The sequence below is a fragment of the Bos indicus x Bos taurus genome, chromosome 5 (genome assembly GCF_003369695.1).
Source record: "Bos indicus x Bos taurus breed Angus x Brahman F1 hybrid chromosome 5, Bos_hybrid_MaternalHap_v2.0, whole genome shotgun sequence".
In the NCBI taxonomy this organism is placed as follows: domain Eukaryota; kingdom Metazoa; phylum Chordata; class Mammalia; order Artiodactyla; family Bovidae; genus Bos; species Bos indicus x Bos taurus.
This window is the reverse complement of record NC_040080.1, coordinates 44,670,855-44,740,769: the sequence shown is the minus strand read 5'-3', so window position 1 is coordinate 44,740,769 and position 69,915 is coordinate 44,670,855. Positions and strand designations below refer to the sequence as shown.

At 47.0% G+C, this 69,915-nt stretch overlaps 3 protein-coding genes across 5 annotated transcripts; 1 reads left to right on the top strand and 2 right to left on the bottom strand.

Annotated features, from left to right (window-relative positions):
• Positions 1-32,332: 32,332 nt before the first annotated feature.
• TEX33 (testis expressed 33) lies at positions 32,333-48,254 on the bottom strand. Its single transcript, XM_027541749.1, has 6 exons — positions 48,059-48,254; positions 47,807-47,866; positions 44,299-44,750; positions 42,129-42,273; positions 32,681-32,791; positions 32,333-32,486 (listed from the first exon to the last, which is right to left on the bottom strand). The coding sequence occupies exons 2-6, from the start codon at positions 47,826-47,828 to the stop codon at positions 32,398-32,400; spliced, it is 819 nt and encodes a 272-aa protein (XP_027397550.1). The 5' UTR covers positions 47,829-47,866; positions 48,059-48,254; the 3' UTR covers positions 32,333-32,397.
• Positions 48,255-51,973: 3,719 nt separating this feature from the next.
• Positions 51,974-59,257, bottom strand: TST (thiosulfate sulfurtransferase). The gene is made up of 3 exons (XM_027541745.1): positions 59,083-59,257; positions 57,799-58,414; positions 51,974-52,441 (listed from the first exon to the last, which is right to left on the bottom strand). Exons 1-3 carry the CDS (start codon positions 59,176-59,178, stop codon positions 52,143-52,145), a joined length of 1,011 nt encoding a protein of 336 aa, XP_027397546.1. The 5' UTR covers positions 59,179-59,257; the 3' UTR covers positions 51,974-52,142.
• MPST (mercaptopyruvate sulfurtransferase) lies at positions 59,185-68,787 on the top strand. Of its 3 annotated transcripts, none has more exons than XM_027541747.1 (3): positions 59,185-59,300; positions 64,615-65,236; positions 68,211-68,784. In XM_027541747.1, the coding sequence occupies exons 1-3, from the start codon at positions 59,223-59,225 to the stop codon at positions 68,507-68,509; spliced, it is 999 nt and encodes a 332-aa protein (XP_027397548.1). In that variant the 5' UTR covers positions 59,185-59,222; the 3' UTR covers positions 68,510-68,784. The 3 variants fall into 3 exon arrangements, with proteins under 3 accessions (XP_027397548.1, XP_027397549.1, XP_027397547.1); XM_027541748.1 differs by lacking the exon at positions 59,185-59,300 and adding an exon at positions 59,323-59,457 and having other exon boundaries at positions 68,211-68,787; XM_027541746.1 differs by lacking the exon at positions 59,185-59,300 and adding an exon at positions 59,383-59,551 and having other exon boundaries at positions 68,211-68,787.
• Positions 68,788-69,915: the final 1,128 nt, after the last annotated feature.

The following is a 69,915-nucleotide window of genomic DNA, read 5'->3' as shown; positions in this document are numbered from 1 at the left end:
AAAAGAGAAGTAGATGGAGTAGATACAAATTTTAAAGGGTAAAACTATGATAAAATGTTTGGTGACATATCTTGGTTGATAAAACATAAAGAGAGGACTTCCATAGTGGTCTAGTCATTAAGACTCTGCACTTTCCATGCAGGGGGCGTGGGTTCAATCCCTGGTCAGGGAACTAAGATCCCACATGCTGCATGGTGTGGCCAAAAAGTAAAACAAAACAAAACAACAACAACAACAAATGTGTATATATATATATATATATATATATATATATATATTTTTTTTTTTTTGCAGGGCAGTAGTAGAGATGCAGACACAGAGAACAGACTTGTGAACATAGCAGGGGAAGCAGAGAGATGGACAGATTGAAAGAGTAGCATTGAAACATATATCTCACCATATGTAAAATGGATCACCAGTGCGGATTTGTTGTATGACACAGAGAGCACAACTTGGTGCTCTGTGACATCCTAGGGGCTGGGATGGGGAGGAAGGGAGGTTCAAGAAGAAGGGGACATATGTATACCTATGGCTGATTCATGTTGATGTATGGCAGAAACCAACACAGTATTATAAAGCAATTATCCTCCAATTAAAAATAAATACATGTTAAAAAAGAGAGAGAGAAATTCTAAAGTGATGGACTCTGCCTAAGAGGTCCATGTCACCCCCAAGCCCCAACAACTCCTTATCTCCCTGGGCCCTTTCTGGTGTGAGTCAGCCCTGTGTCTAAGCAACCTCCATCCAAATTTCTCAAGGCACATGCTGAACACTTCCTTAGACTCATGTAAGGCTATTATTTCAAAAGAATCAAATTCTATGGTAGAGAGGAAACAATGGAAAGGTCTGGACTAAGAGGAAGGCTGGCTCTTATTCTGGTCCCTAAGATCCGTGCATTTGAAGCTAGGAACTTGGGATGCAAACCTGGACTCACCCTGAAACCTTGACAGGTCTTGCCAATGGTGATAGCTGACTGGACAGAGGATAAGCCAGCTACCCAGACCAGGGCTTGGGTCACAGGCTCCCCATGGCTTGGCAGCGCCCCAGCTCAGGCAGGCCACTCTGAACCCAGCCCTCCACACCCACCTCTCCTGCCTTTTGCCTCCTGCCTCCTCCATCAGCACCACCACTGCCCACTGGCCCTGCATTAGTGGCAGCTCTGAGCCTTGGGCTACACTCGCAGGATTTGTCCATCCAGGTCTCTCTGTGCCCAGTGGTGGGTCCTCCTCTCCCCTTGACTGAGCCACCTGTGCCCCACCCTCCCATTCCCTCCTTCCTCCCACTGCATAGCTGGAGGCAGTGATCCATGCTCCATCCTAAGACCAGCCCTGGCTCTAGGCAGCAGGGATGCACAGGGCCAGAGCAGTTTTTGACCCCACGCAACTCTGTTCTCTTCCTTATTCAGTTCAGTTCAGTCACTCACTAATGTCCAACTCTTTGGGACCCCATGGACAGGCTTCCCTGTCCATCACCAACTCCCAGAGCTTGTTCAAACTCATGCCCATCATGTAGGTGATGCCATCCAATCATCTCATCCTCTGTCGTCCCCTAAAGTCCCTTTCCACTTTAAATCTTTCCCAACATCAGGGTCTTTTCCAAGGAGTTGGTTCTTCGCTTTCGGTGGCCAAAGTATTAGAGTTTCAGCTTCAACATCAGTCCCTTCAATGAATATTCAAGACTAATTTCCTGTAGGATTGACTGACTGGATATCCTTGCGGTCCAAGGGACTCTCAAGAGTCTTCTCCAACAACACAGTTCAAAAGCATCAATTCTTCCACGTTCAGCTTTCTTTATAATCCAGCTCTCACATCCATACATGACTAGACAAACCTTTGTTGGTAAAGTAATGTCTCTGCTTTTTAATATGCTGTTTAGGTTGGTCATAGCTTTTCTTCCAAGGAGCAAGTGCCTTTTACTTTCATAGCTTCAGTCACCAACTGCAGTGATTTTGGAGCCCGAAAAACTAAAGTCTGTCACTCTTTCCATTGTTTCCCCATCTATTTGCCATGAAGTGATGGGACTGGATGACATAATCTTAGTTTTCTGAATGTTTTAAACCAACTTTTTCACTCTCCTCTTTCATCCTCATCAAGAGGCTGTTTAGCTCTTCTTCACTTTCTGGCATAAGGGTGGTGTCATCTGCATATCTGAGGTTATTGATATTTCTCCCAGCAATCTTGATTCCAGCTTGTGCTTCATCCAGCCTGGCATTTTGCATGATGTACTCTGCATAGAAGTTAAATAAGCAGGGTGACAGTATACAGCCTTGACATACTCCTTTTCCTATTTGGAACCAGTCTGTTGTTCTAGAGTTCCAGAGATAAGAAAGCCTTCCTCAGCAATCAATGCAAAGAAATAGATGAAAACAATAGAATGGGAAAGACTAGAGACCTCTTCAAGAAAATTAGAGATACCAAGGGAACATTTCATGCAAAGATGGGCTCAGTAAAGGACAGAAATGGTATGCACCTAACAGAAGGAGAAGATATTAAGAAGAGGTGGCAAGAATACACAGAAGAACTATACAAAAAAGATCTGAAGATGGAGAATGACCAGATAATCATGATGGTGTGATCACTCACACTCACCTAGAGCCAGACGTCCTGGAATGTGAAGTCAAGTGGGCCTTAGGAAGCATCACTATGAACAAAGCTAGTGGAGGTGATGGAATTCCAGTTGAGCTATTTCAAATCCTGAAAGATGATGCTGTGAAAGTGCTGCACGCAATATGCCCACAAATTTGGAAAACTCAGCAGTGGCCACAGGACTGGAAAAGGCATTGCCTAAAGAAAGGCAATGCCAAAGAATGCTCAAACTACTGCACAATTGCACTCATCTCACACGCTAGTAAAGTAATGCTCAAAATTCTCCAAGCCAGGCTTCAGCAATATGTGAACCGTGAACTTCCCGATGTTCAAGCTGGCTTTAGAAAGGCAGAGAAAACAGAGATCAAATTGCCAACATCCGCTGGATCGTGGTAAAAGCAAGAGAGTTCCACAAAAACATCTACTGCTTTATTGACTATGCCAAAGCCTTTGATTGTGTGGATCACAATAAACTGTGGAAAATTCTGAAAGAGATGGGAATACCAGACCACCTGACCTGCCTCTTGAGAAACCTATATATGCAGGTCAGGAAGCAACAGTTAGAACTGGACATGGAACAACAGACTGGTTCCAAATAGGAAAAGGAGTACATCAAGGCTGTATATTGTCACCCTGCTTATTTAATTTATATGCAGAGTACATCATGAGAAATGCTGGGCTGGAAGAAGCACAAGCTGGAATCAAGATTGCCAGGAGAAATATCAATAACCTCAGATATGCAGATGAAACCACCCAATGGCAGAAAGTGAAGAGGAACTAAAAAGCCTCTTGATGAGAGTGAAAGAGGAGAGTGAAAAAGTTGGCTTAAAGCTCAACATTCAGAAAACTAAGATCATGGCATCTGGTCCTATCGCTTCATGGGAAATAGATGGGGAAACAGTGGAAACAGTGTCAGACTTTATTTTTTTGGGCTCCAAAATCACTGCAGATGGTGACTGCAGCCATGAAATTAAAAGACGCTTACTCCTTGGAAGGAAAGTTATGACCAACCTAGATAGCATATTCAAAAGCAGAGACGTTACTTTGCCAACAAAGGTCCGTTTAGTCAAGGCTATGGTTTCTCCAGTGGTCATGTATGGATGTGAGAGTTGGACTGTGAAGAAAGCTGAGCACGGAAGAATTGATGCTTTTGAACTGTGGTGTTGGAGAAGACTCTTGTGAGTCCCTTGGACTGCAAGGAGAACCAACCAGTCCACCCTAAAGGAGATCAGTCCTGGGTGTTCATTGGAAGGACTGATGCGAAAGCTGAAACTCCAATACTTTGGCCACCCGATGTGAAGGCCTGACTCATTTGAAAATACCCTGATTCTGGGAAAGATTGAGGGCAGGAGGAGAAGGGGACGACAGAAGATGAGATGGTTGGATGGCATCACCGACTCAATGGACATGGGTTGGGTGGACTCTGGGAGTTGGTGATGGACGGGGAAGCCTGGCATGCTGTGGTTCATGGGGTCACAAAGAGTCAGACACGACTGAACAACTGAATTGAACTGAACTGTTGTTCCATATCCAGTTCTAAATGTTGCTTCTTGACCTGCTTACAGATTTCTCAGGAGGCAGGTCAAGTGATCTGGTATTCCCATCTCTTGAAAAGTTTTCCACAGTTTGTTGTGATCCACACAGTCAAATGCTATGGCATAGTCGATAAAGTAAAAATAGATGTTTGTCTGAAACTCTGTCTCTTTTTTTTTTGATGATCCAGTGGATGTTGGCAACTTGATCTCATCCTTGGGTCCAATCTTATTCCTGAGAGGATGCTAGCCTCTGACACCTGAATTCCAGCCTTCTTTCTCATGCTGGAGTCTCTGTCCTAAAAGACTAGAGAATCAGACCTGTCCTGTTCTGTCCCTGCCCAACTCCTAACATGCTTCCAGTCTCACATGGAACCTCTTTCTACTGAAGACTTCCTCTTGGCCCCCATTAATGAGTGATGACACACTTTCTCCTCTATCACTCTCTGCATACATGGCTTCCAAGTTTTGCATTTTCACTGATACTTGTGAGTCTTAAAAAAAAGAAAAAACAAGAGAAGCAGTACTAAATCTTTATTTTTAATCAGATCAGGTAAAAAAAAATTATTAACTAAACTTTAGACCAGCTTCTTGACCCTAGGCTCTGACCTCCCTTTTCTTGAAGCATTTTCCTTAGAAATCTTAACTCTCTCTATCCTGTTGAGATATGTAGACATCATTTTTAAAAGGCTCTCTCCAGTCTTACAACCCAGAACTGTCTTACTCAAGTACCTGGCTGCTATCCCTTTGAAGTGTCATCCTCAAAGAAGTTGGGTCTCTCTCTCCCAGTTACTGTGCAGAGGTAGGTGCTTCACTGCACTAGGAACCTTGCTCCAAATTGTAAATCTACTTTCTGACTTTCGATAGGAAGAAGCTTGTTTCTTCTTTGGGTAAAGCGAAGTGAAGTGAAGTCACTCAGTCGTGTCCGACTCTTTGTGACCCCGTGGACTGTAGCCCACCAGGCTCCTCCATCCATGGAATTCTCCAGGCAAGAATACTGGAGTGGGTTTGCCATTTCCTTCTCCAGGGGATCTTCCCGACCCAGGGATCGAACCCATGTCTCCTGCATTGCAGGCAGACACTTTAACCTCTGAGCCACCAGGGAATAAGCAATTGTGTTTGCTAATTGGGTAAAGCCAATTAGCAAACACAGACAGGCCAATAAGCTCCCTCTCTGGCAAACTCTTTAAAAACCTCCTGCCCTTTTTGTTTCAGGAAAATTGAGTTTATATTTGGTTCTAGTCTGTCTCCCCTAGCAATAGTCTTTTTTTGTTTTTAATTTTAATTGGAGGCTAATTACTTTACAATATTGTAGTGGTTTTTGCCATACATTGACATGAATCAGCCATGGGTGTATATGTGTTCCCCATCCTGAACCCCCCTCCCACCACCCTCCCCATCCCATCCCTCAGGGTCATCCTAGTGCACCAGCCCTGAGCACCCTGTCTCATGCATCGAACCTGGACTGGCGATCTGTTTCACATATGATAATATACATGTTTCAATGTTATTCTCTAAAATCATCCCACCCTTGCATTCTCCCACAGAGTCCAAAAGACTGTTCTTTACATCTGTGTCTCTTTTGCTGTCTCGCATACAGGGTATATATGCATTAGTATACTGTATTGGTGTTTTTCTTTCTGACTTAATTCACTCTGTATAATAGGCTCCAGCTTCATCCACCTCATTAGATCTGATTCAAATGCATTCTTTTTAATGGCTGAGTAATATTCCATTGTGTATATGTACCACAGCTTTCTTATCCATTCATCTGCTGATGGACATCTAGGTTGCTTCCATGTCCTAGCTATTATAAACAGTGCTGCGATGAACATTGGGGTACACTTGTCTCTTTCAATTCTGGTTTCCTCTGTGTGTATGCCTAGCAGTGGGATTGCTGGGTCATATGGCAGTTCTATTTCCAGTTTTTTAATGAATCTCCACACTGTTCTCCATAGTGGCTATACTAGTTTGCATTCCCACCAACGGTGTAAGAGGGTTCCCTTTTCTCCACACCCTCTCCAGCATTTATAGTTTGTAGACTTTTTGATAGCAGCCATTCTGACCGTCGTGATAGTACCTCATTGTGGTTTTGATTTGCATTTCTCTGATAATGAGTGATGTTGAGCATCTTTTCATGTGTTTGTTAGCCATCTGTATGTCTTCTTTGGAGAAATGTCTATTTAGTTCTTTGGCCCACTTTTTGATTGGGTCGTTTATTTTTCTGGAATTGAGCTGCAGGAGTTGCTTGTATATTTTTGAGATTAATTCTTTGTCAGTTGCTTCATTTGCTATTATTTTCTCCCATTCTGAAGGCTGTCTTTTCACCTTGCTTATAATTTCCTTTGTTGTGCAAAAGCTTTTAAGTTTAATTAGGTCCCATTTGTTTATTTTGCTTTTATTTCCATTACTTTGGGAAGTGGGTCATAGAGGATCCTGCTGTGATTTATGTCAGAGAGTGTTTTGCCTATGTTTTTCTCTAGGAGTTTTATAGTTTCTGGCCTTACATCTAGATCTTTAATCCATTTTGAGTTTATTTTTGTGTACGGTGTTAGAAAGTGTTCTAGTTTCATTCTTTTACAAGTGGTTGACCAGTTTTCCCAGCACCACTTGTTAAAGAGATTATCTTTTCTCCATTGTACATTCTTTCCTCCTTTGTCAAAGATAAGGTGTCCATAGGTGCATGGATTTATCTCTAGGCTTTCTATTTTGTTCCATTGATCTATATTTCTGTCTTTGTGCTGGTACCGTACTGTCTTAATGACTGTAGCTTTGTAGTAGAGCCTGAAGTCAGGCCGGTTGATTCCTCCAGTTCCATTCTTCTTTCTCAAGATTGCTTTGGCTATTCGAGGTTTTTTGTATTTCCATACAAATTGTAAAATTATTTGTTCTAGTTCTCTGAAAAATATCATTCATTGGTAACTTGATAGGGATTGCATTGAATCTATAGATTGCTTTGGATAGCATACTCATTTTCACTGTATTGATTCTTCTGATCCATAAACATGGTATATTTCTCCATCTATTTGTGTCCTTTTTGATTTCTTTCATCAGTGTTTTATAGTTTTCTCTATATAGGTCTTTTGTTTCTTTATGTAGATTTATTCCTAAGTATTTTATTCTTTTTGTTGCATTGGTGACTGGAATTGTTTCCTTAATTTCTCTTTCTGTTTTGTCATTGTTAGTGTATAGAAATACAAGGGATTTCTGTGTGTTAATTTTATATCCTGCAACTTTACTATATTCATTGATTAGGTCTAGTAATTTTCTGGTGGAGTCTTTAGGGTTTTCTGTGTAGAGGATCATATCATCTGCAAACAGTGAGAGTTTTACTTCCTTTCCAATCTAGATTCCTTTCATTTCTTTTTCTTCTCTGATTGCTGTGGCTAAAACTTCTAAAACCATGTTGAATAGTAGTGGTGAGAGTGGGCATCGTTGTCTTATTCCTGACTTTAGGGGAAACGCTTTCAATTTTTCACCATTGAGGATAATGTTTGCTGTGGATTTGTCATATATGGCTTTTATTATATTAAGGTTGTTCCTTCTATTCCTGCTTTCTGGAGAGTTTTTATCATAAATGGATGTTGAATTTTGTCAAAGGTTTTCTCTGCATCTATTGAGATAATCATATGGTTTTTATTTTTCAATTTGTTAATGTGGTGTATTACATTGATTGATTTGTGGATATTGAAGAATCCTTGCATTCCTGGGATAAAGCCCACTTGGTCATGGTGTATGATCTTTTTAATGTGTTGTTGGATTCTGATTGCTAGAATTTTGTTAAGGATTTTTGCATCTATGTTCATCAGTGATATTGACCTGTAGTTTTCTTTTTTTGTGGGATCTTTGTCAGGTTTTGGTATTAGGGTGATGGTGGCCTCATAGAATGAGTTTGGAAGTTTACCTTCCTCTGCAATTTTTTGGAAGAGTTTGAGCAGGATAGGTGTTAGCTCTTCTCTAAATTTTTGGTAGAATTCAGCTGTGAAGCCGTCTGGACCGGGGCTTTTGTTTGCTGGAAGATTTTTGATTACAGTTTCAATTTCCGTGCTTGTGATGGGTCTGTTAAGATTTTCTATTTCTTCCTGGTCCAGTTTTGGAAAGTTGTACTTTTCTAAGAATTTGTCCATTTCTTCCACGTTGTCCATTTTATTGGCATATAATTGTTGATAATAGTCTCTTATGATCCTTTGTATTTCTGTGTTGTCTGTTGTGATCTCTCCATTTTCGTTTCTAATTTTGTTGATTTGATTTTTCTCCCTTTGTTTCTTGATGAGTCTGGCTAATGGTTTGTCAATTTTATTTATCCTTTCAAAGAACCAGCTTTTGGTTTTGTTGATTTTTGCTATGGTCTCTTTTGTTTCTTTTGCATTTATTTCTGCTCTAATTTTTAAGATTTCTTTCCTTCTACTAACCCCGGGGTTCTTCATTTCTTCCTTTTCTAGTTGCTTTAGGTGTAGAGTTAGGTTATTTATTTGACTTTTTTCTTGTTTCTTGAGGTGTGCCTGTATTGCTATGAACTTTCCCCTTAGGACTGCTTTTACCGTGTCCCACAGGTTTTGGGTTGTTGTGTTTTCATTTTCATTCGTTTCTATGCAAATTTTGATTTCTTTTTTGATTTCTTCTGTGATTTGTTGGTTATTCAGCAGCGTGTTGTTCAGCCTCCATATGTTGGAATTTTTAATAGTTTTTCTCCTGTAATTGAGATCTAATCTTACTGCATTGTGGTCAGAAAAAAATGCTTGGAATGATTTCTATTTTTTTGAATTTACCAAGGTTAGCTTTATGGCCCAGGATGTGATCTATCCTGGAGAAGGTTCCATGTGCGCTTGAGAAAAAGGTGAAATTCATTGTTTTGGGATGAAATGTCCTATAGATATCAATTAGGTCTATTGTATCGTTTAAAGTTTGTGTTTCCTTGCTAATTTTCTGTTTAGTTGATCTATCCATAGGTGTGAGTGGGGTATTAAAGTCTCCCACTATTATTGTGTTATTGTTAATTTCTCCTTTCATACTTGTTAGCATTTGTCTTACATACTGCGGTGCTCCCATGTTGGTTGCATATATATTTATAATTGTTATATCTTCTTCTTGGATTGATCCTTTGATCATTATGTAGTGACCTTCTTTGTCTCTTTTCACAGCCTTTGTTTTAAAGTCTATTTTATCTGATATGAGTATTGCTAGTCCTGCTTTCTTTTGGTCTCCATTTGCATGAAATATCTTTTCCCAGCCCTTCACTTTCAGTCTGTACATAAGGGTCTTGTTTTTGTATCCATTTAGCCAAACTTTGTCTTTTGGTTGGGGCATTCAACCCATTTACATTTGAGGTAATTATTGATAAGTATGATCCCATTGGCATTTACTTTGTTGTTCTGGGTTTGAGTTTATACACCTTTTCTGTGTTTCCTCTCTAGAGAAGATCCGTTAGCATTTGTTGAAGAGCTGGTTTGGTGGTGCTGAATTCTCTGAGCTTTTGCTTGTCTGTAAAGCTTTTGATTTCTCCTTCATATTTGAATGAGATCCTTGCTGGGTACAGTAATCTGGGTTGTAGGTTTTTCTCTTTCATCACTTTAAGTATGTTCTGCCATTCCCTTCTGGCCTAAAGAGTTTTTATTGAAAGATCAGCTGTTATGGGTTTCCTTATGGGAATCCCCTTGTGTGTTATTTGTTATTTTTCCCTTGTTGTTTTTAATATTTGTTCTTTGTGTTTGATCTTTGTTAATTTGATTGATATGTGTCTTGGGGTGTTTCACCTTGGGTTTATCCTGTTTGGGAGTCTCTGGGTTTCTTGGACCTGGGTGACTATTTCCTTCCCCATTTTAGGGAAGTTTTCAACTATTATCTCCTCAAGTATTTTCTCATGCCTTTCTGTCTTCTTCTGGGACTCCTATGATTCGAATGTTGGGGTGTTTGACATTGTCCCAGAGGTCTCTGAGGTTGCCCTCATTTCTTTTAATTCTTTTTTCCTCTCTACTTCATTTATTTCCACCATTCTCTCTTCCACCTCACTTATCCTATCTTCTTCCTCAGTTATTCTACTGTTGGTTCCCTCCAGAGTGTTTTTTATCTCAGTTATTGCATTATTTATTATTGATTGACTCTTTATTTCTTCTAGGTCCTTGTTAAATATTTCTTGCATCTTCTCAATCCTTGTCTCCAGGCTATTTATCTGTAACTCCTTTTTTTTTTTTTTCCCCCCCAAGATTTTGGATCATTTTTACTATCATTATTCTGAATTATTTTTCAAGTAGACTCCCTATCTCCTCCTCTTTTGTTTGGTTTGGTGGGCATTTATCATGTTCCTTTACCTGCTAAGTATTTCTCTGCCTTTTCATCTTGTTTAGATTGCTGTGTTTGGGGTGGCCTTTCTATATTCTGGCAGTTTGTGGTTCCTCTTTATTGTGGAGGTTCCTCCCTGTGGGTGGTGTTGGATGAGTGGCTTGTCAAGGTTTCCTGGTTAGGGAAGCTTGCATCTGTGTTCTGGTGGATGGAGCTGAATTTCTTCTCTCTGGAGTGCAATGAAGTGTCCAGTGATGAGTTTTTAGGTGTCTATGGGTTTGGTGTGACTTTGGGCAGCCTGTATATTAAAACTCAGGGCTATGTTCCTGTGTTGCTGAAGAATTTGCATGGTATGTCTAGCTCTGGAACTTGTTGCCTCTTGGGTGGAGCTTGGTTTCAGTGTAGGTATGGAGGCTTTTGGATGAGCGCCTATCGATTAGTATTCCCTGGAGTCAGGAGTTTTCTGGTGTTCTCAGGTCTTGGATTTAAGCCTCCTGCCTCAGGTTTTCAGTCTTATTCTTAGAATAGCCTCAAGACTTCTCCATCCATACAGCACCAATGATAAAACATCTAGGTTAATGGAGGAAAGATTCTCACAGTGAGGGAACCCAGAGAGGTTCACACAGTTACATAGAGAAGAGAAGGGGTATGAGAGAGATAGAGGTGACCAGGAGGAGAAGAAGGGGAATCAAAGGGAGAGAGACCAATCTAGCCAGTAATCAGTTCCCTAAGTGTTCTCCACAGCCTGGAATACTCAAAGAGATTCACAGATTTGGGTAGAGAAGAGAGTGGGGAGGGAGGAGATAGAGGTGACCTAGGGGAGAAAAAGGAGAGTCAAAAGGGGGAGAGGGCAATCAAGCCGGTAATCACACTCCTAAGTAAAAATGGGTACTGAAGATTGGATTCTTAAAGGTACAAAATTTATAACAAATACCAAAAAGCAAAGATTAAAAATCTAGAGTAGACGTTAGACTCTCAAAAATATAATATTAAAAAAATAAAACAGAATCACAAAAATTATAAAAAATATATATGAAGTTTGCTTTAAAAATAGGGTCTTTTTTTGGCAAGGTAATAGTAGGTTATAAAAATGAAAATTAAAGGAGTAATAAAGGATTTAAAATTAAAAAAAAATTTTAAATGATAATAGTAAAAATATATGTAGGAATTTCTCTGGAGCTGTGTGGGCAGTGTGTGGTCAGTTCAGTTTCAGATAGTTCCTTGTTCCAGCTTATACTTGTCAAGGCCTATAGGCCCCTTCCAATGTAGTCGGTGCTAACTACAGGGTTTTAATCTGTTGCACCTGTCACTTCAAAAGCAGTTCCCTCTATTTATTTTGGCTTTTTCTGTTTCCAAGTCTCTTTAGTGTCTAATTTCTGTCCTGACACAAGGGGGTGAAGGTGGTCACTTATTTATGCTCACTTGTTCAATCGTGCTGTGGGGAGGGAGGAACACTGCAAACAAATATCACTGGCGTGTGTGGGGAGTGCTCGCAGTGTCTGGGCCACACTGGGTTTGTCCCCACTCACGGCATGTATGCTTTCCCAGTCTACACTGCTCAGGCTCCAGGTTGCTCTGCAGGGGGACTGTCTAAAGCGGGCCCTGGGTTGCATGCACTTCCCAGGTCTAAGCCGCTCAGGTTCAGGTTCTCGGGTACTCCACAAAGGTGCAGACTCGGTTGGGCCTGCGTTTTGTGCCTTTGCCAGGTCCGAGCAGCTCAGGTGACCTGGTGCTTGGCGAGCGCACACTCCCCAGGTGGGGCGGCGAGTCTTATCACCTACCCACCCCCTCCCCACCCGGTCCCAGCTGCTCAGCTTCCTGGGTGCGCAGCGGGAGCGCCATCTCAGGTGTGCCATGTGTCTCCTCTGGGTAGCTCATCTCTGCCTGCGACCCTCCTGGTGGATGTCAACCATCCAGGATCCCAGGAAAACTTGGTTAGCAACTGGGAGCCTGCTCGCAGTTTGGTAGAGGATGCCGTCTCTGGGGTTGAGATTGCCCCTTTCCGGCTCTGGCTGTAGCTCGCCTGCCTCTCTGCCTCTGGTGGGGGATGGGCCAGTCCACAGCTGGCTAGCTCTCCTCTGGTGTTTGCTCAGTCCTTTGTTCTGTGAGTGGGCTGGCAGTGCCTTAGGTTAGAGCTTTTCTCGTGAAAGTTCTCTCTCTCTCTCTCTCTTTTTTTTCCTCTCTCTCTCTCTGGCTATCCCACAGTTGGGGTTGCTATCTCACTTTAGCTCCCTCAGATTGTCCTCAGGGCATTCAGGCCCAGTCCTTACCCTAAGCAACGTAACCCTCCCTGTTCAGCCCCCGCTTGCTGGTGGCCGGTGAGAGGATTTCCTGGTGTTTGGAAACTTCTCCTCTTTCACAACTCCCTCCCCGTGACAGGTCTCCATCCTTAACTCTTTTGTCTCTCTTTTTATCTTTTATACTTTGTCCTACCTCCTTTTGAAGTCAATGGGCTGCCTTTCTGGGTGCCTGGTGTCCTCTGCTAGCATTCAGAAGTTGTTTTGTGGAATTTGCTCAGCATTCAAATGATCTTTTGATGAATTTGTGGCGGAGAAAGTGGTCTCCCCGTGCTATTCCTCCACCATCTTAGGACTGCCCCCCTCAGTAGTCTTAAAGTCTTCCTTGTCTGTTTCATTTGGCTGAGTACGATTTGCTTTAACAACAGAAGCCACAGTGGTGGGACTGTCCCTCAGAACCTGAAACCCAGGATTATGGGTTATGGAGAGATTTCTAATGTCATAGAAGCTACTGGTAGGGCCTTGAATTTATTGTACTGTTTGATTTCTTGAGTTGGCACTATCACTGCACTGTGGGAGTGAATTATTCTACTCAGTCAGATAGTCCTTTGAAACACTGTTGAATCTGACTTGCCAATACTTTATCAATGATTTTGTGTCTGCATTTAAAAGTCTGGTAAATCTATAGATCTCTTTTTGTGCTAGCTTTATCAAATTTGGGGAACATGGAGAAAAAAAAGATAAGTAAAAATAGCATTGCTTTCACATTTAGATTGAGGATAAAAAAAGCTATCAAATATCAAGTATTTTTAAATTGTTACAGTAAAAAAGAAAGGACTCTCTTAATGATGCAATCATCTGTTGAAGCTTCGTGCTTTCTAAATATTGTGCTGCTTCAAGAAATTTGCTAAGCTTGCTGTTGAATCATTTATGTATACTGACATAATTTTTGAACTATCATCAATTTTCATGAATTATATAATTTAGCCTGAGCAATGTTTCAGAAGCCTTTGAAACAACTGAATTATTCAAAGAGTCTTAATATGAGCAATAAAAAGTAAATGAATATGCTCATGAGCACCAGAGGAATTTAGTTTTTTCTGGGAGGTGAGTTTGAGTTCAGATAAAGCAGGTAAAGCAATTAATTAAGCATTGGTTTTCAGGCTTTTTATTCCATTGGTAATTCTAGCTGCAAGCCTGTTCCTGATTAGCAGCTGGTCAAACGGCCACTCTAAAAAGGACCTTCATCTTCTTGATCTCAGGTTTTCTTTCTCAAAAGGGGCTTATGTGTTTTCTTCCCACAGTTTAGGAATGTGACAGCTGCACTGAACCTAATTGGGAAGTTTTCCTTCCATCTTTGCCTTTCCTCTGGGATCATGAAAATAACACAGGGATAATCTGTTGCTTAAAAGTAACTTGTCTTAAAAGAACTTAAACACTAAATGAATTTAAGCATTTGAAAGAACTTGTTAAACTGTCTGGACTCAATACACTTATAAGTGGTTAATTATTATATATGCTTTTCCTTTTGTTTCTAGTATTATTCTGTTTTTCAGTATTTTACAATACTTTTGAGGAGACTTGTTGGTTTCTAAAAAATACTCTTTCTACATGACAGCTGACATTCATCTCCCAAGGATCTATGTCAAAAGAAAAGCTCCCCCTGCCCAGTCCCGACCCTGTCAAGAGCTGTGTCTGTCTCCTGGGGCATAATATTAATTTGATATGCTTCTTGACATATTATTTTTTTAAATTTTATTGAAGTATGGTTGATTTACAATGCCAGGTTTAATTTCTGCTGTACAATGAAGTAACTCAGTTATACACATATATATGTGTGTATATATATATATTCTTTTCCATTATGTTTTATCACAGAATGAGCATAGTTCCCTGTGCTATATAGTAGGATCTGCTTGTTTGTCCATCCTATAGATAATAGTTTTCATCTGCTAATCCCAAATTCTCAGTTCTTCCTTTCCCCCAACCTTTTCCCCCTTGGCAATGTGACATAGTATTAAACTGAGCATCAGATTAAAACCTACATCAGAAATATACTCATGTTTTTTCTCCCTCATTAGCATTTCTACTTGTTTTTGAATTGGTTTTGGTGTGTGATATTTTACCAGATAATCGGGCATTTCAACTAGACCTTCCAAATTATGGGCACAAAGTTGCACATAATGTTTCCTTGTACTTGTCAATTTTCTCTATTTTTATGACAATATCTACTGTTCTCATTTGTATATTACACACTTTTTGCCCTCTCTTTTAAAATTAGGCCTAGGCCTGGGCAGCATTAAGTCTTCTGAAACACTCAGAATAAAATTATTGATATCATCTACATAAAAGATATAAGATCATAAATGTCTTTAGTGCCAAAAGTTTTCTAACCTGGAAGCAGAAAAAAGGCCTCGTATAACTTTTTCAGTATTAGCATTTCATCTCTGGTGGGTCATTGTCAGGTTCCTTCAGGAAAATTCTTCACATGGAAGCTAAGTTTCTGTGATACCAAAGCATCAGGACTTTCTTCTTTTGGTGGGAAGAAAGAGGGGAATTACTCTTACCTCTTCATTCCCCCTCCTTCTCTCCTTTTTTTCTATCTTTCCTTCCCACTTTCCTTCCTTCCTTCCTTCTTTCTTTCCTTTCTCCTTGTTAACTGTTGCCTCCTTTTCTTCAGGAGGCTGTGCCAAGGGCTTCATGTCCCTCCAAGTAAAGCTTGCCTATCTCTAACAAGAAGGAATTACCCTACATCTACAAGTTCTTCATTCTAAGTAGCCATCTCAAAATTAAGTTTAAAAATAATTCAGATTTGTGGTTGGAATTGTACCTGCTTGCTGGCTATATATGCATGTACTTCTCTTAAAAATTAGAGAAAAGTGAGCAAGTGTATCATTATTCCAAGTGAGATAAAAGGAACATGTGATTGAACATCACACAGGTCCTGGTGGTAACTTCTCCATCTGGCTGTTGCAGGGAGTCTCTTGGCCATGGGCAAACCCCACTGGTGTCACTGCTGTCAAAAAGAGAACTGAAAAAATCCAACTCTAAGACAGCCCCAGAGGTTGAAGACCCCTACCTTCAAGCAAAGGACTGGGAACAGTGCCAGGGTGCCTGGCTTACAACACCAAGTATTCTCTCACAGTCTCTGGCTCAGACCAAATGTGGCTCAGCTGGATTGCCCAGCTCACGGTCTCTGGCAAGGACACAGGCAAAGTGTCAGCTGGGGCCACAGTCATCTCAAGGTTCAACTGAGCCAGGATTTGCTGCCAAGTTCACTCAGTGATAACTGAGAGGATTGTACCTTGTGTATTCTAGGACTAGGAGTCTCAGTTCCTTTCTGACTACGGACCAGAGCCTGACACAGTCTTGTATCACATGGGCTGTTCCGTCAGGCAGTTTGCAACATGGCAGGTGAAGGGCTTAATTGCTCTGCGGCCTATGGGATCTTCCCAGACCAAGGATCAAACGCATGTCTCCTGCATTGGCAGGTGGATTCTTTACTACTGAGCCACCAGGGAAACCCTTGAGAGAGTATTTTTACTGGCATCTTCCCATTTGATGATGTATTTCAAACCAAAGATGTCTTGGGGGAATTTCTTAAAAGAAATTTCTATCAGTCAAGTGCTGGAACATAGATAAAACTGACTTAAGTTTGTGGGTCATTGATGCTTCAGGATACACTTAGTAGTTCAACAAATAATAAACTAAAGTGTACAGTTATAAAAACTAGAGAGAGACAGAGAAACTGAATAGCACCAGCACAATACTCATTTTTGCAACTGGCCATGTGGACGGAACTGGTGTTAATAACTTTTCCTTCCATCACTCATTCTGGTTTCCTTGCTCCCAACCAGCACTTCCATACTCCTGGTTCTTTACCTGTCAGAGCAACTCACATTATCCTTGAAGGTGGTTCTGCCTCATTTAGATCGCTGTAGTTCTGTTCTTATTTTTACCATTGGGCATACAATGTTATGGAGAAGGAAATAGCAACCCACTCCAGTAGTTTTGCCTGGGAAATCCCATGGACAGAGGAGCCTGGTGGGCTACAGTCTATGGAGTTGCAAAGAGTAGGGCTACAGTCTATGGAGTTGCAAAGAGTAGGTCACAACCTAGCAACTGAGCATGTAATGTTAAGAGGCATCACACAAAGGCCTGGATCCTTTCCATGGTGTAATACCAATCTTCTCCCTTGAGCATCACAACCAGTGACTCCAACAGGACCATGGCTCACTTCTTGCCTGTTGGTTTAGTGATGTGATAAGCCTCAAGTGGCCAGGTGTGGCCTCAGCTTCTGGGACAGCAGAACCTTTGTCTGATGTTCCCTGTTAGAATCATTTCTCCCTCAGTAACCTAGATTTCTAAACCAGCAAAGCCCAGTATTGCAGAGACAGGAACACAGTTTTTGCAAATGGGCCATTAGGAAAGTCTAGTCCCAGTTCTGGCCCTTGTTCCTGGACCAGTATCTTCAAAAAGTCTGAAGACTTCCCTGGCAGTCCAGTGGTTAAGCTTCCATGCTCCCACTGCAAGAAGAACTAAGATCCCACAAGCCCTGTGGAGTAGCCAGAAAAAAAAATCTAGGTCCTCCCCTTTCCCTGATGCTCAGTCCCTTTGGAGAAAGCTAGAAGAAATATTTTGGAGAAGGCAATGGCACCCACTCCAGTTCTCTTGCCTGGAAAATCCCATGGATGGAGGAGCCTGGTAGGCTGCAGTCCATGGGGTCGCTAAGAGTCGGACACGACTGAACAACTTCACTTTCACTTTTCACTTTCATGCATTGGAGAAGGAAATGGCAACCGCTCCAGTGTTCTTGCCTGGAGAATCCCAGGGTCGGGGGAGACTGGTGGGCTGCCATCTATGGGGTCGCACAGAGTTGGACATGACTAAAGCGACTTAGCAGCAGCAGCAGCAGAAGAAACATTTACCATATACATGTTGGGCAGTGTGGTCCTTCCTTGAAGGGACCCACCCTTCCCTTCATTCAAGGGGCTCTGTTCTATGAACCGGCCCAATTCTAGGAATTGAATGAGGGGGCAAAGCTCCTTAGCGTGGTGACTCAAACCACATCCCTGTCCATTAGGAGTTTTTTCATTTGTACAGATTAAAACTTTCTTAGGCTGCCCAACTACATCACTCCTAAGTACACCATGACCAATTAACTTCTGCTAAAGCCCTCTCGGGTTATACTATCCTTTCACTATTTCAGCTCTGTTTCCCAAGGTACTAACCACATCCACCTTACAACTACTTCCTCTTAGTCTCCACAACCCCTGGACTCCATGAAGCCCCTGAATTCAGGGAACCCATTGCAAAGGTAACATCTCCCACATCGTTCCTGGTCTGCGAAACACAACCAGAGACTTTGAAGGAGGTTGCACTCCTCTCACCACTGAAGCAGGGACTAATGTACTTCCAAAGGTCTCTATGAGCATGTGGTTTGCTTGATAGAAAGTGATGGACAGTGGGACTTCCCTGGTGGTCCAGTGGCTAAGACTCTACGCTTCCAACTTGGGCAGGGGGCCCAAGTTGGATCCCTGGTTAGGGAACTAGATCCCACATGCCAAAACTAAGAGTTTGCATGCCACAACTAAAGATTCCTCATGCTGCAATGAAGATGGAAGATTCTCTGTGTACCACAACTAAGACCTGGGGCAGCCAAATAAATAAGTAAAATTTTTAAGGAAAGAGAGAAAGATAGAAAGTGATGCAAAAAGACTAAAGAGAAGGGTGATGCTAATAGTCTTTCCTGTTAGCTCAACTGGTAAAGAACCTGCCTGCAATGCAGGAGGATCCCAGTTCAATTCCTGGGTCAGGAAGATGCCCTGGAGAAGGGATAGGCTACCTACTCCTGTATTCTTGGGCTTCCCCGGTGGCTCAGCTGGTAAAGAATCCACTTGCAATGCGGGAGACCTGGGTTTGATCCCTGGGTTGGGAAGATCCCCTGGAGGAGGGAACGGCTACCCACTCCAATATTCTGGCCTGGAGAATTCCATGGATTGTATAGTCCATGGGGTCCCAAAGGATCAGACACAGCTAAGCAACTTCCACTTTCACTCTTTCACACAACAGTCCTTCAGTGAAGCATCTGGTTTCTCCTATCTTCCAACAGTAAATCACACCTTCCCTTAGTGTCTCCTGCAGAGATTTCAGGGAGATCACACCTGAAAGGTCCAGCTAGCTTGATCAGTTGCCAAGTGCTTGCACATTATCACAAGTTATGTCCTGCTATGAGCTTTCCTAACAACGATGTATTCTGAGCAGACGCTCTGCATGTTCATTAGATATTTTTGTCTTGTGCTGCTGAACATCTGCATTGCGCTGCAGCTCCGTGTCCCTGGATGACTGATGGGAAAGAGGCTTCCCCATCTCCAGTAGGCTTTGCCACATCTCATCAGCCCAAAGTATTTCCCCCAGTTTTATTGAGGCATGGTTGGTGAATAAAAAGTGTATGTGTTTACATGGTACTGTATGATTTCTTCACACAACATGATTTAATATACTTTTGCAGTGTGAAATGAACATCACAATCAAGTTAATTAATACATCCATCAGCTCACGTGGTAACCATGTTTGAGACCTACTCTCTTAGCAAATTTCAAGCCAACAATAAATATGAGACAGTACAGTCACTATGTTGTAATTTACATCCCCAGAACCTATTCATCTTATAACTGAAATTTTGTACCTTTTGACTAGCATCTCCCCATTTGTCCCACCCCTAGTTCCTGGCAAACACTATTCTACTCTCTGTTTCTCTGAGTCCTGTTTTTTAGATTCCACATATAAGTGAGATGATACAACATCTGTCTTTCTGTGTCTGGCTTACTTGACTTAGCATAATGTCCTCCAGGTTCAACCATGTTATCACAAATGGCAGAATTTCTTTCTTTTTTATAGCTGAATAATATTCCACTATGTATATATACTACATTTTCTTTATCCATTCATCCATGAGAAGATCCCCTGGAGGAGGGAATGGCTACCCCCTGCAGTATTCTGGCCTGGAGAATTCCATGGACTGTATAGTCCGTGGGGTCCCACTGATGAACACTTGGGTTGTTTCTGTATCTTGGCCATTGTGAATAGAGCTACTGTGAACACGAAAGGGCAACTCTCTCTTCAAGATGCTGCTTTCATTTCCTTTGAATACATACCCAGAAGTAGACTCGCTAGATCATATGGTAGCTCTACTTTTAATTTTTGTGAGGAACCACCATACTATTTTCCATAGTGATTGCACCAATTTACATTCTCACCAACAGTGTGGTCTTCCCTGGTGGTCCAGATGGTAAAGAATCTGCTTGCAATTCAGGAGACTGGGTTCAATCCCTGGGTCAGGAAGAGCCCCTGGAGGAGGGTGTGGCAACCCACTCCAGTATTCTTGCCTGGAGAATCCCATGGACAGAGAAGGCTAGTGGGCTACAGTCCAGAGAGTCACAAAGAGTCATGACTGAAGCGACCTAGCACACACACATTCACAGAAGAAAAGGTGCTGAAGTAAAGAAAATGTCTTGGAGGAGGGGACACACTGCCACCTTCTGTTCAGTTCAGTTCAGTCGCTCAGTCGTGTCCGACTTTCTGCTACAGGCTTTTAAAAAGTGCCAAGCTATGGATGAGTGGCTCAGATGGTAAAGAATGTGCCTGCAATGTGGGAGACTCAGGTTCGATCCCTGGGTTGGGAAGATCCCCTGGAGAAGGGAAAGGCTACCCACCCCAGTATTCTTGCCTGGAGAATTCCACAGACAGAGGAGCCTGGTGGGCTACAGCCCACGGGATCTCGGAGTCAGATAATGACTGAGCAACTAACACTATCACTATCCTGTGTGATTATGACAAAATGTGTTGCATTTGTAATCTGAAAATTGTAAGAAACAAAAAAAGAAAAATATTAAAAGTCAATGAGAAAAAATGCTGCTGCTGCTAAGTCACTTGAGTCGTGTCCGACTCTGTGCGACCCCATAGACGGCAGCCCACCAGGCTCCCCCGACCCTGGGATTCTCCAGGCAAGAACACTGGATCTGGTTGCCATTTCCTTCTCCAATGCATGAAAGTGAAAAGTGAAAGTGAAGTCGCTCAGTCGTGTCCGACTCTTAGCTACCCCATGGACTGCAGCCTACCAGGCTCCTCCGTCCATGGGATTTTACCAAGGCAAGAGTACCAGAGTGGGTTGCCATTGCCTTCTCCGGAGAAAAAATGAATTGGATAAAAATATAGGCACAGAAGAATGGAATGGGTAAACCTTGAACATCTGTTGCTTTGAGAAATCTCCAAGCTTTCGGAAAACCGTAGATGCACCTACATTCTCTGCCGGCCCGGCCCTTCTTTCCTTTCCAGCCAGAGATGAGGCTTGACTCAGCTTGGTGCTGCCACCTAGAGGTCATTATCAGACATGACTCCAAATACAATCGGTAGAGACAGCCCCTTCTGCGGCAGTATGCAGTTTTCATTCTAACAAGGCTGACGGCGGAGCTTTGTGGGAACTTCCAGTGTGAAGACAAGAAGGCAGAAAAGAGTGAGACAGAATGAGACAGACAACACATGTGTGTGCATCTGTTCAAAAGTATTAAGCATTTCAAAAGCATGGCAATAGATCATTTAACTAAGTGGGGACCCCTCTGACTGTAATGCCCTGTGTGACGACATAGGTTGCACAACGAAGAAGTTGTCCTGGTTTGCACGCTTGAGTCTGGATGTGTGCATGTTTTCGATGCTTTTCTACAACTTTCATATGTGTATGTGTGTACAAACACACGTATCTGTGTGCAGGCATCTGTGAATGCACATTTGTTCAGGTAACTGTGTATGCCCATGATGGTGTGTGTGTGTGAGAGAGACAAGGCAGGTTTCTGTATTCCAGGACGTGGGAGCCTCAGGTCTGTGACTTGGGCTGTTGGGGAATGGTAAATGGGCTGGTTGGCTTCCTGGGTAACACTCGCAACGGGTGCACCTGGACCTGCCCACCGAAAACTGCAGAACTCTCGGAGGATAACTCCTTACAAACCCCCACATTAAAAGACTTGATCAGATTCTAGTCCAGCTTCTAGCAACTTAAGGCTGTGCCCCTCGGATGACACCAAGCCTCCCACTGAAAGGCCTGCCTGAGAAAACATAGCTGCTGGGAGAATTTACCATCTGTTGCAGCCAACACCCAACCATAGGTCTCTGCCCTCCCTTCCTTAGAGTGTTTGCCAGAAAGAGCTTACATGACAAGTCCCTCCTCTATGCTTTTGAAATGTTTGTGTTTCTCCTCCAACCCAGAAGTAGCTTCCTCAAGGACCTGGATGAAAGACATCCTTTTGAAACACAAAGACTGGGGAGGTCAATCCCATCTCCCAGACTCTGGGAGGGTAGAACCTCAGCCTCCACGACTGCCAGCCTCCAGCACCTGGCCTCATCACATTGATTTGACCCAAACCTCAGGCTCTGTTTACCTTTGACATCACACTGCCGCCATCTTCACTGTCCAGGGCACCCAGCCACAGGACAGAGGATGCTCTCTGGCTTTGGGAACAGAGCTCACCAAAGGCTCCAGGGACCAGGGACATGGGGCCCCTGGAGAGCCCCACACCCTGCCCCCACCCTTCAGTGGGGTAACTCTGAGGCCCAGGGTCCAGACGCTTCCCAGACTTCCTTGGGGGAATCAAGTTCTTTCCAGTTGTCCACATGGTAATTTACTTCATAATGTACATTTTATTTCTCTCTCATTTCCTGAGTAAACCGTTCACAGGATCCCTGCTCCAGGGTCTGCTTCTGAGGACCCCAAACTCAGGCTGCCCTCCAAGGCTCGTACCCCCAGGGACTGCTCTAGAAGTGTTTTTGTTTTCTGAACTTCTCTTTGCTCAGTCAGCTGACCAGGGCCCAGGCAGCCTGGCAATGGGTCATGTGTTTATCTGTCTCCTGCAGGCCGAGCTGCGCTCAGATGCCAAGGAGGGGGGCCCCTGGCTCTTATTTCTCACCCTCCATCTCCCCTCTCAGCTTTTCTGCTTCCCAACTGAGTTTTTACCTTTTTTCCTCTTTCTTTGCTTGTTTGCTTTTTAATGATTTCTGGGGAGCAAGACCATGTGGAAGATAAAATGACTGCATAGCATTTATCAAGCACCTACCCTAGACCAGGACTGCTATTGACCACTACATTTAGGGAGCCGTTGACCACCCTCTGTCCATCAAGCTGCCTGAGGAGATTTGTTCTCTGACTTTCCTTACATATGAGGACCCCAGGATTCAGAGCAGCCTTAAGGAGCCCGTCCAGGGGTTCACAGATGTTTGTTGGCTGAGTCAGGCATCCCAAGGGAGAATCCTGAGACCCAAGTCCCAGCTCTGCCTGCCAGTGTGAGCTGGGTTAGCAAAGATAAGGAGGTCACCAAGAGCTCATCACTTCACTTGATTCCTTGTGCCTCATTTTCCCCATTTGCTAATTAAGGGAATGCAAGGGTTTTGCTTCTCTTTAGGGATGAAGTACGTGGTCTGCTACCTTTAGTCTTTGTTAGAAAACCCCTCTATAGCCAGGACCCCCCCACCACCACTTACTTCTGGGGAGCAGTTCCTCTGTCTCCTGGGGTTGAAGTTCTCAGAAAATCCACCTAATATAGCACAACTCTCAACTTTTAGGTTGTTTCCCTTCTCCGCCCCGCCCCCTGCCCCCGCTCCCCCCCCCCCCCCCCACAACCCTGTGGCGACTCTTCATTGCAGTTTCTCATGGCAAAGGCTTCTCTTTTTGTGGAGCACGGGATTAGTTGCTCCAGAGCATGTGAGATCTTTCCAGATCAGGGATCGAACCAGACTGGGATATTCCTAGACCTTGCACTGCATGGTGGCTTTTCAACCACTGGGCCACCAGGGAAGCCCTTGTGATTCTTATTATAATTGCAAGGCCCACTTCAGCAATAACCATCAGGAAACACTGAGAAAATAAAGGCTTATTACTTACAGGACCTGGAAATTACACAGTACAGTGGGGCCGGAGAGCAAGGTCCTGGGGAGGAAAAGAGAGAGAACAAACTGGGTCTCTACTTTTACTGGGGTCAAAGGTGGGGGGCTAAGGTTCTGAGTGTTCATTCTTGTCAAACTACAGATTGGCACTTGCCATCCACCTCTACTAGGATTATTAAATCAGTTGCTGCTGCAGCTGCTGACTTTCAATGCCCTCGGAAAGGAGTTCAGGGCAGAGGACGGAAATGAGGCACTCTGAGCTTTGGGAAAACTGGCAGAACAGGTCTTCTGAAGACAGCAGGAACCAATTTATGAGCCTGATTCTTGTACCTCCTCATGGAGAGGTCTTGGTGACATGTATTCTCCTTGTGACTAGCAGTTCTGTACTGTACTGTGCTTAGTCCCTCAGTCGTGTCTGACTCTCTGTGACCCTATGGGCTGTAGCCCACCAGGCTCCTCTGTCCACAGGGATTCTCCAGGCAAGAATATCGGAGTGAGTTGCCATCTCCTATTCCAGGGGATCTTCCCAACCCAGGAATCGAACCAGGGTCTCCTACATTGCAGGCACGTTCTTTACCAGCTGAGCTACCATGACTAGCAGCAACCTTCTGTAAAAAAATGTGTGCTTGATTGCCTGTATTCCCCCTTTACCAAAATCACATATATACTGACCTTCCCTTACCTCTTTGGAGCAGTTTCTCAGAGCTATCTGAGATGCTATCTCCTGGGCTATAGTCCTTATTTTGCCCCAAATAAAACTTAGCTCACAACTCTCATATTGTGCTTTTTTTTTTTTTTAAGTTGACACTGTTTATTGGTGAATTTAAAACATAAGCAGGGAAATTTAAAGTGTGAGAACAAGTGACCCAAATAGTCAGTGATTGAAATCAACCAAGATCTGTAAAACTGAGGAGACTCAGTGGAGGGGTAGGGGTGTGGGGTGGGGGGTGGCATGGCTCTTTTCTTAGTCCTGTGGCTGCTCAATGTGCTTCTTTGTGATCTCCATCTTTCAAGTGGATGCCTCTGTGATGAAAGCTTAAATCAGGCCCTTGCATTGCCAAGAAGAAAAAAGCAAACGTCAGGGCTTACCCTCTACACTCCTTAGCATTCTGCTCATCTCTGTCTTCCATTATTTTTTTAAATATTTATTTAATTTTATTTGGCTATGTCAGGTCTTGTTACAGCATGCAGAATCTTTGTTGCATTATGCAGGATCTTTCATTGCAGTGCACAGACTCTCAGTTGCACAGGCATGGTTGCTCCATGGCATGTGGGGTCTTATTTCCCTGACGAGGATCAAACTCACATCCCCAGCACTGCAAGGCAGAGTCTTAACCACCTGACATCAAGGAATTCCCTCTGTCCTCTGTTATTATCACCCTGTAGCCTGGGAACCCTCTGAACATAAGGACAACTCATCTCTGTCTCTTCCATTGTGCCAAATACCCAGTACATACTACGTTCTTGGTAAATGCAAGTCCACCAAAAGAGACTAGGAATGGGGGAGATCCAGGCCTGCCTTCTGGCCACTACCTGGAGCAAGTCACCCTCTAGCTTGTAGTCCAGGGAAGCCAGCAGCACAAGAATGGGAGAAGAGGCTGGGTTATCCCTCACATGGCCTAATTCACACAGGATCACCATGAAACTCACCCTCTTGTCCTAAGGACAGGCTTGTGCCTTCTCTTATTACTTAAAAACTTCCCAGATGAGATGCCTGCAGGCTCGGCCAGAGGGAGGAAGCCAGGCCCTTTGGCCTTGATACGGAGCATCCTGGTTGACACATGAGTCCATCCACCACCACTCTCCCCCTGCCAAAAAAAATCAAGGCTCTTCTCCCCCAGATGATTCCCCAAGCTTCTGAACCTGCAATTTTAATAAAATCAGTTTTATTGTCACAGCTCTTGGTGGCTTTCTGAGTGCTAGGCACAATGGAAAACAGTGAAGACTAGGCAATAATTTGCAGTGGCACAATGAATCTTTGCGTATTCCAGGTCCTAGGAAATCTTGCACAAAAAGAAAATTAAATCAGCATCATCCATTTGACAATGGGACAATTCTTTACATCATACCTATTAATATGTCCCAGTGTTTCTTGAAACACAGTTGGGAAACCTAGGCCTGAAAGAAAAGAATAAGCATTTATTACATGCCTGAAAGAGGGCTATGTGCTATGCCTGATCCTGGACATGCATTTTCTCAGACAGTCCTGAGACTGGTGTTATTTCCCCTGAGATAAAGGAAAATGAGTCTCTGATAAGCAAGGTGATCCTCTCAGGGACTAGAGCCCAGCTAGAGAGTCATTTATGGCTGCAGAGTCTCTTGTTGCCTCTTGGATTTCCCCTGGACTTACTGTGTGCATGCATGCATGCATGCTCTCCCTTCAGTCGTGTCTGACTCTTTGTGACCCCACGGACTGTAGTCTGCCAGGCTCCTCTGTCCATGGGATTCTCCAGGCAAGAATACTGGAGTGGGTTGCCATTCCCTTCTCCAGGGGATTTTCCTGACCCAGGGATCAAACCTAGGTCTCCTGCAGCTCCTGCATTGCACACAGATTCTTTACCGCTGAGCCACGGGGGAAGCTGGGACTTATTACAGCTGCTGCTAGCTCCCATTTACCACAGAGACAATGATTCCCGGAGGGAGAAGGCCGAAAGCCTCTTCCAGCCACTCTGGACTGTCACTGACAGTTTGGATTTGCAAAGCTGACCATGTGTACCGTTCACTTTCAGATTAAACAGGAGTTCACTCAATTGGGCCTTAGCTTCCACAGCAATAAAATGGAGCTATGAATGAAGAGCTGGAAATACATGGTTAGAAAGGTGTAATTAAGTGGTCTCTGGGTCCCCTCCTTAGCACATACACGCTGGATTTCTAAGGTCTAAGTACTTTCCTGTAATTTAGAGACACTACCAACAGGGAGTGAGCTGGACTAGGATAACAGCCAGGTAGAGCAGGTCGCCTGAGTCCCAGGATAGAGCATTGGAAGTTGCTTTTGTAGGTTTCTCCCTCAGGTGGTACTTGAATATCACAGGAAATATGAAGACAGATATGAATCACTTTGAGTAAATGAAGTCCTGCAAGAATGGAAGGATGAATAACTTTTCCATTCTATGCACTAATGCGACTTAAGACCTGGTCCCTGTACCTCCTAGAAACTTAAGAATCACCATGTCTACAATCTAATGGGCTTCCCTCGTAGCTCAGTCAGTAAAGAATCTGCCTGCAATGCAGGACACCCGGGTTCAATCCCTGAATCAGGGAGATCCCCTGGAGAAGGTAACGGCAATCCACACCAGTATTCTTGTCTGGAGAATCCCATGGACAAAGGAGCCTGGCAGGCTACAGTCCATGGGGTCGCAAGGTTGGACACAGCTTAGCGACTAAACCACCACCACCATCTAATGACCTCAGAAACACAATGAACAAGGAATGCTGTTGGAAACAGCACCAGTGAAATTAAGGTCTCATTTAAGTTTTAAAAGCTGTGCATGTTTTATTTTGCCCAGATTGCAGCTTCTCTCTCTCTCCAGAATATTCAATGTTTAATTAAAAAGGGCTTCTCTTAATGTCCGGAGATAAAATCTTTAACTGAAGCAAAGGCATAAAATGTCTTTGTTCATTTGTTCATTTTGTTCAAATTGAAATTGCTTGTTTAACTTAAAATCACCTTCCCCACATTCTCTTACTCAGGCTCTTCCTGAGCATCTGAGCTCTCTCAGAGGGCATCTTGCCAGCTCTCGCCAGCAGTTACAGGAAACAAAGCAGTTACAGAAACAAAACAAATGTAATGTGAATCTGAATTTCTGCAGTATCCTTTCAATCCACCTTCCATACTGTGAAGGTGGAAAATTGCTCAACTCTGATGAGCAATGAAGCTGTTGGGTGTGTGCTTTTTGAAGGTTACATAAATGGCACATTTCATACTGTAAGGCTCATTCTGCAGACTGTCATTTCCACCCACTATGATATATCACGAGATCTTTCCATGCTGGTGTATGTAGATGTGGTTCAGCCCTTTCCACTGTCATAAATTACCCGCCTTGTCCATTCTCTGCCTAACAGATCTGTGTGTTGTCTTGCTGTTACAAACAATGCTGCAATGAATAACTTTGCATGAGGTTCCTTGTGTGCATTTTTCAGAGTCTCTCTAAGCTGTGCAGAAATTGAAGTGCTAGGTTGTAAAATTTAATTTCAACCTTGCTAAATTCTTCCTTGCTGTTCTGGATTCATGATTCATGGAGTGTATGTGACTTCTCATTTCTCTCCTCACCTATACTTGCATTTTAATGTTTGCCAACTCTATGAATTTATTGTTTTAATTTGCATAATGGTCTCTCTAATTATTGGAGGTATTGAGCATCTTTTCAACTTGGCTATGTGGTTGCTTCTGTCATTATCAGCCCTTTGTGTTCCAGCCAGACTCTAAGCTCCTGGAGGGAGGATTGGATCTCACATCCAAAACCCTCACTCACAAGGCACAGTCCCATCTAAGTATATATTCTCTTTCTGTGAACCTTTCCCCCTTGACCTTTGTGCCCCACCTTGGAGTCCTACCCTCCAAGATTAACAAATAAGCAGCTCCCCAAATAAGCATGCTAGGTTTGTGCTCACACAATATCTTCAGTCTGGAATGCTGTAACTCTTCCAGGCCATCTGAACCTACCTACTCATGTCCCAAGGTTCACCTCAAGATCTTCCTCTTCTATGAGGTCATCTATGAGCCCCCAGCCCTCTCTCCCACCCCAGGTTCATCTCTGTGCTTCCATTGGCCCCATATGACCTTCTCATGGCATGTGTAAAACTTATGAGCGTCTTTGATTGATTCGTCTCTCCACCAAACTCTGGACTCCTTGAGGACAGGCGCCATGTTTTATTCATCTCTGAACTTCTGGTTTATTGTTCAGTACCGGACAGAGGGTAGATGCATAGTATGTGTTTGTCAGATGGATGGATGAGCCTCAAGGCCAGCTCCTTCCACATCAATTCTCTGCAGACTGTGATGTCCTTAAGGACGGAACTGTATTAATTCATACCATTGTGCCCTACGGTGGCTAACAGAGCCAAGTGATTATGGCCCTCAGTATCTAAAAAACAACTTTGGACAGAATTTCCTGAATTTTCCACCCCAGCTTCCTGCTGGAGAATTTCCTTGGTCTCTCCAAGCCTCAGTTTCCTCATCTTCATAAAGAGGATGATAATAGCATTGAGGATGGCATAAGGATGAAATAAGGCTGTGTGTATGTAAAGCACCTGGCACACAACCACAAACATCTGGCATATTATAATTTCTACATCAGAACAGAATGGGGTCTACTTTAGCTACAATTCTCTAGATGGCTCATTTTCTTTTTTTTTTCAGTTGCCATATGTAATGAGCAGATAGTTCAGTTCAGTTCAGTTCAGTTCAGTCGCTCAGTCCTGTCTGACTCTTTGCAACTCCATGGACTGCAACACTCCAGGCTTCTCTGTCCATCACCAATTCCTGGAGCTTGCTCAAACTCATGGCCACCAAATCAGTGATGCCATCCAACCATCTCATCCTCTGTCGTCCCCTTCTCCTCCTGATTTCAATCCTTCCCAGCACCAGGGTTTTTTCCATTGCGTCAGTTCTTCACATCAGGTGGCCAAAGTCATAGCTCAATCAGTAAAGAATCTGCCTACAATTCAAGAGGCACGAGTTCAATTCCTGGGTTGGGAAGATCCCTTGGATAAGGAAATGGCAACCCACTCTAGTATTCTTGCCTGGAGAATCCCAAGGACGAAGGAGCCTAGCAGGCCACAGTCCACGGGCTCGTAAGAGTCGGACATGACTTAGCAACTAAACCACCACCAGACCTAATTGATAAAACAGTGGCAGGCTCTGAGAAGACAGAGCAGATAGTAGCTACTCAATAGCTACTATTGAATCCAGATGTTTAAGCTGGATTTAGAAAAGGCAGAGGAACCAGAGATCAAATTGCCAACATCTGTTGGATCATCGAAAAAGCAAGAGAGTTCCAGAAAAACATCTACATCTGCTTTATTGACTACACCAAAGCCTTTGACTATGTGGATCACAACAAACTGTGGAAAATTTTTCAAGAGATGGGAATCCCAGATCACCTGACCTGCCTCCTGAAAAATCTGTATGCAGGTCAAGAAGCAACAGTTAGAACTGGACATGGAATAACAGATTGGTTCCAAATCGGGAAAGGAGTATGTCAAGGCTGTATACTGTCACCTTGCTTATTTAACTTCTATGCAGAGTACATCACACAAAATGCCAGGCTGAATGAAGTACAAGCTGGAATCAAGATTGCCAGGAGAAATATCAATAACCTCAGATATGCAGATGACACCACCGTTATGGCAGAAAACGAAGAATTAAAAAGCCTCATGATAAAAGTGAAGAGGAGAGTGGAAAAATTGGCTTAAAACTCAACATTCAGAAAACTAAGATCATGGCATCTGGTCCCATAACTTCATGGCAAATAGATGGGGAAACAATGGAAACAGTGAGAGACTTTATATTTTGGGGCTCCAAAATCACTGCAGATGGTGACTGCAGCCTTGAAATTAAAAGACACTTGCTCCTTAGAAGTAAAGTTATGACCAACCTAGACAGCATATTAAAAAGCAGAGACATTACTTTGTGAATAAAGGTCCATCTGGCCAAAGCTATGATTTTTCCAGTAGTCACGTATGGGTGTGAGAGTTGGACTATAAAGAAACCTGAACACAGAAGAATTGATGCTTTTGAACTGTGGTGTTGGAGAAGACTTTTGAGAGTCCCTTGGACTGCAAGGAGATCCAACCAGTCCATCCTGAAGGAAATCAGTCCTGAACATTCATTGGAAGGACTGATGCTGAAGCTGAAACTCCAATACTTTGGCCACCTGATGTGAAGAACTGACTCCTTGGAAAAAACCCTGATGCTGGGAAAGATTGAAAGTGGGAGGAGAAGGGGACAACAGAGGATGAGATGGTTGGATGGCATCACCGATTCAATGGACATGAGTTTGAGCAAGCTCCTGGAGTTGTTGAAGGACAGGGAAGCCTGGTGTGCTGTAGTCCATGGGGTCACAAAGAGTCGGACATGAGTGAGTGACTGAACTGCTCTGAACTGAAAGATGAAATCTAGTTTTTCTCACAGAAGAACAGTGTCTTGCAGAAATTAGGTACCTAATATTAGAAAGCTGAGCTGAACTCAATGTTTTACACAGTAAGGTACCCAGTAAATATTAAATCAAGCCAAATTCACTTCCCTGTACTACATCCAATCCTACCTTAAAGATGTCACTCCTTTTTGTGGAAAAAGGGGCCCGCTCCCTTTTTCTGCCAGAGATACACTTTTGATTTTTCCAGAGGATGATGGTCACTGTGGTAGACAGTTATTGTGGTGAGTCTCCAGTGAACTGTTTCTGCTGATAGGAATGCTCTTGTTTAGCCACCTCCCACTAGAAGTTTGACTTGACCGTATTTGTCTCTGATCACAGGGACATTAACAAGCCAGTGTTAAGACATGATAAGTTCTAACACATTGAGTCTTGTCTCCTTGAGAGACTACTTGGAACACAGTCACCATGCCAGGGAGAAGCCCAAACTGCCGCAAGGAGAGGCGGAGCTCCAACAAAGAAAAAGTGATGCCCAACCAGCCTCCAGCTGAGACACAGGGTATGTGAGAGAAGCAGCCATTTTCACAGCAGATGCCCCATGGAGCAGAAATGAGCCATACCTTCTAACCCTGCTCAAAGTGCACAATCTAAGTAAATAAATGATTGTGGTCATTTTAAGCTCCTAGGTTTAGGGTTGGTTTAGTGCGAATCAGTGATCTGGGCGTTGGGGAATGCTATGTCTTGGAGACCCACCAGGTTATAAGCTTCGGGATCAGATGGCAAGCATGACTGTCTAACCTGGAACCCCTTCTCTGGGGATTCTTCCTTGGTGCCCCAATTCTGAGGTCCCTCCTCTCTTGTTATCAGGGGCCCTTATTGGTTCAAGATAAGTTTGACTTAAACAGTGAGAAGATGCCCAGGTGCACATTATAAGAAGTTCAGAGGGAGTAGGCGGTGGGTATTGGTTGGGGGCGGGGGGGACTTCTGGCCAGGAGGATGGCGTTCCATGAGGTCATGGGGGACCAGATTGTGCTGCAGTGTCTGCAGTTCCTTTAGTCATAGGGTATCTGCCAAGAGCTGTCTGCTCTGCACGTTTCTCTCACCACAAGAGGAGCAAGGAAGGCTCCCAAGCTTTCCAGGTAGAGAAAAGAATTTCCCAGAATGCTCCACACACCCACACCTTTTCTTGCATCTCATTGGCCCAAGTTGAATCACATGCCCCTTTCTGAACCAATCACTTTGTGTGTAGAAGGAAGGGTTAGAATTTCTGAAGACCAATCAAAATTACCCCTGGATTGGAGGAGGCGTGGCCAGTTCCTCTGAAGTCCATTGGATCTTGGGGAAGGAACCGATGTTTGTAAATAATTGGGGTTGTGCTATGGAGGCCGTGCAGTAAGATCCAGCAGGGGTCCCCTATAGGAGCCCTTCGCCCCGGGCGAGGCACCCCGGGCTTGAGCAGAGTTCCATTCTGCTCTCACATCCTTTCCTGGAATTATGAGGGAAACGTGTGTGTGTGTGTGTGTGTGTGTCCCCAGGAGGAAAGGCTGGGGTTGGGTGAGGAGGGAACGGTAGTTTGGACTGTTAGGGCTTCTGTCCTTTCTCAGTAGGTTTCTCCAGCACTATACATTGCCCTCTCCCGCAACCTGAAGAGAGGAGCCAAGCAGAGACAAAGGTTCGGATGTGTGCCTTTCTTTATTAGCACTTTCTCTGAGCGGAGGGCACCTCTCCTGGGTTGCATCTACTTTGAGTTCTTGTTTTTGCTCTTTTCTTTCTCATCCAGTGCTTTCTGCAAGTTCATGTTCATCGCATTTTTCTGGTGCCACCGTCCTGCAGAGCGGAGAGAAGGAGCCAGCACAAATCACCAAGAGGACCTCTGGAGTGTGCAGGTACCAATGGCAACCCATATGTCTTCCAGGCCCACCCCAGGGCTCTAGCTGCTGTTGTGGTTTCTTTCAGGACCTTAGGCCAACACACCCTACCCAGGGAGTTCCCTCCTCCCCCAACCCCAGCTTCCCACCTACCCAGATCATCCGTCTTCCTGCCATGCCAGTGCTCTAAGTCCCTCACCGATTTCTCAATCACCTCGGGAGTGTAGGAAGCCTTCATGAGGCTTTTCGTCTCCTGTGGGGCCCCTATGGAACCCCATGAAGAAAAGAAGCCCCAAGTCAACAGAGGTCAAGTACTGCAGGGTTCATATGTGGGTGTCAGTTTCCCCTGTGGATCATGGGTTGTGGAAGGGCAGAGGTTAGGAAGGGTTAGGCAGAGGAAGGCTGGCCTGGACTCAAACCCGAGGTCCATCATTTATGGACAGTATGGCCTCAGATAAGATTTTAATCTCTCAGAGCTTTGACCTCTTGATCTGTTCAAAAGAACAAAATGTTCTCACAATATTGGGAAGATTACATTCCTTGGAGCAGCTGGCATGTGGCAGTTGGTACCTATATTTTCATTTAGGTCTGTGTGTTAAGTTAAAACACACACAAGGAAATAGTTACCATGATCAAAAGTCAGAAAAATCATCAGAGGACCAAATTCCAAAAGACACAAAGATTTGAATGATCAGTTACAGAATATAAAATTATTGTCATTCAGTGTGTAAAGTTGTGAAAAAGAGAATAAAAACATAAGCAAAGAATAAAAAACTACCCATAAAGAACAGACAGGTTAGTAAAAGAAGCAAATGGAATTTCAGAAATAAAATATAATAGTTGAAAGGTAATGGGTTCAATCCCTAGGTCAGGAAGATCCCCTGAAGGAGGGCATGGCAACCCACTCCAGTATTCTTGCCTGAAGAATCCAACTGGACAGAGAAGCCTGGTGGGCTACAGTTCCTAGGGTCGCAAAGAGTCAGACACAACTGAAGAGACTGAGCATGCACACACAATGGATGGAAAATAAAATAAAAAGAAAGGTGATGATGGATGGTAAGAGGCCTGGGATTTGCTTCAGAATTATCTGGGGTGGGAATGAATGGGTGGGTGAGGAAAATGATGAAACAAGATTAGTTGTGTATTGATAATTAGTGAAGCTGGATGGTAAGTGCAATATCTGCTTATTAAACTCTTCTCTACTTTTCTTTAAGTTTGAAAATTGACATCATAACTTTTAAAAACAAATTCAATGGACAGGTAAAAGAGCTAATTAGATACAGATGAGAAAAAATGGTAACCTAGTAGATAATATCTAAAGAAATTAAGTAGAATGCAGCATAGAGGGGGGGAAATAAAGATGTGGAAAATAAAAAACTGTTAAATAAAGAGTAAATGAGAAGGCCTAACATATGTCTAATTGTAGTTCTAAAGGAGAGAGTGGAGAAAACAGGGAGAGACAATATTTGGAAAGATAGTGGCTGGAATTTTTTCAGAATTTATGAAATACATGAATCCTTAGATTCAAGAATCACAATTCCCCAGTCAGTTTAAGCAAAAAGAATTCCTTACCTAGGTACAATCAAGTAAAATTTAGAATACCAGAGACAAAGAAATCTTAGAAATAGCCACAGAGAAAAGACAGATTATGAGAAGAATAATGAGTTTAAATAACCATCCAAGTGAGGAGGAAATAAATTAGCATCATCAAAGTGCTGACAAAAAGAAATCAACAATTTCGAACTGTTTACAATAACTCTTCCAAGAATAGGATGAAATAAAAATCTTTCTGAGCTTAAAATTTACCAACAACAGGGATTTCCTGGCCAGTCCAGTGGTTAAGACTCTGTGCTCCCAATTCAGGGGACACAGGTTTGATCCCTACTTGGGGAACTGAGATCCCATAGGCCACACAGCTTAGCAAAAAAAAAACAAAACAAAAAACCAACGACAGAATCTCACCCCAAAAATCTTCTAAACAACATAATTCAGAAAGAAAAAATAATCCCAGAAGGAAAAAATCTGAGGTAAAAGAAGGGATGGTAGGCAAAGATATTGGAAATCTTGAATAAATCTAAATACACATCAATTATAACAACAGTACCAATGTTGAATATGTGGAGCAAAATAATGATTGTGACAGGTAAGTATTTTTGAAGATTTAGCAGGTGCTAAGCACAGACAGTTTCATTCAAAGCTTTACAGAACTTCCTCACTGAATTTTCCCAACAACGCTAAGAAGTGTGGTTATTACCCCCATTTTGCTGTTGAAGTCACTGAAGCACAGAAAGGTTAAGTCACTTGTTTAAAGTCATGCAGCTGGGAAGTGAAAGATGGAGGACTCAAACGCGGACCCTGTGGCTCCAAAATCCACAGCTTAAACTACTTTGCTTATGTAGAGTAAAAAACCTGTAAAATAATCACACATTAGCTGATATTGGAGGGGTGGCAAGAATAAAGGTGAAGCATTCTAACACCTTTATATTGTTCAGAAAAGCTGAAATACCTTGATTAACTTTAGAATTTGCTAACTATGCATGTAAAAATGTCAAAGATAGGAAATTCACTGGAGGTCCAGTGGTTAGGACTGAGCTTCCACGGTAAGGGAACTAAGATCCTGCAAGCCACACAGTTCGGCCAGAAAGAAGAAAACTCAAGGATAAGCACTGAGAGAATAGGAAGAATAAGGACAAAATTTAGATTGGGCGAAAAAAAGAAAGCTCACTCAAATCCAAAACAAGGGAAAGAGAAAAAAAGCAGCATAGAAAAATTAGGTCAAACAGAAAGTACAAAATAAGACCATAAAAATAAATCCAAGTCTATCAGTAATTAAAATAAATATAAATGGAGTAGACCAGCTGTTTAAAAAACAGATGATCAGGCTATAGATGTTTTAAGATATTTATTATTTTAAGCACATTTAAAGCAAAAGGACACAAAGAGAAAATAAACACGGAAATACAGAAAAGGATTAATAATCACAAAATCACAAAGCAATCTAGTCACATGACATTAATATTGGATAAAATAGACTGTAAAGCAAAAGCACTATAAGAGATAAAAGTAACTGCAGTTCATTCCGGTGACATAATAATTCTAAACTAGCTGCCCTGGAATAATCATGAAATTGGTAAAGCAAATCTGACAGAACTACAAAGAGCAATTGACAAGGCTGCTATCATAGGGGAAGACTTGAAGGTACATCTTTTAGTAATTAATAGATATAGAATCCTGAATTCAAACTATTTTCAAATATATATTGATTATCTATAAAAATTGACCATCTGCTGGATTATAAAGCTCCGCATTTGAAAGGACTGCAATCATTACAGGTCGTGTTCTCTAATGATGATGCTATTGAGAAAGAAATCCACTTTTTTAAAAAGTGATTTTTATGGTGTTTAGTATTTATCGATTTAAATGTTTACAGAACACAATGTTAAGTCAGAGACTTGGACTGAAGCCCTAAGGCTAGTAGAGATCAGATAACAGACTGAGCTGTGAAATAACTCCTGGGGTCACTTGGGGAGCTTGACACATTGCCTGAAAGTTTGGGGTGCACCAAGGCTTGGAACAAGAGGCATTGGCCCCAGATAAGAATGCACCAGGCATAATAACTCAAGTGCAAGGATGTACATGCATGTGTTTCTGTGAACCAGATGTGAGCTAGTGGAGAGAGGACCAGCCTGGAGCCATTTTCAATCCTGCCTCTAATCTGGTCCTCCTCACTGATTCTTCTGCTTCTAGTCCTGCCCTTCTGGGTTCTGTCCTGTAACACTACAGCCAGATGGATCCTTGGAAACAGAAGTCACTCCTTAGTACAAAATCCTACAGTGGTTCCCAGTAAAAGGGCCAGAAAGAGTCTATGTCCTTAGCATGGCCCCTGTGCCTGACTGCTCTTCCCCTGCAATCCACAGGCTGAGCCCCACTCCTTCTGGTCTGTACTCAAATGTCTCCTGCCCAAGAGGTCTGACACTATAGAGAAAAGCAAAGGGATTGTTAACAAGAGTCAAACAGGGACTTCCTGCCGGTCAAGTGATTAGGACTCAGCACTTTCACAGCCATGAGCCAAAAACATCAAAAAAATGGGTCAAACAAAAGTGAGATGAGGCAGCTGGGAGAAATACAGGAGAGGCTTCCAAGGGCCCTGTAAAGCCACCCACTGACCCAGGAGGTGGCACACAACTAGTTATTATTATTCTTTATATTCTACACAAAGACTTTATACACTCTTCTACATGACAGCCTTTACAATAAAAAAAAAATAATGCATCTATTGTTTTATCGCTATGTCTAACTCTTTTGTGATCCACGTGGACTATAGCCCGCCAGCCTCCTCTGTCCTTGGGATTTCCCAGGCAAGGAGTGGGTAGCCATGCCCTTCTCCAAGGGATCTTCCTAACCCAGGGATTGAACCCTCGACTCCTGTGTTGGCAGGTGGATTCTTTACCCCTGAGCCACCCAGGAAGCCTGATAATGCATCTATACTAATTTAAATGTAGGTATACAAGTTTGGTTTAATATTTAAAAATCAGTTACTATAATTTACCACATCAACAGATCAAAGGAAAAAATCATATGATCATCTAAGTAACAGCTGTATGACTTCCCTGGTGGTCCAGAGGTAAAGATTCTGTGCTCCCACTGTGGGGGTCATGGGTTCCAACCCTGGTCGGGGAACTAAGATGTTGTGAGATGCAGCCAAAAATAGAAAAACTTTATGGGGCTTCCCTGGTGGTTCAGTGGTTAGGACTCCACCCTGCCGAGGGTCTGGGTGGGGAACTCATCCATGCAAGCTGAGCAGTACAGTCAAAAAAACTAAACAAAAACAGCTGTAGAAATAGTTAATACAACTCAGCACTCATGCACGACTTTTTAAAAAATTAAAGTGCTAGCTAACTAGGAATAAATGGAGCCCTCAATCTGATAAAAGGTACCTTCAAATTCCTTTTAAAATATTGGATTTAATAGTAAAATGTTAGACTCAAGAAGCAGAGAGGGATACCTGCTTATTTGCACCATTGTCCCAGATAAACCAGCTGGGACAGATGGTACAAAGATGGAATAGAGCCTCATGGGTAATAATGTGAACTCTGGTCCCAGGCTGCCAGAGTTTAACCCCAACTCTGACTGTTCCTAGATGTGTGGCCTTAAGCAAGTTATTTAAGCAAGTGGCCTTAAGCAAGTCATTTTTTCTGTCTTAAAAAGGTGGCAGGGGCAGATTATAGCAATACTGCCTAAGGTTCTTATGAAAATTAAAATGTATATAAAGTACTTAGAGCAGTGCCTGGCTCATGTTACATGCTACACATGAATAGAGCCATTGTTATTATTAAAAATAAGAAGCCCCAAAGAATCTACAAACAAATTATTGGAATAGGTGAATTGAGTAAGCCCTCTGGATATAAGATTAATGTACAAAAATTAAAATTGCTTCTGTGTATATAAGCAGCAAAGTTAGAAAAAAAAATCACATTTTTAAAAAGATACTATTTGCAATAAGCAGCAAAAAGTAGATAAATAAAAGATTTTTCAAAGCAAGTCTAACAAAAAGTTGTGTAATCTTTGTAGAAAAAAAATTTTTTAAGTGTTACTGACACATTTTGAAGGTAGATTTAAATTAATGGGATTGTAGACCATACTCATGGATTGGAAAATTCATTGTCAGAAAACTGACAACTGCCCCTAAATTGAGCTGTAGATTCAATGTATCAATACTTTCAATCAAAATGCCAACAGGATTTTTCATGGATATTGACAAGCTGATTTAGAATTTATATGAAGAGCAAAGAGCCTAGAATAAGCTATGACATTAGCTATTCCTGCTGGTGGTGGTGAAGGAGTGGGGAGTGAAGACAGCCCAACCAGATATCAGGCCACTTATAATACCCTGATAATTAAAAGTGTAATATTTGACCAGTGGACAGAATAGAGAGCCTGGAAACTGATCCATGCACATAAGGAAACTTGATGGAGACCAGTTGTACCACTGCAGGTCACTGGGGGCCAAAGATGAGATAATTCAGTAAAAGGTACTGAGAAAATAGGATTTTCACACCAAGGAGAAATTAACAATGAATCCTTGCTTCACACTGAAAACAGAAATCAACTCCACATGGATTAAAGACTTAGGTGTGAAAACCAAAACTATATAAAAGATTATCTTTATGACTCAGCATGGCATAGGATTTCTTCAAGCCACTCCTCCTGGACCCTTCTCTATCTCAGTAAATAACAATCTCATCCTTTAAGTTGTTCAGGTCAAAAACCACGACATCAACCTTTATTCCCTCTCATGCACCCAAATCCATTGGTTAGTATATTGTGTTTGCCCTGCCTTACACAAATCGCCAGGCTCCTCCTGCATCAGATCACCTTCACCACTACCTCCCTGTGCCGCCATATTGCACGATGTGTGTGTGTGCTCAGTCGTGTCCGACTCTTTGTGATCCCATGGACTGAAGCCCATCAGGCTGCTCTGTCTATGGGATTTCCCAGGCAAGAATACTGGAGTGGGTTGCCATTTCCTCCTCCAGGGGGTCTTCCCACCCCAGATATCAAACCGGCATCTCCTAAATCTCCTGTGTTGGTAGGCAGGTTCTTTACCACTTGAGCCACCTGGGAAACCCATTCTTGCACAATGGTACCTATCAGAGTCATAAAATGCAGCAGCCCTGCTCTCTAGACCAAGCCCCCATCATTTACCCCACCTGGATTTTTGCAGGCACCTCCTCGCTGGTCTCCCTGTTTCTATCCCAGCTCCCTGTGTTCTCAACACAGCAACTGGAATGATCCTTTAATCTAAGTCAATGCCATTCTCTGCTTAAGACCCTCCCTTGGCTCCTCATCTCACTAAGAGAAAAGACCCTCCTGCGGCCTTCCCCACCTAGCCTGCTTCTTCCCTCCCACTCCTGTCCAGCCACAGGTGCCTCCTCAGCCTGGAGCAGCAAATGCCAAGACCAACCTGGGCGGATGGAGGGGGATGGATGGGTGAGGCATGCTGCCCTTCTGCTTTCTGCTGGGTGCAGAAAGCAACGACCTAATTTGTAAGCCCTTGCCAGTTTCTGGAGTTGACCCTTGAACAGTATGGGTTTGAAATACACAGGTCCACCTATATGTGTTTTTTTTTTTTTTTCAATAAATATAGTACCTGCATTTTCCTTCTATAGATCTTTGAAAATTAACTAGGTGTAGGGGAAGTTTGTGTTTGGTTATGGGTCACCATACATGGAAACAAAAGAACTAGGATTTGAGTCCTGATTCTGTTTCAACTATCTCAGCATCCTCCCTTGGGTGAGTCATTTATCAATTCGTTTGTTTTGGGGGCAGAGATAGTAGTACTTGGATTGTTGACTGTGTGCTGGGGGTACTGGTAGAGCAGTGGTTGACACCCTGACTCTTCTGTGTTCAAAGGTCAATTGTAGGACTATGGCCAATTGTAAGATAGCTTATGATACCAACAATTTGGTAAAATTTAACCATCACCTTTTAGAAGCTGATGCAAGCTAGTTTGCACTGGCTCCATGGGTTTGTTTGCTCCCTCAGCGCAATTGTGTTTCTCAGACTGGCTGAAGTGTGCATGTGCATGTTAGTTGCTCAGTCATGTCCGACTCTTTGTGGTCCCATGGACTGAAGTTGGCCAGGCTCCTCTGTTCATGGAACTTTCCAGACAAAAATACTGTAGTAGGTTGTCATTCATTCCCTTCTCCAAGGGCTCTTCCCAACCCAGGGTTCTCCTGCATTGCAGGCAGATTCCTTTCCGTGTGACCACCAGGGAAGCCCTGGGTAAAGTATACACAGATGCTTTTTATATCATTCTTTTAAAGGTATGTAGAGAGACTTCCCTGGTGGCTCAGACTGTAAAGCATCTGCCTGCAATGCGGGAGACCTGGGTTTGATCCCTGGGTCGGGAAGATCTCCTGGAGAAGGAAATAGCAACCCACTCCAGTATTCTTGCTTGGAAAATCCCATGGACAGAGGAGCCTGGTAGGCTACAGTCCATGGGGTCGCAAAGAGTCAGATACGACTGCGTGACTTCACTTCACTTCAGACATCACCATACATAAAATTATTGAGCGATAATTGTAATGGAAGGCCGACTCCCAAGACTCAGAAAGGGACAATCTGAGGCTGTATTCTCTCTTCTCTCCCCAAGCACTACCCTTTCTTCAGGCTCAAAGGAAAACTCAGAACGTTTTCCAGTGGTTGTCTGGTTCCTTGGGTGATGAGGATCTGAGCCAGGTAGGGGGTTGCCAGGCCCTGAGGACACTGAGAAGGCATAGAGGAAGGAGGGAGGAAAGAAGGGGGCCAGAAAGACTTGATATTTTGCAATGAGGCCAAACTGGAATGTGGGGACAGAGAGACGCTGCTCCTTGCTCACTGAGGACCCCCATCCGAGCAATCAGTTAGACCCCTGGGAACAGGGTCATATTTTGGGAGGTGACCAAGTACTGGGGAAAGACTCTGGGGCTTTGCAGGTGGAAGAAAAACCTGGATTTGAGTTTCAGATCCACCTTGTATGACCAAGAAGCCCTGGGGAAATTGTTTCCCATCAGCCTGTGAGACGGATCTAGGGGTACTCCTCTGACAAATAGGACCTCAGAGGCCCACAGGACTTGCTGCAGATGTCTTGGCCTCCGACCCACACTTTGCCCCGGAGGTGCCCCTGCTGGGATCTGGGAAAGAAAAATACTGGCCTGTCAGATAGTAAGCTGGTTCCTCATAAAATCCTGTTATGTTATAAGCCCCATTGTACCAAGAAAGTACATAAAGAAGGACCGTAAAAAAGGCTGAGTGATGAAGAATTGATGCTTTCAAATTGTGGTGCTGGAGAAGACTCTTAAAGAGTCTCTTGAACTGCAAGATGATCAAATCAGTCAGTCCTAAAGGAAATCAACCCTGGATAGTCATTGGCAAGATTATTGGTGAAGCTGAATCTCCAATACTTTGGCCACCTAACGGAAAGAACCGATTCATTGGAAAAGACTGTGATTCTGGGAAAGATTGAAGGCAAAAGGAGAAGGGGGAGGCAGAGGATGAGATGAGTAGATAGCATCACTGATGCAATGGATATGAATTTGAGCAAACTCTGAGAGACAGTGGAGGACAGAGGAGTTTGGCATGCTGCAGTCCATGGGGTCGCAAAGAGTTGAACATGACTTAGCAACTGAACAACACCAACCAAGAAAGTTGGCTGAGGCTCAGAGAGTTAAGGATCCTGCCTGAGGCCATACCCATTGGCTAAGCTGAACTTTGAACCCAGGAAGGCTGATACTGTCCCTGTAATCAAAGTAGGCCAGACCAGAGATGCACTGGCCTCCTCTTGGCAGATTAGGACACCAGAGGTACAGGGTGGAGGTAGGGCTGACTGCCAACTGGGAGGGACCATCTGCTCTGTGAGGACAGACTTGCCAGGGGACTGGACATTCCCAGCACTTGGCACAAAGCCTGGCATACAGAGGGCCCTTGGTGGCTGTGAAATGAGAGTCCCTGGGGATGTATCCTGGGGTCTTAGATTCCTCTGGGGATCCAGGTCCTTCCTGGCCCAATAACTTGAAGGCTGTGGGTTTTCCTAGCCCATACCCTTGTCTTTCGGCCTGACCTTGAAACAAGTTTGACCGCATGTTGTAGCCCAGATCATAGTAGTCTGAAAAGATGGAGGTAATTTCCGTGGGGCTCTGGATCCTGCTGGGCCATGAGCTTGTCCTCTTCTGGCCCTCCAAGGCTTCCCCGATGGCCTTTCGAGCCTAAGTAGGAAGGGAAGGAGGGAGAGAGAAGACAAAAGGTAGGGAGGCAAAGTGAATCCCACATCTCCCCTCTAATTTCTCCTCCCTTGGAGCCTGCCCTCACCACTCCTCTCCACCCTAAGCCTGCAGCCTTCAACCAACCACAGTCCTGGGAGCTGGCGTAGCTGAACGCCCTCACCCTCCCATACCACCTCAGCTTTCACATGGGCCTCAGGCATCAAGGAAGAAAATGATCATGAAAACTTCTCCCTACACTGAAAGTGTGAATGTGTCAGTTGCTCAGTCTTGTCCAACTCTTTGCGATCCCATGGACTATAGCCCACCAGGCTCCACTGTTCATGGGATTTTCCAGGCAAGAATACTGGAGTGGGTTGCCATTCCCTTCTCCAAGGGATCTTTCTGACCCAGGAATCGAACCCAGGTCTCCTGCATTGCAGGAGGGTTCTTTACCGTGTGAGCTACCAGGGAAGCCCTATGGAACAGCAGCAGGGGACATCTTTATAAGGTGGTATTATTTCCACTATTTATAAAGAAGGAAACTGGACCTCAGGGCAGGGACTCAATCCAGCATACAGCTAGAGAAGGAAGCCTCCTACAGTGGTAGGAGTGGTTGAGCCCAGGCCTAAGAGCCAGGAACTGGGTTTGGGTCCCAACTCTGCCATATACCAGCTGCTAATTTGGGCAAGTTTTTGCTCCCTTCTGGGCCTCAGTTCCCCTACTCTTAAAATGAGGGTGGGGGCAGAACTGGGTGGTCTTTGAAGTAACTTCCAGTTCTGATATTTGCTGGCCTGATGACACTTGTGATCTGGGTCACAGCTGGATTCAAAACAAAACAAAACACACATCTCTTGGTTTAAGCCCAAGACAACGATGGCCAAAGAGAGAAATGGCACGTTCCCTAGGCTAAGAAGGGCAGAGAGAGATAGAGACCATACTGCCAACCTCAAGGTGGGGGCAAGATCCTCCAAGTGGAGTGGGGGGTTTAGGATTTTGACCTCCCAGACTAACAGGAGCAAGGGTCCCCCACCTTAAGATGATAAAGTAGAAAGGGACCCACCCATAGCCTTTCTGACCCTAGCTCTTCTACTTGTTCTGTGTGACCCCAGGCAGATCACTTCACCTCTCTGAGCTCCAGATTTATCATCTGTTAAAAAAGATGGTGAAGGACAGTGGAGCCTGGTGTGCTGCAGTCCATGGGGTCTAAAAGAGTTGGACATGACTTAGCCACTGAACAATAGCAAAAAAAAGAAACAATGACTAGTGCCTGGCCTGCTGTACAATGTGTCCATTATGAGGGTTGAGAAGGTGACTTTGAAAATATGTTTCAAAATGCCTCAAAATATCTCTGTTTGACTAGAAGTGGCAGGTAGGCAGGTGAGCTTTCTCTCAACTTTCAATTGATCAGCACTGAGTTCCTGCAATGATGTATCAAGTGGGGGGAAAGGGCCAGCATCGATTGGTGATGTCTGCCGTGAATTCAGGCTCTGTTATTTGCCAGCCTGATCTAGTTAGCCTCACTTGACAGATGTAGAGACTGGGTTCAGAGAGGAAAAGTAGCTATACAAAGTCTCCCAGGATTCAGGGGCAGAACCAGGATTCAAACTTAAATCTTCTGATTCCCAGTCAATCCTGTCCCCTTGAGGAGACTTAAGTTAAAAGCATCTAATTCTAACATAAATCTTGTAAGTGCAAAATCATTACAGACCAGGGCTTCAGAATCTGCCAGACAGTTTGGATCCCGTTTAACTTGGGTTCATTTACTTAAGCCTGCTAAAGCTTGGGCTTCTAATCTGTAAAATGAGGATTATTATAGTACCTCCCTCACTGGGAAAATTGAACGGTTAGATGTGAATACTAAACAGTGCACAGTGCCTGGCCCATAGCAAGTGTGCAGTAAACACTACTCTCTGATGATATTATTACAGGGACTCTGTACTCAAGAGCAACTTCCTTAGGGGTCCTCATTGCCCATCTCCATGCTTGACCCTCCTGCCACCCTTAGCTTCCTGTGCCCCGTTCTGACACCTGCTCTTCGGAGACCAGCTGGTCCACCACGTTGCTCCCAAACTTGTGACGAATGTTGTTGGGAATGCTGCTGCCGCTCTGGCCCTGGGCCCCAGCGTTGGGGTCTTCCTTCGGCGCCTGGCACGGCTGAGCCCCTTCTCGTAAGGAAGCCCTGCTCTCCCTCGAGGAGGGTCTGAAGCTCCCTTTCTTCAGGGATTCCGGGTCTGAGTCCCTCCAGAGGGATCCCCGGCTGACAGCTGAAGGGGGTGGAGGCGGGATCTCCTCCAGGGAGGCCCGCCCCAGGGAGCTGCTTCGGGGGCTGTCTCCTCGGTACAGGGATGGCTTCACGGAGACCGGGGCCTGGTACTTGAGCTTGGAGGTATCCAAAGGGCTATGGGCAGCTCTCCAGGGGTCCGTGTCCTGCTGGCCTTCCTTGTTGTTGTTCGGATGGGCCCTGGTCAGAGTGGTTGTACCTGAAAAGGGAAGAGACAGGAAAGGAAGGAGAGGAGACAGACAGATGCAGAAAGTGGAGGGTAGGAAAACGATGATGGGAATGGGGAGGGGGAATAGACAGACAACCCAGAGTAGAAAAAAAAGATGGTATGGGGTGTTGTGGGGGGGCGCGGGTAGGACGGAAAGAAGTCCCGGGAGACAGAAGTATGGGTGAGAAATCAGGAGAGAGACCAAGAGAGCGGGTAGTAGCCTGAAAAGTGTCCCACTGGACAAGGCAGCCCTCACTGTTTTTGACCACAGGGGTTGCAGCCCCAGCCTGACCAGCCTTGAGGCTAGCTGTGTGACCTTCAGAAAAGGAGGTGACCTCTCTGTGCTTAGTGAACTGACTCCATTTGGTTAGTTCCTTACTGCACCTTGAACCTCTTCCATCCACTACCCCCGACCCCCAACAATCCAGTGAGCAACTGTGAAAGCTGGCAGAGGGTGTCTTTTGGCTTGGCCAAATCACACAGCTAGAAAGTACTAGAGCTGGGTTGGCCAGCTTTTGTCCCCAGTTAGAGCTGCTTCCCAACCCCACTTCTCTCCCCTGTTCTCCAGCTCATGGAATAGTGTCATCCCAGCCACTTCCGGGCTCTCACACCCCATCTCTCCCCTTCCCTGTCCCCATCCCCACTCCTGCCCTGACTTCCAGTTCCCGGGAATTTCCTGCCCCAAGCCCACAGGTCTGCTCATTCTCTTCCCTGATCCCTGGCTCCAGCCAAACTGCCACTCCTTCCCCACCACACCTCATGATGTCCAACCTCCCAGCCTTTGCTCAGACTGGTTCTGCTACCTGGAAGTCCAGCTCCTCCTTTCTCCTGAGTCAAAATCCTCCAGGTTCTTCCCAACTCAGCCCCACCAGGACACTGACACCCACCCCAAGCTGGTGGAGCCAGTGCCTCCTTTTTAACTCCACAACTCTGTTCCCAGCACGCTCCATGCATCTCTCTGGGTTTTCCCCTCTGACCATCCTTATAAGATTCAAACCCTGTTATTTTCTCTCCCTGATCGGGGAGGGGAGTCATGGTAGTGGGTCCACAGGTGAGTCGGTCCTGGGCCTCCCCTCAGCACCCACCAGAACCCTGTGCATCAGAGATTGCTGGTGGCTCCCATCGGTGAGGGAGTGAATGAGTAGATGGCTGCAGGGGAGTCAGACCCAGGTCACCCTGCAGCTCATCAATTCTGAAATGTCCTTTCTTCTCACGTTAGCATCCTTGACATCTGGCTGCATCTGACGATCAATGCGCTCTGGTCTAACCAGCAATATTTTCTTTCTTAATGACCAGTAACTAAGTAACAGTTCATCTTACAACCCCCTGAACAGTGACTTACAACACATTTTATATAGCATTTTACACGTGGTATATAATAAACACCTTCATCCTGGGCAAAATACAGAAGGCAGGTCTGTCTCTGCCCCCTCCCCACATACAGCCACCCCCATAATCTTCAGTCTCAGGTGGTAGCTGTCCCTCCACAATGTTTTGGATGAATCCTCTAGTACTCCTGAAAGAAACACAGCCCTGTGGGCTCAGGAGGAGCCCTGCCCTGAGCTGGGCTTCCATCTCCCCACAAGCACAAGGCAGGGCCATGGTTGATCAGGCCGGTGCTGAGTGCTCTTACTGCTGTCTGCCTGCATTTTCTTGAGAAGGTTCACTGTCCCCATCCTGGAAGCCTTGTCCCCAGAGGCGCCCCTTTCTTGGCTGCCTGTTTGTTGGCCAAAACCACAAGACAGGAGGGAGGGAAGGCAGTTTGGTCTGGGGGAACAGGTTTCTCCTCTTTTGTGAAGACAACAAAAGGGCAAGAACAGGATACTCTGACTTCAGCTCCATGGGGGTAATGATGGTAGGGAGGAGAATAGTGAGAAGGAAGAGGGCAAGTCTCCAGGATCCATACTCCTGTTTCTCCCAGGCTGTGCTACTGCCTGCCTCCTCTAACACAGTTTATCTTAACTGCCTGCTCACCCTCCACGTGCCCTTTAGGGTTAGGAGAGCTGCAATGGCTGGGAACATATCTCCTGCCCCTGGCTCAGAAAGCCAATGTGTGTGTGTGTGCTCAGTCACTTCAGTCATGTCTGACCCTATGGACAGTAGCCCACCAGGCTCCTTTGTCCATGGGATTCTCCAGGCAAGAATACTGGAGTGGATTGCCATGCCCTCCTCCAGGGGACCTTCCAGAGCCAGGGATTGAACTCACATCTCTTGCGTCTCCTGCATTGCAGATGGATTCTTTATGCACAGAGTCACCTGGGAAGCCCAGCCAAATAAATGAATAAAAAAAAAAATATTGCAAATAATTCCCTGGCACTCCAGTGGTTAGGACTCCACACTCTCACTGCCGAGGGTGCAGGTTCGATTTCTGGTCGGGGAACTAAGACCCCCACAAGTTGTGTGGTGGAGCCAGGAAAAAAAAAAAAAAAGGAACAATAATGTAGTGATTAAAGCAGGATCCTAGTTCCTCCTCAAGGGATATCTTTGAGTTTTTCTGCAGGAAATAAGGTCTCCACCCTGGTGGAGGATGAAAACTTCAGAATGGAGCACAAGATTCCTAGAGCACCACTCTGTTACCTCACTACTACCCAATCAGAAAGAAGTCACACACCTTACAGCCTTCACCCCAAAGCCTATAAAATCTTCTGCCTGAAAACCATTGAGGAGTTCAGGGGTTTTGAGCGTGAGCCACCCATTTTCCTTGCTTGGCCCTGTAAGGAACTTTTTTCTGCTCCAAACTCTGATGTTTTAGTTTATATGGCCTCACTGTGCCATGGGCACATGAACTTGTGTTTGGTTACAAGAGGGGACACTAAGGTGGGGTCATAATCCCCAAGACCAGGCAGATGGGAGGGGATCAGCAATCCTCTGTGCCCTTCCTCTTCCTTCTGTCTTCAGATAGAAGCCTCAAGGAAGTCGGGGCCACACAGCAGGTCTAGAGGCCAAAGCAAGACTAAGAGGGGGAGAGGTTGGTCCTTGCTGTCCTCAGGGGGTCCCTCCAGAGGCACTGCATGTGCATTCAGCATGTCCCTGCTTGCCCATCCTACCTGGTCGGTGGCCCAGCTCCATCGGCTCTTGCTGTGGAACAGGTAATTCCAAGCTTAGTCCTGCAGGCAAAGAAACACACAGGGTCATCTCAAATGACAAGACTCTGTAAACAAAGATGAATGGAGGGCTGAACAGGGTGGCCTGTGGCCGTCTGCCCAGCCCCTGACCGGAGGGCTCTCTGTGCTGCCTCCATGGCTCTCTGGCACCAAGGAGCCCCCTGCTCCATCCACCCATCACCCCTGGCACTGGACCTGCTTCCTGGACCCTGGCGGGCTGGACCACCGCATCTCCAGTGCCTCTTTCTCAAGGAACCTGGGGTTCCTCTTCCTCCTTTGCAATCTTTTTCTTCTATTTCCTCCCCCATCTGTACCACCCAACCCTCTCTAGGGGCCCCCAGCAGGCCCCTAGCTGGGAGGCGCATTGCTCCAAGCCCTCCATCCTGGATACTACTTGCCTTCTGCAAATAGGATTTTGTCTATTTTCACTAACTGGTCATTCAAAGAGAGGAACCAGCTTGGCCAACATGGAGGAGAGCCAAGAGCAGGAATCGACTCTGGGATAATCTCTGTCTTTCTTCCAAAGAACAGGCCTTTGGGTCAAATTTGAGGGCCAGCACTGGCATCTTAAAAGCCTCTGCAGCTTTCAGGTTTATATTCCTTTCTTCTAAGTGAATTTTTTTCTTTATTCATATTCTCTTATTCTTTTGCATGTGTTTTTAAAGGACTTTTGTGAAATTTGTAATATGAATAGGATAAAATGATTTAGGATAAATGGTATCTAAGTGGTAAGTATCTTTTAATAAGGAAAACATAGAAGCATTAAGTCAGAGCTGGAAAGGGTCTTTGAGATTAGTTAATCCAATCCCTTTATTTTACTGATAAATAAACTGAGACTCAGAGGGTGTGATTTGTCAGGTCACCCAGCGAATTGGTCTCTGCCAATAAACTCAGAGAGGTTAAGAACCAGATGAATTGTATTCTCTTGAAAAATCACCCCAAACAAAACACCCTATTAATTTTGACTTAATTGTTTGGTGATTGTGCAGCTTCTGGTATGACTCTTTAACAATCCTTAGCCCCCTGGTATTCATACACTGTGTTTCCCCTCAACTCTTGAGTCTGGGCTGGACCTAGTGACTTGCTTCCTTTAAAAAAAAAAATTATTTCTTTTTTGGCTGTGTCGGGTCTCATGGCATCATGCGAAATCTTGCGTTGTAGCAAATGGACTCTAGTTGTGGCTCGCAGGCTTAGTTGCTCTAAGGCATGTGGTATCTTAGTTCCCCAACCAGGGATTGAGGTTATGTCCCCTGTGCTGCAAGGCAGATTCTTAACCACTGAACCACCAGAGAAGTCCTGGAAAGGATGCTTGTCATCAGAAGCTAGACGGTGGGCTGAGGTGGACTGTGACTTCTGTCTTGTTCACAATCTCTCTGACTCTTCCTGGCTCTTCTTGTGCTGATGGAAGCAGCTTCTGTGTTATGAGCTGCCTTCTGGAGAGGCCCCCATGGCAAAGAACTGAGGGCCTGTGGCCACCAGCTCAAGAAGACCTGTGATTCTCAGTTCAACAATCTGACATGATGAGTCTTACCTTGGGCATGGTCACAGAAAGAGGTCCTTCACTAACTGTCCTTTGAGATGAGACAGAAGCCCTGGCCGATACTTTGATCACCGTCTGTGAGAGATCCTGAGACAGATGGCCCACTGAAGCTAATCTGTATTCCTGACCCACAGAAACTATGAGGTAATAAATGTTGTCTTAAGTCACTCAGTTTGGGGGTGATTTGTCATACAGCAGGAGATGACAAATGCATCTCATGTGTTAAGCATTCCTCCATCTAGGTGACTAGCCTCTTTTCACGAGGACTCAGTGAGGTGTTTGAAGAAAGTGTTAACTCACCCTCTTTCACAATTGGAGAAACTGAGGCTCAGAAAAGAAATAGGACCTCTCGCAGGTGGTGCTGAAACCAAGCCCCACTTCTGTCTCCTCTGAGTTCTCTTTCTGCTCCTGTCCCTGTTCCCCATCTCCAGCTACCCCCCGCCCCTGATATGCCCACTGGAACTCCCCATCAGCTCCAGTGACACCCCCAGTCCAGAGTGGCCTGGACTGGTTTTAACAGAAGTATAGGCTCACTGCCAGTTTCTGACCTGGAGAGAAAGATCCCAAGAGACGTTGGTCAAGGAGGGAGGGAAAGTAGATCCCTTGCAGTCTGGGAGCTCCACTCACAAGCAGCTCTGCATAGAGAGAAAGAAGATGAAGCCCCGTGTCCTGGCAGACTCCTGGCCCACTTCAGGGTCCCTTCCTCACCTGTCCACTCTCTCTCATAACGTCAGAAAACATGTGAACTGCCCTGGTGTGTGCCGAGGCCCAAGAGCGCAGATCTGTGCTGCACAACTGCTGCTGGAGACCAGTGGATAGTTGCTGGGGAGCAGCCCACCCCCGTCCATTGGAGTTGCCATGGTGATCACTATACACAGGGCTCTGTTACCTCAGAGGGCTGATAAGCCCACCCTGGGGAACAGAGGCCAAGGAGAGCCAGTACAGAGAGGGCAGCAGGGGCTTTCAGACGTTGCTCACTCTCTCATTCACTCAAAATGTCCCAAGTATTCACCCTGGGTTTGGTTGCATGCTAGGCACAGAGGGCTCAGATGCCATAGAGTATGAAAGACATTCTTGGGATTACAAATTTGTTAAGAGAGGGTAATTAGTTTTATCTAGGGAAAAAGAGGTGGGGCTCACAGAAGGGCCATTTGAGCTGGGTCTTGACGTATGCGTAGGAGTTTAACAGAAGAGACTAGACTATTAAAGGCCCAGGTGTGATTTTGAGCATAAATTAGGTTAAGGGGAGTGGGGAGGGAAAGGAAAGATGTACCTGGAGCTGTCTGAGCTGGTTTCAAAGGGATGAGGGATCAGAGCAAAATGAGAGCAGGGGTGGAACTGCAAGGATCTACTCTCTTCCCCTTAAACCCCAAGGTTACTTCCTTCTCTTGCAGCTTTCTTATTTCCCACTGCCAGAGTTCTGAGACCTTCTCCCAGGGACTGAATCTGTTTCTCTGGTCCCTCCCCTCAATCATGCATCTAAAGGTCTTATTCTGAGCCAGGAAAGACACCCAAGGTAGAGACCACCTTCCTTTGGCCCACCTACTTTTTTAAAATTTTTCTTTATAATACGATATAATTTATCATGTGGTGTTAGTTTCAGGTGTACTGCAAAGTGATTCAGTTATACATATATTTATTCTTTTTTCCGATTCCTTTCCCATATAGGTTATTAAAGAATATTGAGTAGAGTTCCCTGTGCTTACAAGTCCTTGTTAATTACCTATTTTATATTAAGAAGTCAGTATATGTTAATTCCAAACTCCTAATTTGTTCCTCCCTCCCTCACCCCCAACCTTTCCCCTTTGGTAACCATAAATTTGTTTTCAAAGACTGTGAGTCTGTTTTTGTTTTATAAGCAAGTTCACTTGTATTATCTTTTCAGATTCCACATGTAAGTGATATCATGCGATGTTTATCTTTCTCTGACTTACCTCACTTAGTATGATAATCTCTAGGCCCTCCATGTTGCTACAAATGGCATTATTTCATTCTTTTTTATGGCTGAGTAATATTCCATTGGATATATAATATGTACCACATCTTTTGTATCCATTCATCTATTGATGGACATTTAGGTTACTTCAATGTCTTGCTTATTGTAAAGCATGCTGCAGTGAACATTGGGTTCATTGAGCATCATCTGATCATCACCATTTCTGAAAGGCCCCAGGACCTGTGGGACACCTCTCTGAACACTCATTTCAAGTGGAAGACCAGTTGTCTTCTCTTCTACCCTCTCTGAACACTCATTTCAAGTGGAGGACCAGTTGTCTTCTCTTCTACCCTCTCCTCCCAGAGGGCTGGACCCACAGCACGAAGGGGTGGCCCCAGAAAGCCTGGGTCTCACCCTCTTTCTGGCTTACTGATGCCCTTTCCAGGTAAGGGCCTGGTGTGCTCCATCTGACAGGCATCAACAGGCAACTTCTTTTGCCAAAACTAAATAATAAAGTGGTATCCCCAATGTGGGAGCTGCTGTGAAGTTTCCTTCCTTGGTAGGTTCTAAGGAATTTGAAAGAGAAGGAAGTACAGGGCAAGGACGGAACCAAGGAGAAAGAGGCAGACACAGATACTTGAAAAGGCCAAGTTTATTCCAGTGTTGTTGGGGAAAGGAGCACTCTACACATTAATTCTAAAAACTTGTCCATTTCCTTGGCTGAGGAGGCAAAGATTAGCTGCAGGCCACGCTGGATCACTCTACCAGCAGGAGTAGTGGGCAAGGGGAGAAGAGGCCACCACTCAGGCCTTCCCACCCTTCCCCTGGGACACCCAGGTCTCCGGGGGGGCCCGGTGGAACCACTCAAACCAGGAGCCATCGTAGATGGCCACATCGGGCTTGCCACAGAGGTAAGCAGCCAGGGCAATGTGGCAGGCGGTGACACCCTTCCGGCATGTGGCGATGAGGGGCTTTGTGAGGTCCACCTTCTTGGCCTCGAACATGGCACGGAGCTCCTCTGGGCTCTTTTCAAAGCCATCCTCCGTTAGGAAGTTCATGAAAGGCATGTTGACCGAGCCTCGGATGTGGCCCGAGTCCAGTCCTGGGCAAAGGCAGAGGACAGGACAGGGTTAGGAGCAGCACAGGGGGTGGGGCGAGTGGACCTGGAGGTCAGAATCAACCATGGTTATGAGGACAGAGAGCTTTGCAAACAAACAATAACGTCCTTGCCTTTCTCGGAGCTCAGTTTATTCCAGCCCTGGCTACATCCAATGCTCACGACCACCACCCCCACCCCCCATCAAATCTACCTGATATGTTCTACCTGCTTGAGAGGACAGGCTCTACCATCTACTAACCTTTACCTTAGGCAAATTGCTTCACCTCTCTGAGCCTCAGTTTTCTCATATGTCAAATGGGCTCAGTGTTACATTCCTATATTATAGGGCTGTGGAGAAGAGTAAATGGGACGAGGAATGCAAATGCTATGGGGAGTACTAATTGCTAAGAACACTGGGTGAAGGGGAGACACAGACCATGCTCTCAGGGAGATTACAGTCTAGCAAGGAAAATAGAGGTTAAATACATAACCAGGATTCACTAAATATAACGTCGCTCTATTTTACAGATGAGTACGCTGAGGCTTGACAAAGTGAAAAGACTAGCCTGAGGCAACACAGCAAGGTAAAGGCAGAGCCAGGATTGTGCCGAGTCCCCTGGTTTTCTTGTTAAGCCCACAATGTGTAAAGAGCCTGTGATCCGTTATTAGACGGAAGTTCAAATCCCAGCTCTGCCACTTACCCAGGGGTGACCTTAAGCAGAGGAGAGGCCCCACCTCTGTGAGCCTCAGTGTCCCCATGGGTAATGTGGGAAGGACTGCTGTAAAGGGTAAAGCACCGACTACCTCAATCGGCCCACCACCCTCAGGTGCTGCGGCTTCTCCATCACTTCCCCACCTACCCTGGGGGGCACGTGAGAGTGAGGGCCCTGTGGTTCCTGGAGGACCTTCCTAGCAACCCTGAGAGGCTTTGACAGAAGCAGAATGGGGTTTTAGGCTAGCTCCAGGGTCTATTCCAGAAACTTCTCTACACCTAGTTAGGCCCCTCGGCCAAGTCTGGGCTTCAGAATAGCCATCATGTGGGGCAAATGGAACCGGGCCATGGCTGAGCTGGTGCCATGTGCAAGGCCAAGGCCAAGGCCAAGGTCCAGCCTCCAGCATGGCCCTGGTCACTCCTCTTCCTCAAGTGCCCCACACCGTGGCAGACTGGAGTGCCCACTGGGAGTGGGGCCTCCTTGTGTCCCACAGTCCCTGCTTAACCCAGACTGTGGGGCAGGACCAGGTGGGCAGCAGTGTGAGAGAGAGATCTGATCAGGGTAACCAGGGCACATCCTGGGGCAGTGTGAAGGCAGCTGTGCCCTGTATGTCTGAGCCTCAGTTTTCCACCTGGGAAATGGGGAGATAACCACACCTATCTCACAGGCTTGTGGGGAAGTCAGCTTCAGCAGATAAAAGCCCTTAACAACCTGGGCACCCAGGAGGTGGGCAATCATGCCAACAGTGTCCCGTTCTCCTCACCTCAAGGCCAAAGAGAATTTGAAATTCGTTGGCCCAGTCAAGAGTTCCTTTGATTGACTATAGAGGTCCTGACTTATTATAGTGATTTATGGGTTGAGTATTCTTGCCTGGGAAATTCCAAGGACAGAGGAGCCTGGAGGGCTACAGTAAATGGGGTTGCAAAGAGTCACGACTGAGCGACTAACACTTTATTCCTGTTGTGATTTCATCCTTTTGTCTGGAAATTTTGATCTGAGATCTGATGTGAACTGACCCTACCGATGAGGAACAATTGGTCTGTTGGCTTCAAGGGTGTTCTTTTCCGAGAAACCAACTTAAAATGTCTCAGAGAGCTCCCTGGTAGCCTAGTGGTTAGGATTCTGGGCTTTAATTGCTGGGGCCCTGGTCAGGGAACTGAAATCCCATGCAGACACAAAAGAAAAAAGGTTCAGTACCCAGGCAGTGGGCTGGATGAAGTGCATTAAAAAACACCAGCATTTATTGAGTCCTGAACGCTGTTTTGTTTCTTTCCACCCATCCCTGATGAAACAGCTTTATTGTTTTTTTCTAATTACAGAAAAGGCACCTCTTCTGAGTGAAAAAGTGGTGGTAGTAGGGGTGGAGGGGGTGTTCTGTAGACTCTGACCCCCCACCCTGGGCAAGCCTCAGGAGTTGGAGGCCCTCCCTTTCGGCCAGCCAGTGCTCAGGGCCTGTCCGAGGAATTTAAATGAGCAGAAACTGGCCGCCTGCGTAGGGGGAGGGCTGGGATGAACTTGGCCGGAGAACCTGGGAGACCAGCCAACTAGGGAAAAGGCACCTTGCACCCAGGGGCAAGGACTCCTGCTGTTCCTCCAAGCCCAGCATCAGCTGCAGGCTTGTGGCTGTCCTCTCCCCAGCCACCATGCCAAACCTCTGGCATTAGGCACCCCGATGGCTTACCTGAAGAACTTTTCCTCTGTCCACACATTACCATACAGATGGGTCTCCTGGCACTAACGGGGGGCCCAGGCTCAGAGAGGTGAGGTAACTTGCCCCATGACACACAGCACAGGTGTGATGTGCACTCAGGTGTGTCCAACCTCAAAGCCTGTGTATTCTGACTACCCTGAGCCTTCCTAAAAGAGCGGCCGAGGCAGGCTGAGATGACCTCTCGTGATGACCAGTTCAGAGGTCTGGGATTTGGTTTTCCAACTTTGGCCAAGAAGATGGTGGTCGAGTTGGCAAGTTAGCATCCCACAGGTCACTGATAGGTGTGGGCTTTCAAGGCCAAGAAAACCTGAGTAGCTCTTTCTTGCTTTCCTCCTAAAGATACCAAGGAACCCAGTGCAGGCAGCCCCCAGCCCTGCCTGCTGGGAGTCAACTTGGCACCTCCTACCCCTTCCTACCCCAGTCTGCAGCCCTGGGAAGACACACAGGCAGAAATCACATGACCCCATGAAGCAATATGAAGCAATGCTTGGGAGCTGTGACCACCCCATGCTTGTTGACACAGCAGTGGCCTTGGGAAATAACCCCACTTTGATCCTGTGACTGGGATCGAGTTTTGGCCTCAGTGTCTCACTGCAGAAGTTTCTGCTTCCTCTCCCTACCTGCAAAGTGGGACCACTTGGAACCCCCATCTGCCTCCCCTGCTTGGCTGCTGTAGTTGCCCAGGGGAGAATGTATATAAAGGGTCCTGGAAATAACAGTAAGCATTAAGGGGTCAATATTCTCCCTCTTGACCCTCATGGACCCCACTTCCAAGCAGACGGGAGGAAAAGAGAATAAGGTTTATAAAGATACGGAGCTGGATCAACTCCCACCTCCCACCTTTCCCTAAGGCCCCTCCTATAAGGTGAGCGATGGTGTTCAATATGAGGGTTCAGAGGTGAAGGGAGAGGCCTGAGGCCACACCTAGGTCCCACACAAGGATGTAAACTCAGGTCTGTCTGACTCACTTTTCTCCTCTTACAAACAGGACCAAAGGCACTGGGAGCACATAACTGAGGCCAGGTGGGAGGTTGCTTGCCTGAAATGGGCAGAAAGTGGCTATGGGGTTTCTAAGGCCCTGCTTCCAGCTCCTCTTGGGGATCATTCCTTCCAGGGACACCCAGGGCCTGCCACCCATACTCCCCTGGGTATTATATCTGGGTGGCTGAGCCCACGGGGTGCCTTCCTGATCCCATGAGCTCAGCAGAGCCTCCTGTGCCTAATGTCTTGTATAGGAGGCCAGCAAACCCTCTTAGGCTTTACAGACAGCTCCAGGCTTTGTACTGTTCTTCATCCTTCTCAAAGTAGCTTTCTAGCCATTGCTGTGTTTAATAAATACATAGCCAGGGGGGTAGGGCTGGCATTACTCTTTTCATTTTATAAGGGAACTCAGAGAGGCTGAGCAATGAACTGATTGAGGTCCCAGTATAAAGGAGGATCAGGATTCAAACTGGGGCCTGTGCTCCCTGGTCTCCAGATGGGAACTGGAGGGGAGAAGCTGGCTACAAGAGAGGAGCCAGGGACTTTAGAATCAGGGGCTTGCAGGAGGTCCTACCTGCAGCAGCTGGCTTTTCCCCCCTCTCTGCGACTTAATTTCCTCATTTCTAAAATGGGAGAACAGAGGCCGAATCTGGCATCTCTACGACCTCTGCTCATTTATTCTGTTTGCTTCAGGGCAAGCTGGGGGATAGCTAGAGAAACAATTTCACCTCTCCTCCCTGCAGTGGCATCTCAAGTGCCAAGGAGTGGAAGGTGACTTGAACCAAGGCCAGGAGGGAGCTGCAGGAGCTGGTGCCAGGAGCTAAACAAACTTGAATCTTCAACTTCAGACCTTCATAGAGCAAGCCAGTCAGGAAAAACACAGTCCTGGAGAAAGCCATGGCGGGGAGGGCAGAGTCCTGTGCCTTCCTAGTTCTGCTTCCAACTACCCAAGTGGCCTTGACCCACCCCTTCCTCTGTGTACCACAGCCTCCCCTCTGACTGGAGAGGTGACCTTTCATACCCTCCAGTTCTAAGAGTGTTGGAATGGCTTTCACAATGCTCTCCACAGAGGCACAGAAAGGAAGAGACTTTTCAACAAGTTAGTCCAAATGTTGCACAGGAGGTGGATTCCACAGAGGTTTCCTGAGGACAGTGCTGCAGCCCCCCCGGGGCCATCCCGTATCCTGAGAGCAGTGAGGTCCGAGCCACCAGAGGTGTCCAGGAGAGGTGATGGCAAGACCTCTGTGGTCCTGTTAGGAGGTTCTAGAATGCAGTTCTGAGATTCTCCCCACCCCAACTTCCACCAGTGTAGAACCCTCCCTCTTTGTCTGCAGAAGGGGACTCATGAGCCATATACTTGGAGATGCCTAGCAAAGGGGCTCCCTGCTGGCCCCAGGAGGTGAGGGTGGAGCAGGATGGTGGTGCACCCTGGTTTGAAACTAGGCAGCACTGGGTTCAAATCTGGACTCTGCCACTGAGCTGAGCAAGCAACCTAAGGAAAGTCAGGGGGTCTAGGAGAGCTGCAGGAGGGAGGGGGTGCTGGGGAATAGCACTGTTCATGTTGCTAAGAATTTCTGAAGAACTTGAGGGGTCCTGAGGAGACTTCTGTACAGTGATGCTTGTGTGGCTCATGGACGCTATTGAACATGTTGGGGAGCTAGTGAGTGGGCTTGGATGTGCGTGGATATGTTGTCAGTTACCTACTGATGCCACTCCACACAGATGCTCGGTTGTACCTTAAGTATGTGGCTACGGGAAAGCATGTGTATGTTCCCCTGCATCATAGCTGGAAAAACCTTTAGGTTGGGCTCTCCCCTTTCATTTTACAGATGGAAAGACTGAGGCCCTCCTGGGGGCTGCTGAGGGCAAAACCTGGAGAGGGTCCCAGACATCCTACTCCCCATCTCTCCATAAGCATTGCTCCCCAGGGACCATCCCCCCACGGGGACACCTACCTACTGCATCTGGCTCCGGCTGTGTGCCCAGGTACCGCCCCTGGGCCCGTGAATCCACCAGCTGAAACCTCTTTGATTCGAGGTTCTCCAGCACCTGCTCGTAGGTCTTGAGCAGGGAGCGGTTCAGCGTGGCTTTGAAGATGGCTGGCTCTGGGCGTGAGGGCTCAGATGTCACCGGGTGGCCCTCCTTCAGCCAGTTCCGGAAGCCACCATTGAGCACGGACACGGTGCGGTGGCCAAACACACGGAACATCCACCAGACCCGCGGCGCATAGAAGCTGCCCAGGTCGTCACCATCGTACACCACCACATGCGTGTCGTTGCTGATGCCCAGGCTGCCCACGTAGTCGGCGAAGCCCGCCTCGCTGGGCAGCATCACCTCGTAAGGCGAGGCCTTGTCCCGACACTCCTCTATGTCAAAAAAGGAGGCGCCGGGCACATGGCGCTCCAGGTATTCCTTGCGGGCCTCGCGAGTGCCCGGCGAGTACCAGGACGCATCCAGCACCCGAAGGCCAGGGCCCACCTTACCAGCCCGGACGGACTCCGCCAGCCACTTGGTGGAGACCAGCGCCCGGTAGAGCACCTGATGAACCATGGTGTCAGCTCTCCGTGTCACCTGGCGCGGGTGGGAACCAGGAAAGAGATCGGCGTGAGGACTGTTCGTGCAGTGGGCTGCGGCCTGGAAGGAGGAGCTTTTCCCCACTGCACTTCCCCAGGGGTGTCGTGTTTATGGCAACCCGGCAGGGTTGAGGTGTGCAGTGGGTTTGGTTTGCAGATTCCCTAGGGAAAGCCTGCTTCCGCCGCTCCCTGCGGCCCCCGCCCGCGCAGAAGTGGGTGGAGCGAGAGGGCTGGGGATAGCGGAGCTGGCTGAGAGCGTGTCCGGCCCTAGAAGCTATTATACTCTCCCTCAGGATCCTCCTGGAGTAGCGAAAAGATGTCCAAGATGGGAGGAGAATGCATCTTGGGCTTAGAGACCCCTTCCTGGGAGCGTAGGGGAGTGGGCACATGGAAAACTGTCCGCTGGAGGCCCGCAGCCGCCCTCACCCGCGTCTCTCGCCTTGCAAACCTTCCTGCAGTCTCTCAGCAACCTGGGGTCGCCCGCCTCCTAAATGCCCGCGTCCGGCCCAGCCTGGTGTCCTCTGCCCGAGTTGGGTCCAGGGTTCCCGGGGCACCCCCGCCCCGCTCTCGCCACCGGGACCCTCCCCAGGGTCGCAGGTGGTTTGGCCGGCGGCCCAATCCCGAGCGGCCCGGGCGCATACCGCAGCCCCACCCCGCCGCACTCACTCGCCCTCGCCGCCGCCCTGGCGCTTGCCACTGCCAGCTGGAGGAGTTGGCAGGTTCAAACCCGGAGCCCGCAACTTCCCGGCCGGCCCACACCATCGCGCGGCCTCCCGCGGGGGGGATCACGCGCCGCCGGCCACTCCATGCGCTCCTGCCCCGCACCGCGCCCGCCCCGGGCCAGTCCCCGAGCTTTCGGCGCCTCTCGAACCCGCGGGGACCCGGTGAGGAAACCGGACGGCAGGCGGGGCTGCGCGGGGCGGGGCTCGGTGGCGCGGGCTTCCCCCCAAGGCCCGGCCAGTGGAAGGTGCCGGCAGCCGAGGCTCCCAGTGGCCCAGGCGGTGGGCTGTGCCGGAGTCTCCTCCCTTTGGCCCGAAGCAGGTTGGCGATGGGAGGAGGGAGGGTACTGCTGAGGGCTCGGGGAGGGGGCTCTCTGCGCGAGGTCATGGCCGAACCCGGAAGCCCCGAGACTCCGGTAACTGCTGCTGTGTGGTTCTTGCCTTTCTTTAGGGGGAGGCCGATCGTCGGGGTGCGCAGAGTGGGGCTCCCCCGAGAGGCCTGAGCAGAGCAAGGGGCCGTAGTCTAGGAGGGAAGAAGCACCCCTTCCGTAGTCTAGGAGGGAAGGACGGCTGTCCGCGGCTGCTGGGGGGCGGCCCCCTGGGCGGGGGCGAGGTAAGGGCAGGGGGAGGGGGTTGTCACCTGGTGACAGGGAGGAGGACTAATAAATCCTGACCAAGAGGCCAGGAAGAGGAGGCCAACTGACCCACAGGCTCCAGGAGGACGAACTGGCAAAGGACTTGCTGGAGTGAAACGAAACTAACATTTGTCAAGGCCTGCTTGGGGAGGCACTTTACTGGGGACTCCTATGGCTGTCGCTTAACTTCCCATAACAACCCTGGGAGTAGGCCAGAAACTTCTTTAAAGACTTGGAAAAGAGTTGCCCAGGGGCTCGCGGTGACATTGAGGCCAGGCCATTTGTTAATCCTGGGTCTGAAGCCCACATGGCAGAGGCTGCTTTTGTTTACTTGCTCATCCCTGAAGTCACATATTTTTTTTTAAAAACTGCCTTTGTCCTTAACCTATTTCATTATAAGTGTATATAATTTAATGTTTAATAATGGCTGTGTTTAACAACCAGTTGGCTTAATTCCTGAAAATCTAACAACTGCTTTTTGCAAGCTATTGGGACATCCCTACCCACCCCTACTCAGTTTTTGTATATTCTATTATGTATGCTTGGAGTGCTTTTTTCATCCCCCTTGGAAAAAAATTCTTTTTATGCTGAAACAATGATAGTATCACAGAAAGTTGTAAAAATTCGTACTTTGATAAGCATTTACCCAGGGAATTCTCTGAGCTTTGTGCTTTGCAGTCAAGGGAGAGAGGGGGCCAGGAAGTACAAGACCAGGGAAGCCCTTGTAGAAGGTTGAGTCTGACTGGACCCTGCTATTCCAGGGCCCATCCCAGACGGCAGCCTGGTGCTTACACCTCCCCTAGCACAGAGTGCACCTGGGAGACGGGCCTGGGGCTGTCCTGTTTGTCTGGGGTCCTTGACTCCCGGAGCAGCCCCACCTACAGCCATCCAGGCCTGCCCAAGCACATTGGAACCTGGTCCACACCCTTCAGTGCACACATGGCCTGCTCTCCCAAAACCTCCTCTACCTCCTATAGTCCTTAATGGGAACTGCCAATCCAGCATAGGGAGTGTGTGTGTGTGTGTGTGTGTGTGGCAGGATGACCTCAGACCTCTGAAGTCCCGATTCTAGACTTGCTGACAATGGATCAGAGGCCACCCATGGGAGTAACTTTGAAGAAATAATGGGATTTTTATGAGCTGTCTTTAATGATTATTAAAACCAGCCATATGCAGGGCATTATGGTGGCGCTTTGATGTTCACTGGGGCTTCCCTGCTGGCTCAGTCAGTAAAGAATCTGCCTGCAATGAGGGAGACCAGGTTTGATCCCTGGATCAGGAAGATCCCCTGGAGAAGGAAATGGCAACCCACTCCATTATTCTTGCATGGAGAATTCCATGGACAAAGGAGCCTGATGGCTAAAGTCCTTCGGTCCACAAAGAGTCGGACATGACTAACACTTGATGTTCATTATTTAATTTTCACCATTAAGAGGTGAAGATTGGAAGCTCAATTATAAGAAATGGAAATGGTTCTGGGCCCCTCACATGCCCGCTCAGCACATACCTGGTTAAGAGGGGCATGGGACTGGCACTGACTTTGGAGGGACTCTGGCTCCCAAGTCAGCATTCTTTCCACTCTAAATAGATCCCTGTGGAAAAAACCAAGGAGCCTCAAGAATGAGGAGTGGGGAGGGGCTGCTGTGGTTCACAATGGGGTCTTCAGGTAGTTCAGTTCAGTTCATTTCAGTTGCTCAGTCGTATCCGACTCTTTGCAACCCCATGAACCCCAGCATGCCAGGCCTCCCTGTCCATCACCAACTCCCGGAGTTTACCCAAACTCATGTCCATTGAGTCGGTGATGCCATCTAACCATCTCATCCTCTCTTTTCCCCTTCTCCTCCTGCCTTCAATCTTTCCGAACATCAGGGTCTTTTCAAATGAGTCAGCCCTTCACATCAGGTGGCCAAAATATTGGAGTTTCAGCTTCAACATCAGTCCTTCCACTGAATACCCAGGACTGATTTCCTTTAGGATGGACTGGTTGGATCTCCTTGCAGTCCAAGGAACTCTCAAGAGTCTTCAACACCAGGTAGAGGCCTGCTGAATCCCTCAACATAACCTAGTGCCATGTAACCCACAGGCACTGTGATCACTCCTTAGCCAAAGCCTCTGGCAGCCTCAACCCGAACATGTCAAATCAGCTTGGATTTTCCCTTCCCCCCACCTTCACACCTCAGGCTGAGCTAGTGTGCCCCCTCCGCTCCCACTGAACTCCAGACTTTCTGCAATTATGTTGTGTCTCTTTTCTTTCTTTTTGGCAGCACTGGGTCTTCGTTGCTGCACCCAGGTTTTCTCCAGTTGCAGCAAGCGGGGGCTGTTCTTTGTTGTGCTCAGGCTTCTCACTGTGTTGACTCAGGCTCAGGACTGTGGCTCATGGGCTCTAGAGCACAGGCTCAGTAGTTGCGGTGTACTGGCTTAGTTGCCCTGCAGCATGAGCATGTGGGATTTCTCTAGACATGGGATTGAACCCGTGTCCCCTGCATCAGCAGGCAGAGTCTTAACCACGGGACTACCAGGGAAGTCCTGCAATTACATTCTCTTGAGCAGGCCTGTGGCTGCTAACTCCCAGGGCCTGGTCACATGGGTAGCATGGTTCCTAAAAGCCCGGCTGCACCGAGACTGAGGGAGGGACTGGGTACCAGATATCACACTGTGGACACAAGAGGCCCTGGTCATCATTGACCTTCAGGCTGGGAAACTTTGGCCTCAGAAGTTACAACCCGATTGTACATCTTGAGGCTGCCCCTGACCAGCTCTGTGACTATGCTATGCTAAGTCACTTCAGTCGTGTCCGACTCTGTGCGACCTCATAGACGGCAGCCCACCAGGCTCCCCCGTCCCTGGGATTTTCCAGGCAAGAGTACTGGAGTGGGGTGCCATTGCCTTCTCTGAGCTCTGTGACTAGGGCAAGGCATTTTTATCGCTAACCACCAGTGGTCTCATTCAGAAACAGGCAGCCCCACCTAGTGACTGCTGAAGGCTGTGTTGCTTAGTACGTGGCCTGCAGGGGCACTCCACAAAATGCTCTATTCTCTACCCACCTCCTTCCCCTTGGTGGCAGGGCTGCTTGGCATGGGTGCAAGGTTGCACCCTGCACTGGAGGGTACACAGCCAAGGTGGTGGGTGGAGCTGACCTGTAGCTCGAACTCCACTCACGCAGCCACGTGCTCTGGTGGAGACTGTGTCTCTGCCTGGCAGAAGGGGCACCTTTCTCTAACCTGCCCAAAGGCACCTAGGGTATCCACGCGTTTGGAGCCTGGCCCTGGAAGGCTGTGAGCTGACTGTCAGCTGTGCTGACAGTCATGGTGGGCTGGTAAACTGCTATACTCAGAACTGCTGGCCTGCAAGGGAGAGAAGAGGGTGAGGAGTGAGGCCCTAATCGCTGTTTCCAGAGAGGAAGAAAGTTAGCCGCTCAGTTGTGTCCAATTCTTTGTGATCCCATGGACTGTAGCCCACCAGACTCCTCTGTCTGTGGAATTCTCCAGACAAACATATTGGAGTGGGTTGACATTTCCTTCTCCAGAGGATCTTCCCCAGGAGATTGAACTCCAGTCTCCTGCATTGCAGGCCAGGAAAGCCCCAAGAGAGGAGTCTCAAAGAGTGAAATCAGACTTTACTGAACTGCCTGGCAGTTGCTGTGAAGCCTGGCACCACCACCACTTCTTAGCTGTTGACCCTTGGTCTTTTTTTTTTTTTTTTTAAGTGAAGTCGCTCAGTCGTGTCGGACTCTTTTTGACCCCATGGACTGTAGCCTACCAGGCTCCTCCGTCCATGGGGTTCTCCAGGCAAGAATACTGGAGTGACCCTTGGTCTTTAGTGCACTTCTGTGAACTTCAGTGTCCCCTCCAGGAAACAAGGAGAATACAAACCTTCTTGTGGTTACTCATATAACAAATAATTGAGAGCCTACTCTGTGTCCTGTAGTGTTCTAAGGTGTTGTGAAGATTAAAGCACACATAGGGATGAGATGGTTGGATGGCATCACCAACTCAATGGACATGAGTTTGAGCAAGCTCTGAGAGTTGGTGATGGACAGGGAAGCCTGGTGTGCTGCAGTCCATGGGGTCGCAAAGAGTCAGACAAGACTGAGTGAGCTGAACTGAAGGAGGATTAATTGACTAATTCCAGTTGCTAGTCCTCTGAGGCTGTTTAAATAAATATTTGATGAATGGGTGAATTTCACCAGGGATCTTGGTTGATTGTAAGCAAAGCTGAGCTGCACCTTAGGGAGGGGCTAAGAATTTGCCCCTACTTGCCTTAAAGTGCCAGGAGCTTGCGTTCTAAGTCACTTCAGTCCTGTCCGACTCTACGACCCTATGTATGGACTGTAGTCCACCAGGCTTCTCTGTCCATGGGATTCTGCAGGCAAGAGTCCTGGAATGGGTTGCCATGCTCTTCTCCAGGGGATCTTGCCAAACCAGGGATAGAACTCAAGTCTGTTATGTCTCCTGCATTGGCAGGTGGGTTCTTTACCACTAGGGCCACCTGGGAAGCCTGCAGGGCCTTCTCCTAATTGGGCTCTCTCCTTATCCACCCCACCTCAAACAGTGGTGAGAGCCATCACCTTGCCCCCTCTAAGGGGTCATGGTCATTCTGGTGATTGCTCTGTATATATATCTCAGGCTTAGCAGGGCAAGGGAGGGGAGGCTCCTGGTGATCTAAGTCTGTATCTTGGGTTTACCACCACTGGTTTTCCGTGTTCCCTGGACTCTGCCCTCCCTAGGCTCCACTGCTCCCTCGGGCCCTGGACCCGGCCCTCGCCCCAGGGGCACAGGCGTTTCCTGCCCCTGGGCCACTGGCCTCTTCCTTAATACCCTCCTGACCTCCTCCTTGTCGCGCAGGCCTGCAGCCCCAGTGTCACCGCCGCCATGGCTTCGAAGCAGCTCTTCCGCGCGCTTGTGTCAGCGCAGTGGGTGGCTGAGGCGCTCCGGGCCCCACAGGCTGGGCAGCCCCTGCGGCTGCTCGATGCCTCATGGTACCTGGCCAAGCTGGGCCGCGACGCGCGCCGCGAGTTCGAGGAGCGCCACATCCCGGGCGCCGCCTTCTTTGACATCGACCAGTGCAGCGACCGCACGTCGCCCTATGACCACATGCTGCCCAGCGCGGCACACTTCTCAGAGTACGCAGGCCGCCTGGGCGTGGGCGCCGCCACCCACGTGGTGGTCTACGACGCCAGTGATCAGGGCCTCTACGCGGCGCCGCGCGTCTGGTGGATGTTCCGCGTCTTCGGCCACCGCACGGTATCTCTGCTCGACGGTGGTCTCCGCAACTGGCTGCGCCAGGGCCTCCCGCTGAGCTCAGGCAAGAGCCGTCCCCAGCCCGCCGAATTCCACGCGGTGCTGGACCCCGCCTACATCAAGACGTACGAGGACATCAAGGAGAACCTTGAATCCCGGCGCTTCCAAGTGGTGGACGCCCGTGCCGCCGGCCGCTTCCGGGGCACAGAACCCGAGCCCCGAGACGGTAACCAATGAGTGAAGTGCCCAGGAAGTCCCTGCCTGAGCACTGCCCTCGCCTCACTCTTGCCTTAAAGGGTGGGGTGGTGGGGTGTCAGCAGAGATTCACCCCACAGCATGGGGGTGCCGGCTGAGATCTAGTTTCTAGTCGTCTCACTGGGCTTTATTCTAAGTGAAGGCGATAATATTTGCCCTGCCTCCACCCCCAAACTAGTTGGAAACCCAGAATGCCCTGTATAAGTGTGAGAATCCAAACAGCCCCCTCCCAGTACTATGGATGGGGGTCACTGCCAAATGGGAGGAGGGGACAGGCCCAGTTGGGGGAAAGCCCCACATAGATGGTGCTTGATCAGGTCTACCACCATCTCTGAGGGTGATGGAGCCAGGAAAGAGGAGAGAGAAAGTGGAGAATGAAAGTCGTCAGAGGGGCCAAAGGCTAGCAGAGAGCAGGACAGAGGAGCCTCAAGTACGTGCTGCTCCAGATTGGAGCAGAAACTGAACAGAGGGTGGTTGCTGGCCTCGGCTGGGGTAGGGCCTCTCCCACATGGTCTGGGATCCCCATGGAGTTCAACATCTGGCTGCTTCCTGAGATCTGGGGAGAGGTGGCCATTCTAAGGCTTCACACTCCGTTCTGTAAGGAGCAGGGTTGGGAAGGGGTCCCCACAAAGCAGGTGGATCAGTAACCACTTTGGTGTGAGCTTTTTAATGATCTCACAAGAGGACTATCCCTGGTGGTTGTTTTTTAGCCGGGGAGTCGTGTCTGACTCTCTTGTGACCCCATGGACTGTAGCCCACCAGGCTCCTCTGTCCCTGGGATCCTTCAGGCAAGAATATTGAAGGGGGTTTGCTGTTTCCTTCTTTCCCTGGTGGTCCAGTGGTTAAAAATCTGCCTTCCAATGCAGGGCACATGGGTTCGATCTCTGATCGGGGAACTAAGATCCCACATGCTGCAGTGCAACTAAGCCTGAGCCACAACTAGAGAGCCTGTTCTCTTGCAACAAGAGAAGCCTGTGTGCTGCATCGAACACCCAGCACAGCCAAAAAAAGAAAAAGATCCCACAAGACGGGTGCTCTTCTCATACAGAAGGGGACATGGAGCCTTAGAAGGGCCACCTTTTCCCAGATCTCAGGAGGCAGCCAGGCGTTGAACTCCAGTGCACTACCTTTAACTGCACTGAACAACCAGTAATCCCCCAGTCATTTCTCTCCTGTGTGCTTTGAGGAGGGCGCAGGGAACTTGCCTCTTCCTCTGGGAAGTTCTCCCTGAATGGATCCCTCTACCCCTGAATCAGGGCTGGCTGGAGCTTCTTTTTCTAGAGCAGCTTGGGCTCACCCTGTCCTAGCACTGTTAGGGTGATCTGAGGGCAAGGACCATCCATGCTCCCATTGCATCCTGAAGACTAACCCAGCAGCTGGATGGTGTCCAGAGAGGTTTTGTGAATTCACAAGGTCCCGACACAGGGAACCCTGCAGAGCTGTGTAGACATGACTGTGGGAAACTGCTGATGGCCAAGCTTTTTTGAACCTAAGTTAGTGGCAGTTTGAGATGGTCCAGCCTAATAGGGATGCCACCTTGAACCTGTGGGACCCTTCAGCTTAGCCCCTGGGTGGGGGTGGGGGTGATGAAGCAATGTAGGGCAGCGAGCCAGAGCCAGACCTGGGTTCAGAGCTCTCCCCAGGTTGCACTAGCTGTGTGACACCTGGCAGGTCACCTAGTCTCTGAACTGCAGCTTCTGCATGGGTCAAGTCAGAGCAGAACATGGAGCTTAAAGGATGCTTGAGGGTTAAATGAGAGCAAGTGTGTTAAGCACTTAGCTCTGTGTTTGCACATACAGGGTGCACTTGAGAAACGGGAAGTGGGATAATTAACGTGTGCTTCCCTGGCTGCGGGTCTTTACAGGGGTGCTTAATGCTTACCTCCATTGTGCTTGCTCATTCGTAAAATGGAAGATAAGGGTAAATGCCCAGCCGGCCTGTCGTCAAGGTGAACGAGCTGATGAGTATACAGGCTCCTGCTAAATCAGCGGAGAATATCAGCGTCCCCATTGTCCCCCCTCCACAGCCTGAGACCTGGCCTGCTTGATGCCCTCTGCCTGAGATGCTCTCAACTTCTACCACCCAGTCCCTTCAACCTGGTTAAATCTTATTCAGCCTTCAGGGCTTAATCAGAGAAGCTTTCCTGCCCCTCCCCCTCCCAGGCAGTGGGTCCTGCTTGGCAGCACAGGCTCTGGGCCTCTCTACTCCTACTAGCTTGGGCCAATCTGTTCCATGTGCCTCTATCTCCTCGTCTGTACAAAAAGGAGAATAGTAATTGCTTTCCCATAGTATTAGAGCAAGGATTAAAGGGAGAAATACAACTGAGGGGCTCCTAGCACAAAGTAAACCCTCAGTAAGGTCAGCTACAGTGATTCCTGTTACTGTGTATTACTGTTATTTACGATATGCATTATATCCCCATGCTACCCAAGAGGGCCTTTTAGTAACACCCATCATCCCTGGAGAAGGAAATGGCAACCCACTCCAGTATTCTTGCCTGGAGAATCCTATGGACAGAGGAGCCTGGTGGGCTACAGTCCATGAGGTTGCAGAGAGTTGGACGTGACTGAAGCTACTGAGCATGCACACACGCAAAATAATGAGTATGCCAGCTTGCATTTACCTAGAACTTCCTCTAACTGTCAGCACAGTCAGTCTTCAGGAAACCTGGGGCAGAGTGTGGCTTCTGTGGAGTCTGAGTCCTGGGTTCAGAGCCCAGGCAGCAATTCACTAGATGCATGACACTGGACAGTAGCGAACCTCAGCATCTCCTGTAAAACAGATTCCTGTACGTGGCTGCCTGGGTTTCCTGCTTGTGCGGACTACCTGAGATGATGCTTAGAGGGTAGCGCCGTGGCTGCATGGGAAGTTCTCAGTCCCGCAGGGGCCATTCCTACCGCCCTTGTGCAAACGTTTGTTCCCTGCCTCCTGCTCTCCTTTTGCAGGCATCGAGCCCGGCCACATCCCCGGCACCATCAACATCCCGTTCACGGACTTCCTGACCGAGGACGGACTGGAGAAGAGCCCCGAGGAGATCCGCCGCCTCTTCCAGGACAAGAAGGTGGACCTGTCCCTGCCCCTGGTGGCCACCTGCGGCTCCGGCGTCACAGCCTGCCACGTGGCCCTGGGCGCCTACCTCTGCGGCAAGCCGGATGTACCTATCTATGATGGCTCCTGGGTGGAGTGGTACATGCGTGCCCAACCCGAGGACATCATCTCTGAGGGCCGGGGGAAGGTCCACTGAGGCATGGCGGGACACAGGAAACTTGGGTGACACCCAGCCAGCAGTACCCAGCCCAGTGGTTCTGACTCTGCTCTGACCAGGATAGTGTTTCTTCCTCCAACTCAGGTGGTACATGGGGCGACACCCCAGAGGCCAGGAACTCTGGACTTATGGGCTCCCAGTGGAGGCAGCAGAGAAGGAGGCAGCGGGCACAGGGGGAGGGGAGTTGCCCTTGTGGTGCTGAACTGGAGCCCCACTTCCCTTCTGTTGAAGAAATAAAACAGTCAAGTGCTAAACCCTTCTGACTGCGGGGCTGCCTCAGCTCTCCTCCACTCCTGGGCTGACGGCTCCAGCATGCCCAGCTCGGGAGCTCCATGGAGCCAGAGTGTCTTGAGAACCGTGTCCTTCTGCTTTCTGAGCGGTGCTGGGGCCCCAGAGGCCTTCCAGTCCCGAGACCGAATGTCTCCCTGACAGCTGTCTTCTACTTCTTTTGCTGCATGAAAGAATGAATATGTTAGGTACTCAGCAGTGTCTGACTCTCTGCAACCTCATGGACTGTAGCCTGCCAGGCTCCTCTATCCATGGAATTCCCCAGGCAAGAATACTGGAGTGGGTAGCCATTCACCTCTCCAGGGAATCTTTGCTGGGGTCTTCCTTCTGGCTTCTGGGTTATTTAAGGTGAATCTTTTGTGGTATGTCTGGAGTCCCACCCAAAGCTGGCCCCTCCCCATGGGTAAGTAATACATCTCATTTCAAGACAGATGGTTCCAGAACTTAATAGGAGGTTGTACCACACCGAGGAGGCCCATTCTAGCCCAGGATGTTTTGGAGAAGGGCAGAGTTTAGTCAAATTAGAGGGGAATCCAGTTCTAGACTCTGAGAGCCACCCTTGGAGCCTTGCCTTTGGGACTACCTGGGGGTGGGCAATATGAGGAGCTTTGATCCTTTCTGCTTAAGGAGAAAGAACCCTTATTCCCCAGGTTTCTCAAGGGTAAGGAATCTATTCTCCTCCTTCCATGTTTGTTCTTTGTGCAAGGATGGACATGGGTGTCAGAAGGCACCAGGTGCCCTCTGTTGGAACCTGGGTCACCCCTCCCCCAGGCATCTTCCAGCCCCCTAGGCATCTCTTGGTAGCAAAGGCCCAGGTGTCAGCCAGTACTGAGGGGACCTCCAGAAGGAAAAAAAGACCAGAAGGGGCAGACTTACCCAAGCTCACATGATGAACTCACAACATAGCTGAAACCAGATCCAGATTTTCTGACTCTGAATTTACTTTTTTTTTTCACCCAAGACTCTGAGTCGTCTCTCCCAAGTCCACAGGGATGGTGGGGAACCAATGGGACAGAATCCTGGTTTTCTGAACAAAAGGTCTAAAATAAGTCCCACCTCTCTGAGCCTCAGCTTTCTTACCTATAAAATGGGAATAA

Excerpts from the sequence above, each read along its gene's own strand:
- TEX33 (XM_027541749.1), bottom strand. The coding sequence starts at position 47,828 with ATGGAGCTGGGCCACCGACCAG. Across the intron at positions 44,751-47,806 it reads GGAGCTGGGCCACCGACCAG|GTACAACCACTCTGACCAGG; the intron begins GTAGGATGGGCA and ends TTCCCTTTTCAG. Across the intron at positions 42,274-44,298 it reads AGCTGGTCTCCGAAGAGCAG|GCTCGAAAGGCCATCGGGGA; the intron begins GTGTCAGAACGG and ends CTTCCTACTTAG.
- TST (XM_027541745.1), bottom strand. The coding sequence starts at position 59,178 with ATGGTGTGGGCCGGCCGGGAAGTTGCGGGCTCCGGGTTTGAACCTGCC. Across the intron at positions 58,415-59,082 it reads CAGGGCGGCGGCGAGGGCGA|GTGACACGGAGAGCTGACAC; the intron begins GTGAGTGCGGCG and ends CACCCGCGCCAG. Across the intron at positions 52,442-57,798 it reads GCCGGAGCCAGATGCAGTAG|GACTGGACTCGGGCCACATC; the intron begins GTAGGTGTCCCC and ends GCCTTTGCCCAG.
- MPST (XM_027541746.1), top strand. The coding sequence starts at position 59,465 with ATGGGAGGAGGGAGGGTACTGCTGAGGGCTCGGGGAGGGGGCTCTCTG. Across the intron at positions 59,552-64,614 it reads CCGGAAGCCCCGAGACTCCG|GCCTGCAGCCCCAGTGTCAC; the intron begins GTAACTGCTGCT and ends CTTGTCGCGCAG. Across the intron at positions 65,237-68,210 it reads AGAACCCGAGCCCCGAGACG|GCATCGAGCCCGGCCACATC; the intron begins GTAACCAATGAG and ends CTCCTTTTGCAG.